Genomic DNA, 72,089 nt, shown 5'->3' with positions numbered 1-72,089 from the left:
AGTTCCCCCAACCTGGGGCAAGGTGCAGGTTTCCAGAGGCACTTTGACTCAGAGCTGGAGCAAGTGGCATCTCACTCCACTGGGTACTGAAACCCAACACGGCACTGCTGTAGCTAAGGCTGGAAGTTCCTGGCCCAAAACTCCCAGTGGTACATTGCTTGTATGTACATGTTCATCATTCTATGTACAATGTTCATCATATTTTCCAAAAGCTGTTGGTTTTAAAGTCCCCAGTTTATTCCCAGATGGCCTGTTTTATGTGTATGAAGGCACCGAACCATCCCTGCAGCCAGGCTTGTGTGGATGGATGCCTGTCCCGCTTTCCTCCCCAAAACATGGAGACCACAAGGAGCCACATGGACCTTCAGAAATCCAAACCATGACAGAGAGCCTGCTCACCATTTACATGCCTGGAAACAAAAGATGAATGTGGCCTTCAGGGCCCTCATGTTAATGAAAACAGCAAAGACGCCCCTAGTTTAAGTAGCATCTTGGTGGATATGTCCTTTGCATCCCGCACAAGGTGCCCACTGAAGAGGTTCAGCGACTGCTGATGCTGCTCTTATCCTGTTCTTTACATGGAATTGCTCTGCAACTTGGGAGTAAGAATTGCGATATTGAACTTTTCACCATAAAAACCTGAAAATGCAAAATTGCTGATGAAAATGTGGGGGTTATATTTACTAAAACCCCATATTTCCAACAAACTCTTTCAATCAGCCGTATGTACTGTTAGAGCTGCATGATCCAATTTTATCCCGAGTGGGCCAGGTGTTTGCTGTTTGTAAGGTCCCTGTCATTTTGCAGATGCATTTAACTTTGTAGCTAGTTTGTTTCGCTAAACCACCAAGAACTCAATAAAGGCATTACAGTTGAAGGAGATTCAATCTTCACCTCCACGTAAAATGATGGAAGTAGAAAGTTTGAGTTGGTGTCATTTGGAAACCAAGGGCAAAGGATGACACCACGGGAGGCGTTGCAGGCAAACGCTCCTCTCCACTGGGCACTTGTGGAAATAATCAAGACCAACGAAGGTATACGAAGCTGCAGTTCGTCTGAAGTTCTCTTAGTTCGTCACTCAATTTTGAAGCTTAAAAGTGAATTAACTACTTTATATCCAATTGTGTTGGTGGGTGGGGTGTGCAACCATCAAATCTGGGCAGCAGCACTTTCTGCCCACTGAGTGTTGCTTCAAGCAGCAGCCCAAGGCCCATGGTGCAAGAAGGCCAGGCCCTGGGACTGTTCAGTGCAAAAGAGAGAAACACCAGCTTTACTAAAACAATCCACCCCATGTGGTTTTCGTGCATTCAGTTCGCTGCCGTTGCAGCCTGCCGGCCACAGCTTCCTTGCCAGATGGCTCCTGCCAGGACTGAAGTCAAGGGATGTTTCCTACCATGAGGTTTTGGGGACACACCAAGTACTGAGAGGTTTCAGTAGACACTTCCGTCCCACAGAAAAGGGGTGATGGGGGTGGTGTGGGTGCGGTGGTGGTGTCCCAGCCACTGGCAAATCTGTGCCTTCCCCATTGCTCAGGGCACCTCCAGCCCCTGCGCATCCCCCTCCAGGGGGAGTACCACAAGTGGAGGAAATGCATTTCCATACGTATTTCCAAACAAGCACCCATGGACCCTCCTCTGCCCCCCAGCTCCCTGCTCCCCGCTCAGTCTGATAGAGCCATTAGCTGGGATCTTGCTCCAGCCAATTTTATTTGCCTGCATAGAAATACCACAGTTTCCTCTTATATACTGCAGCCAGGGTTCATTCTTTGTCACAGAGGTCCATTATAAAAATAAAATATCACATTTTTGTAAGTGGGAGGGCGGCTGACAAGGCACAGCTCTAGGACACAAGTCTTCCTAATGCTGTCTGCACCAGCAGGTGCTTTACCATATAAATAATTTTACAGACATAGGTGCACCACCAGTATTTTCAGTCCCCTGGTACCATCGGGTGAAGAGAAATGCTGCTTAAAAGCAAAATTAAAATTCAGCATGTCCCCTCCCTGCTTCCACTGCTTCTCTCTCAGTGTGGGGTTTCTCCTGCTTGGCAACCCTGTGCCAGGGACAACTATTCAGCTCATCATCCTCGTCCATCCTCAAGGAGGAGTTTGCAGTTGGCCTATCCAGTGCAGCCCAGAGGCCACCGGCTCTGGGCAGGCAAGGCTGGGGCAGCTCTGCTCTGCTCTGCTCTCGGGAGCCATCGGAGCCCACCAGCTGGGTTTTGAAGAGGAGAAAAGTTTTATTTTTCAAAGTAAGCAGAAGGAAGCATGCAGACTTCTCTAGGTTTAAATAATAGACTCTTGAACACTTCTTAGAGGTAATTTAGTGTTGTCTGAAGAGAGCAGCAATTTCCATTTTCTGTTGTTTGTTGGGAGCGGGAAAAAAACCAAGGAGAAATATAAGAGGCCACAGTGTGGACTTTTTTTAGTCAACTGCTTCAAGTCCAAAAACGCCTTTGCATCCCTCTATTCTCAAAGCTGGCCTTCATTTTCAGCCACCTGTTACCTACAAACAGAAAGTGCTTTCTGTGCAAGGGAAGGGAAAAAAAAAGATAATTAAAGCAAAAACGATATCAGTTATTTGAAAGCAATGTGGAGATTTTAAACCTGTAACAAGGTGCCTTGAGATGAAAGTTCAGCTTCAAGGATCTCCAAGTTGGAAAACCACATTTTGTTCTTTACAAAACTAACAAAGAAAGTCTGAACTAAAATCTGGAATATTTTAAATTATATTTGCTTCAGATTTATGTGAGGCTTATCCTTAGGAAACCCGTTTGAGACAGGTTTATGAAGACATTTTAAAAGGTCAGGATATTTTTAAACCACCGTTAATCTGGAAAAGGCCCCTGCCTTATTGAAAATTGTTTTTCATGCCTCCTAGAAAGAAAGCACGCACACTGCTGCCTAACCCTATACCTCATTCTTTTTCCTCCCCCCACCCAGTTTTCAAGGGGCTGGGTTGGTGGGAAAGCCACCCCGAAGGCACCGAGGGTCCCTGGGGTCCCCGCAGGGCGCAGGAGTGCACCGGGGCAGGGTGGTGCCTGGGCACAGAGTGTGCTCGCGTGTGTCAGGCTGCGACAAACCTCCAAAACAAACCAAGGCAAACTTGTCCGCTCCCTCCCTCCTCTGATTAACAGTTTCCCATGCAGGGCTGGTCTTTTCTAGAGCTTTTCCCAGGCAGTGCAGTGTAAGCAGCCGGGCTTTAGAGCCAAAAAAGAAACAACGTGCAAGTCAGCAGAGAAAGAATAATGGGGGGGAGGGGGTATTAATTTTGTTTCTACTGTTATAAAATAAAAAGATGTGTGCATGTGTGTGCCTAGTGTGTGATTTAAATAAAATTGATCAGAAGTTAAGCTATTCCATACGCCAGAGGTGAGTACCCTGGGAGCTCCAGGACGGGAGCAGATGGGTGAAACCACAGACTCAAGGACCAAGCAGTCGCCATTACAGGTCACAGCGACAAAACCACAGACCGGGGCCAGGTTAATTAACTGAGAAAAAATGAACCACCCAGTCTAACACAGAGCTGCAGGCCACGGCAGGAAAAGTAGCCTGGCTGATGAAGTGGTTTTGCATGAGCAGCACCCGCTTGCCCGTGCCACGGCATGGGGTCCAGCCAGAGGAGGGGGTGTCCATCAGCACAGGGCTGTCGTGGGGTCCCACAGGGTCCATCCTGCCAGGCTGCAGACATTGCTGCACAGGTGATGGGAGCGGCAGCTCGCCCTGCCTGCCATGGTGCTGCTTAGTTTTAATAAAGTGTTTTCTATTTTTGCATAGAACATGTGGCTCCATAAATGTTGGCGTTCAGCATCCCTCTCTCTTGGCAACCAAAATGGAGATGTGTTTGTAGACTGGCTGGGGAGCAAACCATTGCCCTGGCCTAAATTACCTCTGTGGCATATATTCAGACAAAGGGCATAATCTGAATAAACCACACATCTTACGTTTAGGTGCATCTCTATATAAGCCAGGGAAGGCTGGTCAGGAAGGCAGTATCTTTCCCCTGGACCAGCACAGCCAGAAAGAGTAAATGAGCGCTCCTTCGGTGACAGAGCAGCGGGACGCAGCGGGACATGGCAGGTTGCAGTGGGATGAACCAGCACGCACCGGGACCTGGCAGGACACAAGATGTGCCACAGACGCTGCCTTGGGCTCGCTGGGCTGCTGGTGTGGATGAGAGATCACCCATGCAGAGGCAGCTGCCAGCTTCCCCGTGCAAAGTTCTGCTGTGCAGGTAAACGCCTGGCGTATGTGCAGAGGGACTGGTCGTGCCCGTGTTTGAGAGTCTGCTCAAGGCACAGCCGTCAGGCTTATTCCCTCATGGAAAAACCCGGGGGATTTGCAGGCAGATCTCTGAGATGAACGTGATCATGTCCGAGGCGTATTTCTCATCTCACTCAAAAGGGCAGAGCAACTTGACATCTCATTTTGGCACCAAGTGTGGCTATATCTTGTACTTACAGGCCTCGGCAAATTGCCTCAAGGGCCGTGTAAGAATTACAGACTGAATTGATCGCCCATCAGACTACCAGGATGGAGACTCGCTGCTTGTTTCAGCCATTGGCCAGAGAGGAAAATCGACTGACAGCTCCCGTTCAAACTGTGAAATGAAACCCAGCAGGCACAGAGCAGCTCTCCCAGCTTTCATGCCACCTCCACCCCACCACAAAAAAGCCCCAACCACCCCTGCAGCCAGAAGTTCCCCTCCGGGAATCACCCGCCACCACCCCCTTCTTGTTTCTTCCACATGTGCTTGCTCCGAGAGGTGACAAGGTCGGTATCAAAGCAGATTGTGGACCTGCTGCTGTCGCCTTGGGACCTGGCACAAATCTTAAAAAAAAAAAAAAAAAAACAAACCAAACCAAACAGAAAGGCTGGACTACACATGCAGATTGAGAGTACCCTAAAACTGAAGTTTTTACACTCAGCATCTGAGGAGACAGGCAGCTCCAGACACTCACCGCCACCTCTTTTTACAGCCCTGTTTTCACCCTGTTTCCACAACCACCTGTCTCTTTCCACCAGCCTGAGAAGGGACATTGCTTAAACAACGCAGCTATGGCTAACGATAGCTGGGGAAAGCTCAACCCTTTGTTTTCCTGTTATTCCACAGGCTGCTTTCACTCGGGGGCACTCCACAAGTTTCTCCCACAACTCATAAAAAGTTGTATGGCTTTTGTTGTTAAACTACCAGTGCTTTACTTCTCCTCAAGTGCATTGATTAATTCAGGAACTCAGCCTGTTTGTCCAGGAACAAGCCAAGTTTCTTTTTACTTATTCACCTACTCAGTAAAAGGCCATCAAGTTTTCAAAGCGTTTGTTTCCCAAAAAAATATCAAAAAGCAATTAAGGCAAAATCAAGTACTTTCTCTTTCCCACAATTTGATTGCTGTCAGCGGTATTGATTGAGGAAGGCGCTAGCTGATTTCTGTGCATTATTTCTTTAATTATCATTATTATTATTTTCCAGCCGAGGTAATTTTGGAGTTACTGGCCATAAAACACCCGGGATGTAGATCAAGATCCCAGAACATGGCTGTGCATGACTGCAATGCAGCCTACCACCAGTATTGTTTTTAAGTCTGACTGCTCCTTTCTTTTTCCCTTTTTTGTTTTGTTTTGGGCCTGTTCTCAGAATCAATTATTGAAGGAAAACCTCCACCTGAGGAGTGGGTCCTTCATCATGCTCTCAAAGAATTAAGACTCAGTTTTATTCTGTCCTCTCACAGTAGGAAGCTGTAGTCCAAGCCTTGCTCCAAGGGGAAATTCCCACCCCTCTGGGCAGCAATCTGCATCTCCAGGGAAATATTTACTAAAATTTGGGATCTTTTTTGCATTCTGTCACCAGAGCTGCCATTACTCTTACGCACCTCACATTCTCCTGGGCACCATCACTATTTGGGGATGCCCTGGCAACAGGATGCAAACCAGCATCGCCTGATGCCAAAATTAAAGAGTAATTTTGCTATCAGTAATTTTAACAAGAAGGGTTTTTCAGAATATGGTCACTAGTGGTAGGTGGATCATCTGAGTGACAGCTAATAAAGGATTTAGGAGGCTTGAGCTGAAGCACTGCCACTCCTCATGTCTGGGTTTGTCCTATTTCCTTCAGCCACCACCAAAGGAGGGTCCTTTGTGCCAAGAAAAATCCTTTAATTAGCCCACGCGCTTACTGGAAGCTCTGAAAACAGTGCCTCGGGTATTTTGATCACAAATACGTCATGCAGCCAGGGAAATCTGTAGGAAACATTGCTTTTTTTTTTTTTTTTTTTTTTTTTTTACAGTATGCTAGTAACACAATACAGCGGGGAATTCCCCTTGCCAGGAGGGTGGGATGCCGGGATGGGCTGAGAAGTGTTCCCATCCAGTGAGGAGCCAGATGTGGCTCCAGGGCTGTGGGACAGATGTGAAGCCCCTTGTCTTTGGCCCCTGCAAAGCCACCGTGGGCTGTAAGAGCAGAGGAACTGCACAGACTTGGAGAAAACTCATCAAAAAAATCTCCTTCCTGGGGAAAGAGCAGGGTCTGCGCCCAGCCTGGGCAGCTGCAGGGTGAAGGGGGTCAGGACTCCCACATCCAGACTGAGAATTTTCTTTCCTCCCCTTCTCCTGTATCTGAGGTGCCTCAAAAAAAAAAACCAAACAAACATCTACACCACCTGAGTATCACATTGTAATGTTTTTTTTCCACACGAGTAGCAGCCTGAGATGCAGCAGGACTTTGGGGAGCCTGGAAGAGCAGGGGATGCACCAGGTTGTCCCAGGGCAAAAGCACAGCCTATGTTAGGAAACCTGGTAGGGTGTCCGCTCTGCACCCAAGGGAAGATCCTGCAGTGACCAGCAATGTCCGAGGGCCTGGACCTGTGCCTGCTTGCACCACCAGGAACTTGCCACAAAGGCCTGGGGATCACCAGAAGTTTGCAATCTCATTTTTCTGTGCTTTTTTAAGATGGAGAACGACTTGGCTTGGATGAAGTTAAGGCCAGTGGTGGAAAACCTGCTGGTTCTCTGGGCTTCAGCCAGGTTAGTCCTGCCCTAGAGGCTTGGGTCACACCTTGGCAAAGAGTCGGCTGCTGAGGAGACCGATGATGGCATGGGAAATTTTTCCATATAATTCTTGTCCAGAAACTGCATACAGCCTTTTCCCTCCTCACCTTCCTTCACTCCTGCACCCTCCCAATATCAGCCTGGGAAAATAAGTCCACCGACAGGGCTCTGATGTATTTTCTTTCCTGAATCATAGAATCACAGAATCACACAATGGTTTCACATGGAAGGGACCTTTAAAGGTCATCTAGTCCAACCCCCTTCCAATGAACAGGAACGTCTTCAACTAGATCAGATTGCTCAGAGCCCTGTCCAACCTGACCTTGAGTGTTTCCAGGGATGGGGCAGCTACCCCCTCTCTGGGCAACCTGTGCCAGTGTCTCACCAGCCTCACCTTAAAAACTTTCTTCCTTATATCTAGTATGAATCTACCCTCTTTCAGTTTAAAGCCATTACCCTTTGTCCTATCACAACAGGCCCTGCTAAAAAGTCTGTCCCCATCTTCCTTATAAGCCCCCTTTAAGTACTGAAAGGCCACGATAAGGTCTACCGAGAGCCTTCTCTTCTCCAGGCTGAACAACCCCTGATCTCCAGCCTTTCTTTAATGCATTTTCATTTTGCATCCAAACTTAATTCATCTTTGTCTAGCTACAAAGATTACTGGAGGAATTATGTGCATCTAGAGGCAATGATCAGATCCATGGTATCAATATGGACTGTGAGAAATTTTACTCTCTGCCTTTGGAAGAAGTCTAGTGGAAAGCACAGTGAGGAGAAAGAGGAAAATTAACTCTGTCTGGTGCTTACAGTATTTCTGAAGCTTTCTGAGGACTTTGGCTTCCCTGCAGCTGCCTGCTCCAGCAAGAGCTGGGACCCTGCTGCCCCCAGGCAGGGCTGCCTCAGCACCGGGAATCACTCAGGGTCCCATCGGAGCTGTTTTGGGAATCGCTGTCTTTTTGCTGGTGAAAAGTGGGGAAATGGAGCTGCCCTTCCTGAGAGCAAGGGTTTTTTAAACCCTGAATCATCACCTCCGCAATGTTTCAGCAGTGTATCTGAAAGCAGGGGCTCAGGGTGCTGCCCAGGGCACTGTGCAGATGCAATGCTCTCTGTTCGGCTCATGGGTCAAGTGCAGGATGAGGCCAGAAGCCAGGCAGAAAGCCTGCTGCTAAAGAAAGAAAGCCATGCTTTCTGTAGGCCAGCACCTCACCCCCCAAAATGACCCTCTTTTGCTGGCAGAAATTGCCCTGGATTTCTTTTCTTATAAGTGGTACAGAAAGGGCTTATTGAGCCTGCTGGAGCGTGTCCAGAGGAGGGCCATGAGGATGATCTGAGGGCTGGAGCGCCCCTCCTATGAGGAGGGGCTGAGAGAGTTGGGGCTGTTCAGCCTGGAGAAGAGAAGGCTCCGGGGAGATCTTATTGCGGCCTTCCAGTACCTAAAGGGGGCCTACAGGAGAGCTGGGGAAGGACTTTTTACTAGGGCATGTAGTGACAGGACGAGGGGGAATGGCTTTAAATTGGAAGAGAACAGGGTTAGATTAAACATTAGGAAGAAGTTTTTCACTTTGATGGTGGTAAGGCACTGGAACAGGTTGCCCAGAGAGGTTGTTGAGGCCCCATCCCTGGAGGTGTTCAAGGCCAGACTGGATGTGGCCTTGGGCAACCTGGTCTAGTAGGAGGTGTCCCTGTCTATGGCAGGGGGGTGGAACTTGATGATCTTCAAGGGCCTTTCCAACCTAAACCATTCTATGATTCTATGATTTATTCTGTGGGTAGGTTAGTAATAGAAACAATCCTGTGCTTTAGTTTGGGCTAAAAAAGCAGATTTTTTCCAAGTTTCGCAACTTTCTGGTTGAGGTTTTGGGCTGAGCCCATTACTTAGGAGTGAGGATACCCACTTCTAACTATATTGCTGCTGTCAGTGGTACCAAACAGCCGTTTCCTTGTCAACTTGTTGCCATACCCTGAAATGGCTGAAGTGCTTGTGAAATGCCAAAAAGCATGACCCCTTTGTTATTTGTGTTAACTGGCAGCACAAATACCCCTTCCGCATGTGGAGCCAGGCAGAGCTTGGCTCCTCACATTCATATTTCATCCCTGCTCGTCCCAAGTGCATCCTCCCCCGTTGCCATCTCTACCGCAGCAGCATTACCATGTCCCTTGCTTTCACATCTCAACTCTTCACAAAAACCTGCTAAGGAGAGGACAGTAGAAAACCTCTGCATTTCCTTTTTTCCTTTTTTTTTTTTTTTCCCTTTTGTATTAAATTGTACACAAACAAGAAAACAGATTAAATAACATGCCTTTCAGGGCATACATTTCATAATACTATAGAGAGTATAAGCTTTTAAAGCAATTCTCTCCACTAAAATTAAAACAAACTGCTCTGAATAGCATTTGCTAGGCTCAGCGGGGGCAGGGGGATGCCGATTTCCACGCTACTCCTCTACAGCTTGTTAGCAGGCGTTGCAAAACATATGCACTTCCCTTAAAAACGCAGTTAGGAAGTTATTATCCATCCTTCAAATTATTTGACAATGTGTGCACGGAAATGGCAAGGAAATTCTGCAACTGCTTGTGCTCAGGTGTATCGAAAACCAATAAATCGGAGTCCTTCGAGGAACTGTCCCATCTCCCAGCACCTGGCCCTCGGCCCAAGGTACAGATGGGGAGGTTGGTCCAGAAGCTGCATTTTTGTGGTACATACAGTTATTTATCAGTGGGGCTTGTTTTCATCCCTGCAGGGGCAATAATATAAAAAGCCACATCAAAACTGAGACACGATAAGAAACTGCAGAGGGCCTGAAGTCTTAGGGAGGCAGATGGGACATTAACAGTCGGCATGTTTTTTTTCCAGTATCCACATGTTCCTACTAGATTTTTGCAAACCATGCACATTTGTCAGAAGAACTCTTCCCCCCCCAAAAATTAAGAGATCTTAAAAGTTTACAGTGTTACTGCACTGTTAAACGCTTCCTTCCAGTTTTTTTCTTTCTGAAAAGTTGATATTGTGGTACCACAAAACCAAGTGCAAGTATCCCAAGGAGAGAAAAGAAGTCATAATTAATAAAGGCAATTTTCAAAACCAACCTGGTTTTAGGGCTCAATAACATCTTGGCTTTATAATCCTGTGTCTTGAGACTTAGCAGGACCTGGAGCAAATGCTATGCCTGACTTCTATTGCTTTATATCCCTGGGCCAGCAAACACCAAAGAAAAACTGAAGGACTTTCAGAGGTAGCCCAGTACCTTCAGCATCAGCATTTCTCTAACCTCTCTCTCAGTTAGAGCAAACAAAGCCCAATGTGAAATCCTAGACACAGTAATTTTCATTACAGCCCTCTTCCAGCAGAGACCCGGTGTGATTTCAAAGAGCAATATTGATCTAGATATATTTTGATAACAAAAGTATGCATTATGTTTGCCCAACTAAAGCACTTTTGAAACCCGGCTGCTTTAAATTGTGTTTTGACTGTGTGGAGAGACCCACATTTTCTGCATTTAACTACTGTATTTTCACCCAGGGGGCATTTTGTTCTCTAGCAATCCTTTAACACTGTTAGTAACATTTAACTCAGCATGGAGCATAATCATAACAGCCATCTATTTATTTGATGGAGCTGGTAAACTGGAAGAAACACGTACACAAAAGAAAGGAGAAGAAAGGGGCTGAGCCCAGAGAAGTATGGGGGCTACCAGCTGCAGCCCGAAATCACAGACATTTGCTGGTAAAAGGTAAAAAGCAGGATACCGAATTTCCGTAATGAATTCTTTCGGGGACAAAAATATGACTAAGAGATTTTTTTATTTTTTTTTTTTTGAGCTTTGAGGTTAGAAGTCCTGCAAAGCCGGAGAGATGATTGCCTTTAGCAATGAGCAGCAGAAAGCTTTCGTGTAAAAGCCCAGCAGGATTTTGAATTCCTTTTGGTACCTATTCGGTTTGTGCATGTAATTCAGATGTTTTTTGCATGGTTAAACTAGAGACACTTGCTCTTGCAGAATAAAAATCATTAAAACTGGACCTGAATATCATGTGATGCTCTGGGGACCAGCCAGACCTCTCCAGCCTGCCCTGTTTGCAGATCAAGCTCTGTTAGATTTTAATTCACTGCAGCTTTCTTTGAGCCATAATCTTTAAGGTGGACAAGAAGACGCATGAGAAAGCAGCCTGCTGTTGAGGCGCGAGCGCGGGTGGTCAGCACATTGGTTTCCTGCCCTGGGAGTTTCCTGAAGGACTGCAAATGTCCATCCTCCAGCAATTTGCTGGCTAAGCAACCAAGAGCAGACCCAAGGCACCTGCTCTATAGGACCAGGGTTTCTTAGTGTTTCTTCTTTCTTGTGCCCACCCATCCCAGTCCCATACAGAGTTCTTCATCCTTTGTAGCAAGGTGGTCGCAGGCTTCACTCTGAGGCTAGAGGACATCACTCGAGTTGGCTGTGAGGTGCTCTGCCCCAGAGTGCTATCAAGAGGCCTTGACGGGCTCTCAAGGAAAATGCTGTACCCCCAGGAGACCCCCACAGCAGCGGTTTGGCTCCCATCTGCTCTTGGATGTGTGAATTTCTCCACACAATTATTTCCAACAGAGGTGTCTGGATGTTGTCGGGGGATATAGATACTGGAAAGAGGTAGACACTTCTCCCTTCATTATAGAGGAAATCTTCACCAGCCTTGTAGAAGGATAAAGTGAGATTTTGAGGAAAAATCTGTATTTTCTAAAGATTTTTCCCTTCATTTGAAAAGTTGATAAAACAAAGCCCAACAGCCCATAGCAACTTGACTGCACTTGGGAATTGCGGAGCTCAGCATGCCTATCCTGGAGTGTCCAAACTCTTGTGTATATCACACACCTGCAATAGGCTTGGAAACAAGACAGTCAGGAATGTCTAATATTTTTGAGGAAGCCCCAGTGTAGTGGCTGCCATACCTTACCCTGGTTCCACTTGGTTGTAGTTAATACCAGCAACAACACAGCTCTCCGGCCAGAAGCCACAATGTGGGCTTTGAACCTGCAGCTTACCCTCTTGGGAAGTGCTTCATTGCCTTGTAAAACCCAACAGCGAGAGTGTTACTCCTACAGCAAATGTGCTGCGGCACTGCGCTCACTGTCACCATACAAGTGACATGAGCAGTTCCTCCATCTCGCAGGGTATACGCTGGGCTGCAATGGCCTCAGAGCGAGGACCTTCACCCGCAGCCTTGAGCAGTCTGGTGGCCTTTATTGCATTCACAGTGCAGAACTGTTTTGAGAGCAAAGGATGGATTTTAGTTTTTTTCATTTTGCTTATTGTTCATACCTTACTTTTTCTTTTTGGTTGCCAGTTAAAATGAAGAGGGGAACAAACAATGAAAGGAGAACTGAAGTGTCCCCTCCTCCTCCATGGGACTAATTTTGAAATGTAATCAGCTTTGCAACCACTGTCCCAGGAGTATGTGCATGAGAGAACCTAATTAAAGTGAGAGCGGGATGGCTGCAGCTGCCCTTGCCATGGCGACAGGTAGCAGGCGGCAGCGTTCATGCAGCCACGAGCAGCGGTAGCAGCTCTTTCCTCATGGCTTTGCTTGGCCCCGGCCCAGGCAGTGCAACCACATGGTGGTCACGCAGGGGGGCTGACAGCTCTGCAATTTGGGACCTTCACAGTTTTTCCCCAGTGCCTGGCACGTGAAAGCTTCACCAGCGCAGCTAATGGCTGCACAGGAGATGTGATGTACTTTTCCTGTGGCTGACACAGCTAAGCCAGAGCAGCAATATAGCAGTGTTGCTGCTGTACATCCCTCCATTCAACACCAGCTTAGGGATTTTTTAACCAAAAAAAACCTGAATTCCAACACGACGACATTTTCCTACCAGCACTTCTACATCACCACGGGGGGAGCTTTCCTGCTTTACCTGTACAGAATTCAGTACAAAATACATAGTTATCAGTATGGTCTCTGTGGTCATTGATGCAGCAGGGAGGTTCAGAGCCAGAGGCAGCCCCAGCAGAGGTGTAAGGGAGCAGCTGCCCCGGGCAAGCAGGTGAGCAGCAGATCCCGTAGGGGATGATGGCTCCCGCTGCTCGGTTACATGGCCCATGACTACAGACGTAAGTTGAGCTGTGACAACAATCTCCAGGGACATGTTTTTCAAGCTTCCTTGAACTCATTCTTGTTTTCTGCCTGCCGCAGCCTTTGCCAAGAGATGATACCCTGCCGCTGTTGTTGATGTTGCTGCTGTCACCAGACCCAGGCTGTCCATCCATCCATACTGCCATGCAAGGTCCTGTTTTCTGGCTCTAATACAGACTTTCAAAGCACTGAGGAGGGTTATTACTATATAATGCACTCAGCCTAATCATAGAAACATGGTAGAGCTGAAGAGGGGTTGACAGAGCTCCCCCAGGGGAAAGTCACCTACTTGGACCTGGCCTTACAAGCAAGGAGTGATATTTATTCACTCCATTACAAGCCAAGAATAAGCTGGAGCAGATCCAAGATGACCTGCTTCACTACTGAAGAAAATGCATCAAATCAAACTGATGCTCGTGCCTCTGCTCTCAACCATTAGCAGGAACTAGTATTTCTCATGAACCCTCCTCCTGGTGTTTTACCTTCATACACCGGCACTGGCTGGTGAGCTGATCCTGCTAGCTGGGCTGGGGGTTGTGTCCCCTGGCTTGTTTTACACCAGAGAAGTGCTCTGCTGCAAATGTGGGAAGCGGGGACCACTTCCTAATGGCAGAGTGAAAGTACACTGCAATACCTGCTCTTTGACTCTCCTTCACTTTTTCATCACCATCGTTGCAACACTTTCCCTCCCCAAACATCCTGTGTTGCATCCAGGTAAGCAGCGCAAGAGATGAGTCCCACATATTGGAGGAATGCAGGCGGTACGCTTTGTAACTTACACCTCTGATTTTATTACAGGAGAGAAAAGTGCTTTCATTGGCCTGCTCTCGGTAGTCTGGCACCTGGCTTTCTGGCCCGTTGTTTTCATCAAACACATTTTTTCAGTGCGCCGGGTCTCACGCATAACAAAGCATAAAGACTGTTAAAGTGTGTTTCACAAAACATGCTTTCCCTACTGCTCAAAAATAATGGGAAGGGGTTAGTGTTGTCCTGGCACATAATAAAGATGTCAATTTTTTTCCCCAAAAAATGCAAACCAAACTTGTTTTCCAGTCGACCCTCCTTTCTGAAGATCAAAAGCCTTCCTCTCCCCAAAAGAAATTCAAGGCCACTAAACCCTAGTATATTTTAAGCCGGAAATAATGTTTCCCATAAAGACTGGAAAGCCAGTCACAAGGCATATATCCCTTCTTCCTTCTGGGGTACTTATAGACCTATGTACAATGTACATTTTAGGTGGAGGTAGCCAGAAGACTACACTGTGTAACACACCTTCATGGTCACGTCTGTGACAACAGGGTTAGATGGGGCACACAGTCTTCCTCTGAACGTTTCTAGGTTTCAGAAGGTTTGAGTCCACCTAAGAGTGCTTGAGGTAAGGATCCCACCCTTGCATTGCATGGGTGAAACAGAGCCCTCGATATGGGATTTAATTTCAAATCCAGGATTAAATATTGTCTTTTTGTCCCTTTCACACAAGTATATTTCTATTTTTCTGTGCGTGTAGAGATATATATATAAATATATAAATACATAAACCCACAAGGTTGACTTTTTAATAGTAATATACACTATTCAACTTAGGGCATATATAAATGTATCCAAAGATGTCTGTCTATACCAGCCTCCAGAGAAATATATACATATTCACACAAATATTCACACATGCCAGGTATGTGTAACATTATAGGAAGATTAGTTTCAAACTTCGCCTGGTTATTTCATAAGTGCCTCAGCAGAATTGCATAAACAAGCACAATACAAGGATATAAAGGGTGGTGGAGTCATTTTTTATAACATACGGTAGTACAAGTAGCTGATAACAGCAAAAAATAAGTGATTGCCTCAAAAACTGGAAATCTCTGTAGCTGAATGGTGCATTTTCTCCCTTTTGACCTCAAGAGCATTCAGGAGTAAAAGGTGATTGTCCTACTTTGCTGTCTCATTCAAATCTGGTGCTGCAGCTGAATTTGAGCACTGAACAGGCGCTCAGGGATGCATTTTTCTCCCATTTCTTTTCTTGTTGCAGAGATTCACAGAGTACCAAATATTAAATAAAAAAAAAAAAAAGGATGACAAAATTAAATTCCCAGAGGATGGCATTTTTCAAAGATTTCTCATCATTGACAATAATTTTGTCTAGTAATATTCAGGAAAAAAAAAAATCAGAAGCCTTTCACTGGTACCTGATTGCCATGAATGCCCAAATTAAGGAAGCTTGGAACTGAAGGGTACATTATTGATAGTAATCACATTAAGAGACATGATTGCTGAGGGACGTGGCTGATAGCCTTGCAAATATTGAGTATAATCCCCTTTTTTTATGTCTTGCTTGGCACAGCTATCACTCTCATTTTTCTGAACAGATTTCAGAGCAAAGTGGTCTCTGTGACGTTATTGTGGTGTGTAGTAGGGCCAACATAGCTTCAACAGATCAAGCTGCTTCTCAGTAAAGCACCTCCCACAGGTCATCACGCTATCCTGCACCTAATACCCTTTAGGAAGGCATCATCCACCCCAAAAGAGCTGCCCACCAGATGATATCTGGTATAAACACTGCTTACAGCCCATGCTAAGCCTGATACAGAATTTGGGTCTGTCCTCCTACTTCATAACATCACAGCAACATAAGTAATGAATGTGGAGGGGACTGGAAAGTGCCCCTCGGCCTGCATGAAGGGGCTACGCAAACAGTAGCACTCAGGTAACCAGGAATGAAAAGCAAGGTCAGCTTCACCTTTTGGTAGACGTGCAATGGGCTGAGTCTGTTCGTTAGCCTCTAAAGGGACTCTAGATGACTGTGCAAGATCTGAACTTAATGAGATAAATCCCACCCTTGGGAAGTCCAAAGCTTTTTCTGGATTGTCATCATTTAGGCTTATGACTTGGGGGGGTTGTGCTGCAAGTGCAGCATACTCTTCTCTAGTACGTGGTCCCCCACGTTCTGCCCTGGGTGCTCCACATGTAAACAGTATATACCCCTCCCAAATCTGTCTTGTTCAAATACTTTTTTTTATAGTGCATCAAAGTGCCATTTACAAACAACCTGTGGCTTCTGCTATTGACAGGATCTTATTCTAGAGAGTCGTTTGAAGATACAACTAAATGTATCTTTTCACTTTCCCAAATAACATGCACTTAAGAAAATAATCATTTCTTCCCAGCTCTGAAGTGTGATAACACAAATTGTAACAATGCAAACTGAACTCATGTCATTAGGAAGATGAGCCATATCCATCTCTGTTTTTTTCAGCACTCGGAATGACTTTAACACAGCAAAGAGGTACTTTTCTCCCCCCTTCCTCCACTCCAGTCACCAAGTATTCAACAGACTTGCAGCTAGATCAAAGGCAGCCAGACGATTCAAAGATTTATGGTATTACTTAGTAAGGGCAAGTGCGAAAGTCAAATGGTAACTTCCCAAGAGAGACTGATTACTCTGAACTGCAGCTAATACAATTCACTGACAGAGAGTTATGAAGACGTTAGTTCACACCAGGGCACAGGAGAACTGCCACGTGGACTCTGGTGTTCCTACCAAATCCCTTCAGCACACTGCTGGCAAGTTACTGTTCCAAAATATCACTGTTTCAGGCACCCACAGACCTCAGTGAGGTCCCCCTAAAGTTTCTAGGAAACTGTGTTTTCTGCTGTATTTTGTTCAATGGCATTGTGTTTTCACAGTGGCAGAGCTCAAGCAGAGAGCTCTCTTTGGCACCACATGGCCATTTTAGCCTCTCCAATGCCCTTATGCACTTTTGCTGCTCACATCTCCATCTAATTGCCACAAAGGCAAACTCACTCACTGTGTTTCCAAGAAGCCATGGTGGTTCTCTTCATTGCACCATGGCTGGAGCCACCCTGAGTGCATCTACAGTCAGTAAATGGCCAGCTTGAGCCTTTCTTTGAACTGTTGGTGGACACACTGGCCTGCACCCAGAGGTGGCCTGGGGCTGTGCTTTGTTCCCTGTTGTCCGCCAGCCCTGGGGCTCAGCATCCCCACACCCACTTCCAAGACTGCTCCTCCCTTCTCAGTCAGTCTCAAGCGAAGGATGGATGGTCCCACTGCTTGCACCAGGGCTCAGCTTGGCCTTTCTCTTTAGTTAGCAAAACAGGAAACTCCTACCTTTTTCTATTTCAGTTTTATGGCTTTTTTTTTTTTTTTTTAACAGGCCAACTGGGGAGGGAAATAACAGGGAACGGTTGAACATTTGTTTTCATTTAATGAGTTTTGCACTTGCCCTCAGAGGCTGCTCGGGAGAAAAATTCTTGCAAGCTTAATTTATAGAGCAGTGATGAAGGAAGTTATGGGGGGTGGGGGGTTGTGAATAATTCTGTTGGAGCCTTTCTTCCACTTACAGAAATAAAATGTATTAAGGCTGTGGGAATGGCCGTTGTCTTCTGGGAGCTTTAATTCTCTGAAGTACCACTCCGTCCTAGGAAGACTAATAGCTGAAGGAGTCCTCAACAGATCACCTCATTACCCTCCAAAGACCATCAAGGGAATAAGAACCTCTGGAGGAGCGTGAGCCACCATTTCTGGGGAGACTTGGGGAGTTTCGCTTCCCCGCCATGCAGGTTTTCTATTTTCTTAAAATAAAATATTAAAAAGCTGGATTTGCAGAGACCTCCCTGTAGTTTTCTTCCACGAGAACTGCAGGTGCTCCTCTCAGCACAAACCCACTTTGGTCTGTGTATGTCTTCTCATTTATGCTGGCCAACCCCACCAGCAGACTCCTTGCTGTGTGTCAATTCCTACCTGCTCGGGCTTAGAGCAGTGATTTTTACACCTAGCAATGAGACAAACAAGGAGACTTATCACTGAATATGTTTGCTCTAGCCCTGTCTCCCTGGATAACAGCTATGCAAAACAGATACCTATTTATTCCCTGTTGCTGCTATACAATCTTTACTCTACTTTGCATTTTGCCTCAGTGAGTGAGTCACAAAGATGGCATTCATTCCCAAATTCCCCCACAAATCATACTCCATTTTCTGAAGCAGAAGCAGATTTCCACCTTAGCAAAGCAGACAATTTAGTGTCCTGAGGTGATGTTTTGCATCCACGCAGAGCTGGCACAAGAACAGAGGGGCCCCTTAATCCTTCAGAAGGGACTTGAGAAGGGCTTGAACTGTTGGAGAAAAATGCTGTTGGAGATAACTGCTGGGACTTTTTCTCCACATTCGAGACATCAAGCTTGAATGCGCTCTCACAAGTCTTTTTGCCAGAGGAGAGGAATTAGTCCTGAAGAGCTCGGTTAAGGAAATCCTTACATTTAATCCTGACCTTACTAAGCAGGGTTAGGCCATAAGTGAAGACTTTTCAATTAGCCTGTCTTAATGGATAGTGTGACTCTGATAAAGGGAGGACCAAGGGCTTTTCACGTGCTCTTCCAAGGTTAGCTGGCTTGTTTTACAGACAGGAACAGAGTCCCTGCAAGATGAAGCCCCATATCTGTGACATTAACACTGAAAGACAGCAGCATGTCACAGGGACATTCAAACAGCAAGGACAACCTTGCAGAAGGAAAGGCAGCAAATGGGAGAAATAAATGAATGTTCAAAGCACAAGCAAAAGTAAAGATTAGTTTATAAGCACCAAGTTATATACCATTTTTTCTGTTAAACACTCAGCAGTGACTGCCCAATGTGACCTCCACCAAGACATACATTGCAAAACACAGACAGTATTACTAATTTTTCGGAGGCTACTCTTCATGACAGGTTAAGCCATAATTTTGCTGTAACTCATTCCATTGTTGAAGTTTTTATGACTGTGCTTTGAAATGTTGATATACCCAAGGATTTCGCAACATCAGCTTTGACATGCCAAATTAGTCCATCGGCTCCTTACGAAGCGAATCTGCGATGCAGAGGATGAGGACATGGCAGCTGAGGGCTGTGTGGTGTCAACACAAAACCTGCCCTCAAAATGAGCCACGAGAAGTATCATATTCTGTTAGCAGTTGCATCGGGAGCTCCCTCATTAGCAGTATCCTGTGCATGAAAGGAGGAATAATGTTGCCTGCCGTTCATCAAAAATGACATCTAACTGTGTAAGACAGCAGGCATGTGGCCAGTGTACAACATGACCATTAATACTAGTGTAGATGTGAGTTGTAAGAGGAGACCGCAAGGAATTCCCACCTGTGTTAATGATGCTCTGTACCGTTCCTGGGGGAAGCGAGCACCCAAAGAAAGAAAAATAAAAAGCCAAGGACTGAGCTGACGGTGGTTTCTGTGAGAAAACAGGGAACAGAAGAGGCACAGCCTGCCCTTTGCCGGGTCTCCCAGGGAGAGCAGCAGAGACCCTTACAGGTCCATCAGGTCGTGGTCAGGGAAACCCACTTCCAGCAGCCACTCGGAGTGCACAGGCTGGCTGCCTCGGTCCCGCTCCCAAAGGGAAGAGAGACTGAATGCTATGGTGAGGGTGGCCCCAGACCCACATGCCTGATGCAAGACAGCAGTCCCAGGTGTGTTTAATTCAGGTATAACATCAATGTCCTACCCTGTTAGCAGATTATGAATATCAATGGCATGCAAGCATTGAGTTCAGGTGACTTGGGAAGTTACCCTGATATGCCTCTGCTCAGTGAGGAGGCCTTTAGAAAAATAAACTACAAGCCAAAGTAAAATACAAGCTGCAAACTCTTTGTGTACTTTCACTATGCCTTTAATAGGATATTTTAAAACATCGTAACTGATGGTTTATTTGCCCTGAATCTGATTTTGCTTTCTTAATCGGCAGCTAGGATCCTATGTCTCTCCACTGAGTCCAGCATGCAGGCAAAGAGTAACACTGCTGGGTAACGTCGTGGTGCAGATGAAGTCTTTTATTGGACTGCAATTAGCCCTCAAGTGAAAAAGAAGCCTCCCCAGTGCTCCCCCAATATAAATTACAAAGCTACATTTTATTGAGGACAGAAGAAAACACAGAGGATTATCTGGGTAAACTCATCTGCCTTTATCAGCAGTAAATTTGTTGTTCAAGCCACTTAGGTCTAGTTACTGTAAAATCCTGTTTAATTATAATCCAGATGTTCTCAAGGCCCTCTTACCCTCTGGCACGCTTTGACAAGCACTGCGCAAAGGAAATGCAGCTCTGCGGTTTTCAGGGTTAAGATGCTCTTTGGAGAATACACTGGGAGAGCTGCTTGGCACAGAGGGGCGGTGGGGCCAGATCCTATGTGGTCCACGGGGGTCATTTTAATCAAGGCGAGCTGTAATCCTGAGCCAAGTGGTAACTGGCAGAGGGGGGAGAATAGGCAACTTCCCAGCCCCTTGCTGGGGTTTGCCCACATGAGCTGCTGCTGCCTGCTGTAACTTTGCTCCTGCACAGCACCTGCCGAGATGTGGGGAGATCGCTGGTTCATTGCAATGCAAGCGGCATCCCTCACCCCTCTGGAGATGTCAACATGGCTTTTGTTTTGTTTGCACTCATGCTGCTCTGTTTGTCTTATTTCTCTTTTACTTTTCTGGAACAACCTATGTATTTTGCAGCTGAGACAGTGACTAAAAGCATATTTCAGTTACTATGCTATTTGGGGCCTTTTTAGTCTAAAATCACTTCAACAAAAAGGTATAGCTTAGACATTTATAAATGGCAAGGAAAGGGGAGGTAAAAATCACATGAACAAAGATTTCTAAAGACAGACTCTGTACAAAGTATATAATTAAGTCATTGAACTCATTGCCACAGGATGCTGCAGAAGTCAAAGATATGAAGCAGTGGATATTTCATGAGCTGAAACAATTTAGTTTATGTCACATCGTGGGTTTTGTCCTTTCTGATCTATCAGCAAACTTCTTGTTTTGCATATAAATCATTTAGGGGAAAGTTTTATGTTCAAACACTATAAGAAATGTGCTCTTAAAATACTGATTGCCAAGACTTATGAGTTTTTTTTTCATTTTTAATCTTACTCAAACCTCTGTGAAAACCTTCACCAGCACTTCACATGGATATAGAACCCCATGGAAGCAGGTCTTAGAAAAGAATCAGAGTTTTAGATTCTTAACAATACTTAGAATTACTTAAAGGTCTCTGCTAATAGAAACTAATAATCAGTGCTTAATAGAAACTAACAGGTTAAGGGCAAAGTTTGTCTTCCCACTTTGCAGTGGTGAAGTCTTAGCTCATTTCCTTCTCCTTTTGCTCAGGAACAGTCCCATGAAGCTGGTCAGTGTATACTCTAAGCAAAAAAAAAAGAAATGGTGGAGCTAGACATTTATTTTTGTCTATTTAAAAGTAACTCCTGAAAAGTTCCAACAATGAGTTAAAAACACCACATCCTCTCAATGGAAATTAAATGTATATTTTTCTTTTAAAATATTGCCATTTCTGGCACAAGAACTATATTACTTGAGCTTTAGCACCTGTACCTACTATTATGTTTGTGTTTTTAAGAGGTTATAAAATTGCGAAGTACAGCCTGTTTCTAAACACGTCTCCCAAGTGTGTGGTGATTTCTGTAATTCAAACATATAGTCGTGAGGCACTATGGGATCCAAGAGCAAAAATACTCACTGTAGATATAAATATCACATTGACAAGGTGGGCAATGTTGGGGGTCACTGACAAACCTGCAGAAGAACAAGTGCCCTGTAATTCATGTGAACAGGACAGGTATTAAAAGGTCAGATGTTATAGTCAAGAGTTTCTAAAAAATATAATTTTTGCCTCTGCAATTACATTTCCAATAGATCCGGATTGATTATGACAGTTCCAATTATGCTTTAATTTTAGCAAATTGTTCTGCTATTATATTGTTAGAGGAAGATTCTGCCATCCAGTGGTGAAAAATTACTCTTTTACTTTACAGCCACAGTTTATACTAGAACCTTGTTACATCCTTAATCAAATGGGCATGTTTGGGCTACAGTAAGAATTTCTCTTTTGCTCCTGGACCAACAAAGAAGGTAATTTTAAAGGAGAGCGTGCATACACTGGTAAAACTTGTGGGGATGCAACATGCACACAGACTGTGCCTGTTGTTGACACCTGGGTTTGCTCTCTCGTTAACACACTTGGTCTCGTTACCCAGTACAGCTTAGGACACTCATGTGCCACGTTTACCATGTGCCAGCAGTGCCTGTTGGGATGAGTTCCATGCTGGCGTAGTCCTGCTGCCAGCCTGTGCCGCAGGCCCCAGGACAGAGAGGAGACTACGTGTGGAAATGTCTTCTCCACAGGCAGGGGAGAATGGAGCAGTGTGCTGGACCTGGCCCAGCTCTGCCCGAGGCCATTAGCTGCCTGTCCATGTTTCTCAAATTCCTGTCGCAGAGGGCAATGTCAGGAGTCGGTCTTGGACTGTTTATAAAAAAAGACACTTAACAACATGCAAACAGGTATCATGTTTTCCCATTAATTAACAGCTGCATCCCCATTCAGTAACATGCATAACCAAAGGTAGAGCCAGACCTTCGCCACTTCAGGCACTGGAGGGGGTGGACGCGTGGTGACTCCCCTCCCCTCAGCTTGTTCGCAGCCCTCAGCCCCTTTTGTGCAACTTCCCTGAGCTGCACGGTGCCGCACCAGGGACGCAGATCCCTCTTGTAAACTGTGCTGAAAGGATATGGGGGCTTTACTATGTGGTCAATGGTCTTTAAGGAAATAGCCATTTTTAGAAAGCAGTGAGTGGCATTTCTGGAGGTGAGCACTGGCCACCCGTGGTGCCCGGCAGAGCGGTAAAACAGCCTTACCAAGCCGTAGGGCAAAACACATGGCAAAACGCTGCCTGTGACTTCACCGCACCACAGATATGGCACAAAACACATCCGCTCGGTGGAGCAGACCATGGCTGGGTAGGTCACGCTGTTGGTGTGAGAGAGATGGTGGCTTTCTTGCTGAGCAGTCATCTCCTGAAGTAGGCCAAGCAGGAGAAGGGGATGAAAAAAGCTGAAAGAATCAATACCGGAGGTGGCAACAGCATTAATCAGAGCTGCCATGCTGCCCAGCACAGGAGAAGACCCAGATCCCAGCTTGATCTTGTCAGCAGAAGCAAAGAGGGAGAAGGGCACCATCCCACTCAGCTGGGCGCATGGGTTCCAGGAGCAGGGCCCAGCCCTCCTGGGGGGCCACCATGCACAACACTGCCCTTGGCAGCAGACGCAATTAATTACTCCTCCAATTAGTGCTCACAGGTCTGACACCCCTGGGAGAGCTGCCGGAGCAGCTGGAACAGAGGACAATTGCCCGCGTCTTCTTAGGACATGGCATAGAAGCCAAGGGAACTCCTAGAAGCCTAGCAAGACTATGTTATGACAGCACTGGTGGCGGGTAAGGAACTTGGATTTCTGCCTGGTAGCAGTACTGCTGTGAGCCTAAATACACTTACCAGGCCTGGAAAAGCAGGGGGTTTTACCAGATCTGGCCCAGGAGGTTCACTCATTTTGGATATCCCCAAGACCTAGGTGAGCTACCCTGGGCCTAATGTTCTTGAGCAAAGGATTGACAGAAAAATACCTTTAATACCCTTCAATGCACGAACCCCTAGTATTTTGAATATTGCATTCACTTATCACTTGCTTCTCATCCTAAGAGCAACAACAAGGTGTCCACACCTTTCTGTGTGCCTACTTGTAAGAAATAACTTTGAGTATCTTCTTGACATTCAAATTTGTATATTGGAAAAGTACTTGGAGGCATTTTGAGGTGGAAGACAACAGCAGCACAGGAGCACAGATGGCTCGAATATCTCTTTCCTCTGGGGGGACACGAGGTGCACCAGCTCTTGTGGGAGGGAACAGCCCTGGTGTCCCTGCACTGGGAGCAGGAGGAGTGGTGGCAGCAGCCTGCCCTCTACCAGTGCCACCACAGCCAGGACATACCTCACAGACTGAGACACCTAAATTTAGATGCTTTCATATAGGTCTGAAGAGCAGTTGCACTGACCAGATGTAGACATTTATTCTAGGGTGCACTGAACAGTCCTCAGACAGCCTTGAGGAGATCTCTATTGCCAACAAAAGGAGCTGAGGTGCCACCATTATAGGAGGCACCTGTGTATGGGCATGTACAATTTTGGATCCCAACAGGGATCCCTACAGCCAACAGGGCTGGAATACATAAATGCATCAGGCAGGCCTCTATCTGCAGGGGGCTGGAGTCAGGAACCCATCAAGTCAATGAAACATACAGGACTATTCAGCCTTTCCAAGGCAGGGCTGAGAGGCAGCCCCCATCAGGACCTCATCCATGGACTTGTTAACTCTCCATGGCAACACCTGGTGCTCTGCTTTGCAAGAGCTTTCTGAGGCTTCCTTTTCACATGCAACCTCTTGAAATATTGATTGGGGGAGTGCTGAATTTGCTCACCTGTCAGTAGGAGAGCTGTAGGAGGGTGAACTGAAGACTGCTTGGTGCTCTCAGGCAATACCTGTCAAATAAACTATTTTTCAAGCCAAAATCATACATTCATGTTGACTTTTACATGTGTGTGTGTAAAAGAAAATTATTCCTTGGACTGAATTTGGCTTTAGAGATGGTGAACTGCCCTGGCAGAAAACTGATAGCACTTACCTTAAAAAAATGAGATTGTGAAACTTCAGCATGGCACAGGTTTTCCTCTTCTTACATATTGTATCCAAGTTTTTGGCTTGGTTTTATTTCGTATTCAGAGTTTAGCTGGTATCTTTGCTGATGGGAGAAAAAAGTATTATGAGCAAAGATGTAACTAATCAAAGAGAAAACACAATTGCCCCATCTTTCCCATCTAGTATCCAGGTAGATAAACAACAAATGTACGAAGAAATTCATTTTTAGATAGATGAAATCCCTGCCTCTACTGTGCTTACTTGGGAGCCAGTTTCATTTACAGAAAGATAGGCAAGCACAAGCTCTTTCTCTGCACAGAAGTAAATCTTCCTGCAGCAGACACCCTTTAAAAGAGACCTGCGTCTCCCAAAAACATTTTTGGCTGTGGGATTCATATTTTCCACAAGGTGCTGTTCTTATCAAGCCTTATTCCCGCAACTTTATGCTCACAAGACAGGTTCTTTTGACTAAAGTTATACACGTGCTTAATCAAGTACAGAATAAGACAGCGTTTATTCACTATTTTTATAAAGCAATTATGAATGACTCACTTGCATGTGATTTGTTCAGTAAGAATTATGAGCCTTTTACCTTTCTTCTGGTAATGTGAGAGAGCTTTGCTTTTTGATTTATAGTCATTTTCTTGGGAGGACTGGTTCCATAGGAAAATGATCAAATACTTGTCTTTTTCCATACTCAATATTTTTGAGCACTGCCCTCTTCCTCCTCTGTGAGTGATGACCCCGCTAACCGGAGTAGGTCAACCCCTGTCAGACAAGCATCAGATCTGCCTGAATGCTGGGCACAGCCCGAGAAAAGCACAGCAAAAGACATTCATGACTGGGTTTGGACCTGCTTCATGCAGCTTTCCTTATCAAGCAAAGGGCAATGCGGCTCACAGAAGAAACTGCAGAACCAGAGTTTCTGCTGGCAGATGCCATCAATGTCAGCAAAATTACACCCCCAGGGAACTTAAACCTTTCAAAAGCGGCAGATATTTTAAAGACTATTTTGAGAAGGTTTGGAAGGGAAACGTTATTCAGAATACTTGATACTCCCTGTTTCCAAGAAGTCAGGAAAATTTGAATTCCAGAAATGGGTTATTTCCTCTTTGAGTAAATGAGCTGGCAAAGGTGCTGGATACCAGGGAGGGAAAGCAGACAAATATTGGTACTATTTTGTCTGAATAGCGTTCATGCCCCAAGGAATCGCTTTATTTCTGGACTACTAACAGTGGAGTTAGATCAAATGGAATTTTTAAAGGAACCAAGTAGGAAATGTGAAACAATAGCCTGCTTAAAACTCCAACAAAAGCTCAAACCCTCATCCTGCTAGCTTTGGTGGCATTGCTGTTTTACCAAGGGTGAGATGCCGGAGATCAAAGGGTCCTCATTCATTCCAAAAACTGCCTCACTTGGAGCAAGGAGGAGGCTGAGCTGTCAGTGGGCCCGCACCATCAGTTGTCCAAATGAAGTCACTGAGATATGTAGTGGAGTAATAGTCAGCTCAACCCCAATAACAATGTGACAATCTAGTATAAAAACATGACATTCTGTAAAGCTGCTGTAGAGCTAAATGACACTTGGCTGTCACTCATTAACAGTATAAAATGATACATACAGTCACAAGAAAAAGTATCACCAAAGTCTAAAAAGAAAAGCTGGAGGAAGCCTGTTCCTTCAGAAAGGTGAAGTACGCTCAGAGACGATGCAGGTTAATGCTGCTAGTGACTGGGGGCTACCCTTTCCCTGCATATTAGCAACTAGTTTCAAAGGCTAGCAGGGAGATGGAGATAGGCAAGACAGTAGAAAAGCTAAAGCAATAATGTAAATAATACCTCTTGATTAGCCACTAAAGGGAAAACACTAGACTGCTCAAAGTTTCTGCCGATTTCCACAAAGTGCTGACAGGACTGTGCTTTCTGCTCCTCTTCACGCCAAGCTCATTGGCACTGGACTGCCTTCCCTAATTGGCTTTTCTAGTGTAACCATCTGGAAATGTGGGATGGGGCATTACACAGAATGACAAGTGCTTGCACCTTGCTGGATTTTTCTTTTCAGGATACGTTTCAAGCGGTGGACACAAACAAATGCTGCCTCTGTTTTCTCTTTAGAAAAAGTTAGTTACAGCATACTCAGAAATCGACTCTCAGCACCATTGACAGTCAGCCTCTGAAATGTAACGTTTATTAGCATGACGTAACACATAAGCCTGTGCTGAGGATCAAACACTTCTACAACCTTCTCTGTCATCAGTGAGAGGCCTTGACTGCAAATTCCAAATTTGATCCAAATATCCACAAAATCTGAAGCTGCTTAAATCTGTTGGTTTGTTCAAATGAGTTTTATATAGCAAATTTCAGATCAGCTAGTTGATATGATTTTTCCTAGCTGGAGAATGGTACTTTTGTTTGGGCCCATCCATTGCATGGCAAGTAGCTCTATAACTCTGTCATTTGCCAAAAGTAATGTACTTCCATAAAGAAACTAGTCTGTGTTTTCCGTTGCTTTCAAGTTGATTACAGAGGTAGATAACATGGAGTCACTTCAAGTTCTTTCACCTAAATTCGACATGCAAACCATAAAATACAGCGAAACAATCCATTAATTCTTCCCTCCAAATCCAATGATAATTTTTACCTGCTTGTGAGACCAGGACATGAAGATGTCTGAAAAAACAACATGCACCATGCAAACCCAAATAATTCGTATGGGTTACAGTGACCATGAAGGAAAGGCCCTCCTTTGTATATAGCCCTGCATGTCTTTGTTTTATTATTTACCTACCTCAAATTTTCACTGACTGAAGGACTTAATCCTGTGCAGGAAAAATAGGAAAAGACCTTAGTGAAACAAAGCAGATCTGCTAGCCAATATCAGTATTTTCAAGGATGGATGGACCCATAAAGGATGCTTTACATACTTTTTGACCATTTGAAACAAAAAAGGAAAGAACACTTTGTCTGCAAGTGAACAAGATGCTGACACACCAGATAAACAATAAAAAAAAACCCACTACACAGCTATAAGAATGATTCAAGGTCTGTAAAATCTGGCTCTTCCATCAAACATGAGGCAGCTTATTCTGGGTATTGTGCAGGACAAGAGGGGGAAATTATTTGTTTACAGGTATGAGCTGATAAGTTGTGAGAAGAGCTTGGAAGTGAGAAGACTTTCCAGAGCAGACAGATGTGTATTACAGTTATGACAAAATCACAAAAGAAAAATTATTGTAACAGTGATAGTAATTACCTATTGGAAAAAAAACAAATACCAGAGTATGTCTCTAAATCTTGAGTAGTTGAAGTGAGACCAGCTATCTTTTCAAAATCATTAGGTTCAGTTAAGGTGGGTGAGAATTTTTAAGTAAAAGTCTATGGATTATGTTATACAAGAGGTCATATTACACATTCACAATGCCCTTTCTGGATTTAAAATCTATAAATTTCTATTAGGAGCATTGGCTTTCACAGGCTGCTGACTTTATGATAAACTCTCTGCTGGGTCTCAAATTCTTCATGTTTGATCTCAGGGGTCAACATTGTCCATATATTAATTTTGAAAGGAAACTTTCCGCTGACTAGAAATTGAAGGAATAAAATACTCTTTCAGCTTAAAAAAAAAAAAAAAAAAAACCCAAAACCAGACAGGGTCACTAACTTACCAACTGAGAAAAGACAGGAGAGAAAGAAATCAACTCAAGGCAGATCTGGGGGAAAAAAAAAAAAAAAAAAAAAAAAAAAACAACCACACACACAAAACTATAATTTAGTTTTCTCTGTTGAGACTCTGCTCATCCAAAAAGACACTGAACAAAAAATGGCTAATTTATGTAGCAGAGACTGTGACACCACAGAGCATCAGATTATTCCTTTCCATAAACAATACATCAAGCAAGGACGTTAGGTGGGAACAGCTAAGTATGTCCAGAGTACCCTGGTGCAGCTATACTACACAAGCTGTCCAGGGACCCCACCTCTCTACTCCCCATCCTGATTTTCTCACACTTGCACCAGTTGCAGCCCCTGATCACAAACAGAAAGTCACTGGTGATGTTATCCACCAGCATCTCTTAAGATACCAAGAGAAGGGGGAAAGCCAAGCCGGACACCACACCCCTGAGCTGGTTGCCTCCCAGTCTCAGGACAGTTACTGAGATGGACCAGCTGGTCCCAGCAGGGGCAGACCCCCAAGGAAGGGGGATGCTGAAGCTAGAGAGAAAAACTGGCAGTACTGCATTCTTTTGGCCAAGACAGAGCTGCAGGAGACCTAAAATGCTAAGAGTATGGCCGGGTTTGTGACCAGACTTCACCCACGTCAGGTAGGTCCTCTGTGGTGAACAATGAACACCATCCACCTTCCCTTTGGAGGCTTTGCAGCAGTTGAAACATAAAAACCCAGTAGTTTGTAAAACCACCTACATTGCTAAAATAGTAATGCCAAACGTAATGCAGCAGAGCCTGCTTTAACCTTTTCTTCTCTTCTCAAATGTTCTTCAGTTATTAGGTATTTACTTTTTCATCTTCATGAGAAATATCCCCATCTGTTTGGTGGCAATAATTCTAGGTTTCACTGTTTAGCTCCAAGGTGAAGCAAAAAGCAAACTATTATTCTGTTCACTGAAGACTAGAAAAATGGCAAATCTTATATAACAAACTCTAAGATTGAGATGGGACAGAATCAGTTTCCCTCTACATAAAAGATCGATTGGAAAAATAATCTCCTTAAAACAGCATGTCTGACACTTGCTTTTTTCATTTTCTAGAGTTCTCTTCAGAGACTTATTGGAACTGTGGTTGCTTAAGGTACAAGGACAGTGTCATTTGCTACAGACTAGCAACCCTTTTCATTCTGCAGGGCAAATTTATTCCTTGTAAATGGACATATCTCATCTCTCTTATTCTTTTCTTATTTTTTTCCTGCTGCTAACATGCCTACTTACTGCAGGATTGCACTTGGCCCTTTGTCTTTAACTATGAGGCTGCTTGCTTAACTGATTGCCTCAGAATTTACGTACACGCTGAAAAAGCCGTTCCACTTTATATGGGCTAGCTGGGAACACCCAGATGGGAACTGAACCCCTCCTTAGCCATCACCTACTGGCATCTTCTTTTCTTTATTCTCTCCCAACCCTGTTGCCCACTACATTTAACATCAAGAAGGACCACCCATTTCACCAAGCACCGTACAAATACATAGGCAGTCCTTACGTCCATGATTGCCACAGGACTTACAAGGCTAAGCAGATGTGCAGGGAGGTGAAGGGGCTTCTCCACCACAATGCCGCTGGAAAATGCATGCAGCAATCTGTCTCCCTGGCTGTGCTGTTTTGTCTCACTCCACGGACATGGTGAACCTTGGAGAGCTTCACTTACCCAGTAAGGTCCTTCAAGACCTGACTGCGGTGAGAGATCAACCTTTTCTTGTGATTTGGGGAAGATTTATTTAGGATTGCTGGGGAGTTGTCTCCCAGCTGTTCAGGATTAGAGATCTTTCACTATTCCGAATGTCTGGAACCATTTCTGTATTTGTTGGAAGCACTTAAGGGAAATTTGTACCCGGTGTTCCAGGAGCAAGCTGCTCCTTGCAGGACATGGAGTGAGATATTGCATTTTAGCAATTGCTTGTTGTCCATCATGTTGTATTACCTATACCAATAATCTGTAGAGGTAAATATAAGGAAGATGCAGGCATTTTATAAATAATGACAGCAGTTCTCCTGAAACCGGACAGGTGCAGATAATTCTTCATGACCCAGGAAAAAGAAAATGAGAGGTGATCAGTATGAATAGTGAAACACAAAGGCAGGAGCACATGTGCTATATCTCACAACAATATATATTTAAACACTAAATATAATTTAGGGCCAAGCTTGGGGGTTTTTTTACATATAAGACTCTCCTTTCGAAAAAATCTAAGAAAGAGGAACCACTTGAAATTGAAGTTACTCATGTGATGTCACAAAACTTTTCTGAAAAGAAAAAAAAGATTTACTTGTGTAAGGGACCATTCCTATTTCTACATTTCTTCTGATGAAAGCAATGTTAGCTGTTACATACTTGCAGTGTGTAAAAATTCCACAAAAATTGTTTCTGTATACTGTTTCTTTTGTTCTACTTCAGTCAGCAATCATCTTTTTTTCCTTTAATTTCTTTACATAGGTTTTCTCAAAGTAGCATCTGTTTTGCCTTTTAAAAATTAACTGTGTAAGCACAACAAAATCAGAGCAATGTCAAAGCTGTGGAATTTTCCCTTGCAACCACACAAAGCCAAGTTTTGGATGACTCTGTTGCGAGACGATGAATCATCTCAAGTTATGGAATTTGGGTTCAGGTTCACTAAGGTAGCTATTATGAAGCTCAGCAAATCTATATCCACTCCTGATCTGTTGTTGTTGTGCTTTTCGATTTTTGGAGGGGGAGGGGTGTGTGGGAGCTTCTAATATCATTATCCAAACTTAAACTTTGCCAGTTACATATTTCAAAGCCTTCCCTAAATGAACCAAAAGTCCTGTCCTAAACCTCTGACAGCTCTGATCGACAAATCCAAACAGAACAAAACCAAAAATTTGAGGAACAAATGTTCCCAGAGACAAGTGTTTGCAGTCAGCAAAAAAGCTCTTAGATACAATTCTCTGGGTAAATCCTGGCAGATGAACTTAATTAAGAGACGAAAACAATTAAATAGCAATGTGTGACAAAAATTGGCTAAACTAAAATTCTCTGTAAAATCTCCTTATTAGGAAATAAAAGAATTAGCATTCTGCTGTTTTCCACAGAAGGAAGGATGGCCTCTTTCTGTCTGTGCTCGTGGGGCAATATCATCCTCTATTCACAGTGGTCCAGCTGGCAGCCCACAGATCATGGGATATTTCCATGTGCCCCCTGCCTTCCCCCAAAGAATCTGACAATGTTCAGGAGGAAGACGATGCTTTGGCAGCCTACACGTCCTCCTGCATGTGCAGCACCAGGCGTGGAGCTGGCCAGGAGCTATTGCCCCAGTCCCTGGGGTAAAAGGGGTGCAGGACACCCGGGTGCATGCTCATGGCTCAGCACAGAGACTATCATTAGCTGCTTTTGTAAATCCTGAGCATGGGAAAAGGGTGTCTCAAAAGCAGCTCCATCCACCACATCCCTTCAGCTTTTGACCAGCTCATGACTCATTGGCTGACAGACAGATGTGTAGCAAGAAACAAAACCCCAATTTAATCCTGTCCATTTTTCTCCAACATGACTGCCCCAGAGAAACCAAGAAATGTGCATCTGTTCTGATCCACCTCATGCAATGACTCCTGGCTTTCATTCTGGAAAGGATACTACCTTTTGAAGATAAATTAGATGGAAGAGCCCTCCAGAAAACTTCTGGTACAAGACTTTTGGAGGATTGCGAGGATTAGGGAATTCCTAAGCCATGTCCTCCTCAGAGGCGTGCTGGCCAAGAAACCATGCTGGGAAGCATCCCTGTGGGAAAGCCTCTCTACTATGAGTGGCTGGAGATCAGGTAAAATGTCCTATATGTCCTGGTCCTCCTCCCAAGGCATCCAGAATTAGCCACTCTTGGGGAACAATTGCTGTACCTGAAGGTCTGATCTAAAATGATAATTTTTAATGTCTGTAAAGCAATAAGTAGTCAAATGGTCACTGAAAGCAGCTTACTTAAATGTCCAACAAAGTTGAAAAAATTCAGATAGACTTCTGTGGATATGGGTAGTCTTATAATTTTTTGCTGTTATCATTCTGGTTTTACCAAGATAGGAATTAATTTTAAAAATCAGAGAATTTAAAAGTTCCAGAAAAATAGACAGTCAGAAGTATCCTTGAAAAAATAAACTATTGGATTTTAAATATCATTGTTGTTGTTGTCGTTGTTTTCAAATCTGGCAGGGAATTTAAGACATAGTGTCTAATACACTGAGGTAAGACAGAAAAATTCCAGAATCTGCAGGAAGATGAAAACTTCAGAGTGTTCATGTTTAAAAGAAGATAAGGAATATCCTGATGGTTCCACCCCAAAAAAAAGAGAAAAAGAATGTACAGCAAGTGCCAGGCAACCTTTTTGGCTCCCAATTCTTACATGTAGTATGTATAATAGGATTAACTTTAATTGCTTCCAGCCTGTATCTAAAGATGAAGAACAGGATACCAGCTGGTTGGTACCTCACCAGTCATTATCTATTAAAAAACTGTCTGGCTCACACACCAATTGCACATAAATTGGGTACTTCTTGAGGTCAACTTTTTTCCCTCACCAGCTGTCTTAGCATTTCATAAACCTCTGTCATCCCCAGAAGCTGTGCTCAGGTTATTTCTTCTCGTTTGGGCCCGTACCCTGCAGGATCTGGGGTGTTTTGCTCCTGCATTGTGCCCAAGTAAGTGCCTGACAGTACAGGCAGAGTTAGGTCTGCGGTTTTCGAACTGGGGGCCATGGTGGATCAGTGCCAGACTGCGAAGCATCATCAACTGAGCCTTTTGTTAGAGCTCTGCCACTTTTTCACTGAATTATCTCTGCCTCCACAAAGGAGACTATTTGTTTCAGCTGGGATGCTTTTGTCATTAAATACTGCTTAGATTTAGCAGATAGCAGAACTACACCTTTGCCTGTACGTAGTGTGCAAACCAAAGAGAAAAGTAATTCTAGTGAATGAGTTCTCTTAGCCTGAAACCATTCTCTGCACTAGAAAATATTTAAAAGAAAAAACTGTGGAATGTAAATGTGTAACATTTTCTACTGCTGAAAATCTTTCATATGACCTTATAAAAGGTCCTTTTTCCTCCTGGATGAACACCAATCTCACATATGCAATAGAATATTCATCCCTCTTAGTGTAATTTCTTTCTCAAAGAAATTTATCTTTTAATATTGCACTACAGATTCCTTTTCAGTAATAGAACTGCTGTTTTTTCTGAAACTAGCAATAGATTGCAATCTGTCCCCCTGCTTTTATTTCTTCCCTTTTCTCCAAAAGTGTTTTAGACCATAGCTGCTTCCATCTTAAAAAAAAAAAAAAAAGAAAAGAAAAAAAAAAAACACAGCAAAACAAGTAGTAAGAAATCTGGGAAGTGACTGGAGGAAAGCTCCTACATGATATTAGAGTGAAAATCCCAGTCAGATAAATGAACCTTGTGATCCTAAGTCCCCTGGCCATCCCTTGGAAGGGGCATCCCACTTCATGCTTTCCTGCACCTTCTAATTTTGCCATTTGGGGAAAAGAGGGTGTCTGTCAGCACAGCATTTCTCTGGCTCAGCCTGTGTGATTGTCCCTTCTCCATCCAGACTGAGTCAATTTACTGCTCAGGACAGACCCTTCCACATCCCAGTTTGTGGGATGAGTGTGCAGTCCAGGGAGCTAACGCAGGCACCCTTGCGCAGTGGTTATAAAAGCAGAGCCTTTCTAGGTGTGAAGGATGATCTCTTTCCTCAGCAGTTGGCACAGCAGCGATGGATACTGCCTTCTTCTCTCTGCAGCTCTGAAAGATGGAAATTGTTGCCTCACCTTAAAGTGATGGTTCAACATCCCTCTGCACTGCTCAGATAGGCATCTCATAGCAGGGTGAAACAACCCAGCTTCCCAGTTGCAGCTGAAGCCCTCATGCAGAGAGGTTGATGGGGAAAGGAACACTTTAGGACCTGTAGGGATCCTCAGGGATATCAAAGAGCACAGAGTATCACATATTTGCACAGCAAGACGTATGCTGTGACCACCTCTTTACTCCATGTGCAAAGCAGCTCTTCAGGAGCAAGCAAATTCTCGCACTACGATGGGGTCGTAGTCTGGCTCCAGAATTTCTGCAGGAGGGAATAAATTCCTATGGGTCTGTGTATCATGAGCTTGCCCCAGGCAGCTATCACCCCAATGCCATACCAACACAGAAAAAAAGTGATTGCTGCTACCCATTTAGCCTCTGGTACCCACATAAATGACGTAATGATGCAAGCCTCCAGTTGAGGTCCTGCTAGGGTAATTTGGCAATGGTATTACAGAAGTAATATATCTATGGGTAATCAGCATTGCAGATATACTTGACATTCTAGTGAGGTTCAAGAAAATGGGATTCTCAGCTTGTGCTGGAAACACTAATGGCACACACAGGCCTCTCTCACACTCTTTTGCAGGTGCCAATAAATAAGCTCTCCACCAGAATGTTCCTCCTGCATTCTTTAAGGCTTACTTGGGATCAGTCTCACGCAGAATGTGACTTTGAAATACGTCTCCTTCTCCTGAAACTACAGCATTTGCTGTATTCTTCCTGTTCAACTTGAGGATGGGATTCTGCTTAACTGCCACCTAACTAGGCATCAGCTGGACACCACGAAAATATGGAGATAGAAGCAAAGTAGGAGTAGAAGGCAGCCCTAGGCAAATACAAATGTTTCTCACAGGCTGCAGACATTTTCAAGGCATGGGAGACATTTTGATGTCCTGCTCAGCTCCCTGTCAGTACAGGGAGGAAACATCTGCAGAATGATGGGGAGATGTTGGAAGACAGTGTTGAGGGATCACTACTGAAGGGCTTCACCAGTGAACATATTGTAAGTCATGGCAAAGCAGTGACCATATCACAAACTGGGTGTATGAAAAAGCTGAAGCAAAGCTTATGTATTCAGAGGTTAAGAGGTACTCTTGTGATCTGGATGTATTCTAGGGAAAAGGGGGAAGGAACTGTGTAGATATCTCTGCTCAATTTAGTATTCCTAGCTGCCTCAAGAGAAAAAAAAAATTAAAAAGAAAAAAAAAACAGCTCTAGAGCATGATTCACTTAATCCTAAAGTAGATGTTAAGATATGTCAGATGAGTCAGCCTAAAATTGCCTATTTCACTCCATTGATTATAAAAGGGAGCTCAGAGTGATTAGTTCAGATAAAGACACCTACAATTATGAACATGTTAGGCGAGTTGAAGCTCCCCAAAAAAGTTCTCAGTAAGGTTGCAGGTACGGACACAGGCTTTGGTACACACCAGTTCAGCAGTACAGAGTACCTTCTGGAGGCTTTACCCTGAAAGCCATGTAGGAAAAGCCTCACAGCTGGCTCAGCCATGAAAACGAATTTTGTACTTGTCCATATCATCTCCTCACTTAAACACTAAGTCTTAAATCTACCCTATCAGTTATTCAAAGAGCTCTTATCTCTGAGAGAAAACATGTGATTTCTGAGTAAAAAATACACCTGACAATTGTCGTGCAGGCTTATGCATCAAAGTTTCCACATAAAGGCTTTGTGGGGTCTGCTATTTGAACATCTAAGTCTGTACTTGGATACACAAACTGGATTTCTACAGTGAACTGAGCTAATGCAGAAGTAGGAGTTATAAGTCTTTCTGTTATACATATATTTGAAATTTGGCCTATTGCTACTAATACAACAGAGTCTGTGAGAATGGGAATGATCCGACTGTTATTCTCTAGTGAAATGAGCTTAGTGGAAGACTGTAGCTGGAAGAGCTACAGCCTGGCAGAGGATCAGAGGGAAGACAGGACACAGGGGAAAGCAGTAGGTCCATCGCTCCCAAGGAAAAGCTGGCTCTGAGTCTCCACCAGGACCTCCTCTGATGTGAGCTGCCCTTTCAGACCTCTGCAGATAGGGTGTGTTGGGAGAAAATGCTTCCCTAGTCTTTCGTCCAGTCCAGCTCCGGAAGAAGGAAGAAATAGCAAGAGAATAGGCACCCTGCCACTGGGACCAAAGCACTGTAAGCAAAATTTTCAATTACATTTAACTGTTTAATTACAAATAATTATTCATACAGTTAGGTTTCCCTTATCCACAGGTACCTTATCTCACTTACAGAGAAGCAACACCAAGGGGCAGAAATACCCATTCTGCTCTCCTCAACAGTCCATCCTATGTCCAGAAGCATATACTCATTTTTATGCTGCACCTGTGCAAAGATACCCTTATGAACTTACATGGGCCTGCAACAACAAAGAGGTTTCTTGAAACTGGGAATTTGGTGCAGAAGGCCCCAACCAGCACTGAGGGAATCAGCTCAGGGCCAGTAGTATCATCCTGGAAGTAAATTGCTAGTTTCTGAACCATCACCCCACATGGTGATGAGTTGACTGCATGGACAGAATATCCTAGATAGACAGAATGGCCCAGCCATTCAGATGGGAAGAGCTGGACCCAACAAAGCGAGGTGATTAAAAGTCTGAATTTCCAGCTAATTGGAGATAACCATGTAAGGTTTCCTCCACCCCCAGTTTAACAGACTGGTGACATTTGCACGTCTGGCTCATGGTAGCCTTATGGGGCTCGACATCTGTGCGTGGCAAAAGCATTCAGCTTCAGAGATACGTTCCCAGAGAGTGCTACCAGTGAGGAACAAATTCTGTTCAATTAATAAATGTGCTGTATAGTCTTGGGGGCTCTATAATATTGGGGAAAAAAAAAAAAAAAAGGAGAGCAAGGCTACTCTTAGAAGCATCAGAAGAGCAGTCAAAATGGGACTTAGCACAGACAGCCCCTGTGACTGTGAACCACACACTGGTTAATATGAAATGGCTGTGTAGATGCACTTCTGCGCGGGTGAAATAAAAACATTAGGCCAACAAACCACGGGCCTGAGACACAGAGAGGGCTGAGACACTCTGCAGCATGAGGAGCTAGGCAGCCTGGCTCTCTGAAGGAAGGCAGCAGCTCAACAGAAGAGGTTAATGTGCGCTTCTCGGCACTGTGATGCAAGTGCCAGGCTTATCGCCCTGCAGGCATGCCGCTCCTTCCGCACCATGCCCTTCAGCAGGGAAATGTGTGTCTCAAGTGTGTTAGCTGGCTTGGATCAGGATATGACCCTTCACCCTGGTAGGATTTCAACTGCCTCATGATCTGGTGCATGACATTGCCTTTGTTTGGGGGTGGCCCTAACTAAGGATTTTGTTTTTCTCAGTGCAAATGTAGCTCAGAAGTAGTATCCAATAGCAAAATATCCTCCTTTGGTCTTTCATGTTTCCTCTGTGGCCTATTTGTAAGATGTAGGTGCAACAGAAAGAGAGATCAGGAAGTGTTTAATAACCTTCCAGTTATTTAATCTGTAAATACCAAGCTTTGAGGGGACTTTGATGTGAAACTACATCAAAAGACAGGGTTAGAATTCAAAATTATCTCGACAAACAGGAGATGAAGGCTGAAAAAATAGCACAAAACTCAGTGAGATAAATGCAAGTTAGTTCAGGTATACAAAAATAATCAACTAGAGACCTACTGGGTGGGGAAAAATTCAGTAGGAGCTATGCAGGAAAGGATATAGGGGTTGCGATGCATACATCGTAGGCTGAACGTGAGGCCAAACTGTTATGTGAATATAATACTGAGACGTATGAACAGGATTATAAAACATCCAAAATAACTTTTGTTCAAAGCTCAGCTGTAGTTAAATGTCTAAGTATGTACACTGTGTTTCAGGAATCATGGAAACTGTCTGGGGAGAATACACGGCAGAGAAAGATGGATTAACTGAGAAATTCAGCTTGAAGGGGACTTCTAGAGGTCATCTAGTCCAAACTGCTGCTCCAAACAAGGTTAACTTCAAAATATTGTTCAAGGTCTTGTCCAGACCAGTTTTTAAAATTTCCAATTCTACAGTCTCTCTGGGATATGAGAAAGACTCAAGAAATTGGATTTTGTCTCTGAAGGACTCAAGTTCAGTGGGATTTGTTTGTGATTTGTAGGATTTGGATTAATTCTTAGGAGAAGCTTGGGTCTTCAGTGAAGGCGGGTTAGCATCCCCATAATCTTCAGACATTCTCATTTCCTGCACCCCATGGAAAATGCCCGGGATGGAAGTCTTCCCTTCCGTCCCCACCTTCTGAGTGGTTAAGTTGGTCATGTAGCCAGTCTGTGCCATTGGAAAGGTCTGAAGCAGTCTGGTCCAGACTTGCTCAAGAATTTAGTTCTAAACATTTATTTACTAGAATCTATAAAAGAAAAAGGTTTATGAATGCCTGTATTTTTACTTATCAAATTATCTAAACTATATAAATGACAGGATAACCAGAAAACATAAGAATCACTTATGAGGGCAGAGGGGTTATTTTGGAATCCATTTCCACCTTTCCTTTACCCTGATCATATGTCTTCTCTGCAGATTCAGCCTGGACAACCACAACTAGCCTTGCTAGAGCATGGGCTTTTCCATTGCAAATATCATGTCTTCTTCTAGTTGTGCATCCAGCCACTTGTATTTGGGTCCTTTCTGCAGGGACCTTTACCCTTTTGTGGCCAGTGCTAACAGAACTCACCTGCCCAGGACAAATCGTGGACAGGCTCCAAAAGATCACCAACATTTGACTGGGCTTTAGGTACTTCCTCAGATATTTGTAGAACAGAGGGTCTCCACTTCAATTTGGAAAAGAGTCAAAGTCAGTAGTAGGCTGAAGATACACCCTTTTTTGATAACTGGTACGCATTAATGCCCTGCACACATACATAAATACACCCACATCTCTTTTTGTTTTGAAGTGATGAATTCACCACCATATAGCAATTATCCAATTCAGAAATGAGTCATATTAACTACCAGAAGAGTGAAATCTGTCCATGCAGTAACTTTTGGTGTTATAACTCTCTTTGAAGAATATCCTATTGGACTATTTGTTCCTGCCTTTTAGGGGAAAATGGAAGGGCTGGTTTCGTTTGCCAGCATAGAATTTAGCCATGCAAGGACAAGCAAGAGGCAGGAGATCCATGCAGAACCAAGATCAAGTGAGGTCTGAAAACCTGTTAATGCATATTTCAGCTCAGTGCTGGAATCCAGTGAAACCTTCAAGCTCATTGTTATTCATTAAGCAGATTGAAGGAGTGAAATGAAATTCAGCAAATTGTCCGCCTCTGCAGAGTACAGTATGTTCATTTTGAAGGGAAACCAGTATATGGATGGAAGGTGAAATGTAAGCCACACTTACCTTGGGGGGAGGGGCGGGGGGGTCAAATGTTTTTTTTTTTAATTCCATGTCCCTCTCTCAATGAGCTTGCACATACCTCACTGGCCTGTCTGCCTCCTTCAATATGCAGTGATGATAAAGTCCACCTGTCCGTCCTCACCTGCTGCATGTACTGATGTCAGGGCACCAAAGGTTTACAAGTGCCAATCCCTCCGAGGTCCCTTAGGAGCCAGACTCTTGACTGATCCTTTATTAAGACTAACCTCTGGTTCAACCCTGCTCCCATGGCATTTTGTGGGAGCTAATTCAAATTTTCTGTGTGGCCTGCTTGATTGAAATACAAAGCTAAAGGTGAGTAGGAAAGACTCTTTCCTTCAGCCATCCTGCATGTTACCTTCTTCCTGCCATTTGAGGGATTCATTTTGTTATAATTACACAGAGAGACCAATTTATCATTTGCTCTGTGACAGTCGCCATCAGAGACTAGAAGAATTTTTTTGTGGAGACCCACAGAAAGAGATAGTGTGCAAGGACAGACTGTATTACTAGGCAGGACCAACATGGCAGGAAAAGAACCAAAGGAACATTTTCTCCTGTGTAGCTCAGGTCGTCAGAGCTCAGCACCCTCTGATCCCCCTTATTCCTTTTGTTTATCGCATGCTATGTTACCTCAAGCATTCAAGCCCAACGTCCCTTTAGGGAAACACGCTGATTCCAGCTGGGTTTCAGCTTTGCCTGCCTGTCTGCCACGCTGCTGCTCTGCTGACCTGGAGGGTGAGACCTGTCACATCCAGGTTTAGAAATGCCCAGTTCAGACCATTCCCATCCCCACTTGTGGCACCAGCTCCACCTGGGAAACAAGGAGGGGAACAGGCACTGGTCAGGTTTATCAGATTGAGGTTAGATGTCTGCCTTTAGATGAGAGGAATGACTATGTCTCTCCACTAACTACAAAGGGAACCTGGCAAAAGCAGCTGACATAAACATGCTAAATGAGATATAGGCACTGACATTAAATGGGATGACTCTCACCCAAAGTAATTAGAGGCTAGCCAAGTTAGGGTAAGTATTTTAAAGCCGAAGACATTTTCCATCATCTATTTTTTATATCTTGAAGTAGAAATGGGAAGAAAACCCATTCTTCAAGGTTCTAGAGGCTAAAGATTGTAGCATGCTTCTTCAGAACTTGCTTGATTAGTATTTAATTTCAGTCAGTCATACTCTCCTAATGAAATGTCTCACCTATAACATTTCTCTGAGCTTTGCCAGTTTATTTTCCATAGAAAATTATCTTTTAACAAGAATAACACTTCATACAACTAAATTTCCTTTCTTCCATTGAGTGCACAGCACTCTGCAGTTGTTAGCTGCTCCTCTCACCACATCACAGCCCTCTCTTGTTCCCAGAAATACACTGTTAAACAGGGATTTCTCTCCAGGGCAAGTCTCTCCTCCTTGCTGCATGCAATGCCTGGCAAGATGGGGCACTGATCACTGATTAAGGTCAATCTGTCATACCCGCGTGTGCAGTGCTCTCGAAACAAAGTAGTAACCGAGCCAAGAAGGAGCTCTGGGTGCTCATTACACCACACACACTCACTGGTTTGTTAATTGTGTTTGAACAATGAAAAGTCATTCTGGAATTAAATCTGGCATGGAAGTCCTCAGCCAAAAAGTGTATTTGTTTGGGACATTTGGGAAGTGAAGTAGTGGGGGTAGATCGCCTGCATCTTACTGCACTGATGGCTGCATCACCTCTGGGCACTTTGGGGTGGATTCGGACCACCTACAAGAGTACCTCGGGAAGATTTAGGCACCCACGAAGAAATTCAGGGAAATAGCGAGTGATTTAAAAAACCGACAGCTGCCTAACTGTGACCCATACGTCTGGCCATGAGAGGGGACAGGCTGCAAGTAGGGGCAGCCCCACTGCAGCACAAGGCATCGGGGCAGCCTGGAGCAGGGAGGGGGAGCCCAAAGGCACGCTCAGCTCCCCTAGACCTGCACACCCACAAGCATGGCCAAGCAGCCCAAACGCAACCCACTGGCAAGAAGATTCCCAACCAGCATCATTTTCTCAACTGAGGTTCATTCCAAAATTGTTTAAAAAGTTAAATTACCCATCTTTCGGATGGGGAAACAGTGAGGTGAAGTCCTGAGCCACCCGGCAGCCCGCAGCAGAGCCCCCTCGATGCATTGTTTGCTCTGTACATACTCCCCGGGGCTTCGCTGTCTCCGATGTAAGTGCAAAGTTCAATTGCCATAGCAACAGCATTGGGCAGGTGCAAAACGCTGTATTTTCTCTGTCAGATGTAAAGGAAACCTTTCTGCTCCAGGGAAGGGGACTGTCAGTAGTAATGAAGATTGTCCTATCTTCTCTTACCTGAAAACATAGCGAGGAAAAGTCTTTATTGAATTTTCATGAGGGAACTGGGGCTCCAGGATTAATTATCTTCTGCTGTTTATTTCTGCGACACAATAGGTGTCCATATAGGTACAGGCAATAAGCATTTGGGCTATATATAACACCATCTACATAGCAGCTGAGGGAATTTCTTGCTGCAGGAGACAGGGGCAATGAGAAGGAGGTGAAGTTGCACAGAAAATGCTGCTGCTTTTCCAATGGCCCCATGAGTGTCCAGGCCAGAGCACAGGTCAGTTCTGATAAGGCAGAAGCAGCAGAGGTGGCCCAGGGAGCTTCCTCCCTCCCTTTCAAGGCTGCCAGGGGCCAGTACTTGGGCCAGATGTGTAGGGCATGCCTCCCTGTTCAAAACAGACCCAATTTCCCCCTGCTGTGGCCCAGGAGCTGCTTTTTCCAACAGGGACAGGGTTGGGATGGTCTCAGAGCTCAGGGCTGGGCCAGCAGGAGGTGGCACCATATTCACCAAGACATCCTCCATCGCCTTGCCTTTAAATTTTGCACACCTTGGGAAAGCTGGAGGAGAGGGGTGTCTGACAGCACTGCCCAGAGGCACATGTGTTTTCATTACATTACATACCTCAAACCTCGATGATAGGGTAATTCAGCTCAGGGGGACACTGCCCTGAAGAGGAAGAGGGGGATGTGTTTGGCCACGTGTCCACATAGCCCTCAGCCAGTGTACTTTGTAATTTGTCATTCAATTTAATTATTTGAGGGCTGCCCTTCATTATTTTGAAGTGGCCCCTATTCCACACAAATGCTCTATTTTACTGTTGAAAATACCAGAAGTAAATAACCTTGGGACAGAGGTCAGAGAAAAGTTAATTACAACAAAGGGCCAAATCCCAGAGCATGCTAAGTTTCTAAATCATGGGTACTGATTTTTGTGTCCTTCTCTTCAGGTTTTGTCACAATTTTGTCCTGTCGATGTTCCTGGTGGTTTAAAACAGATTACTCCTAGTTCCCATTAACTTTGCAGCCACAATTACATTACCAGAGGGGAGTCGGCATGCAGACATCACTCCTTTCAAAGTAGCAGTCTTGGCGGTGAGAGCTCTCCCCCACACCAAACACCTCATAGCCTACAGCTGACAGATACAGCCACCTGGTGGCATTTGTGTGAGAAATTAAGGGCACACTTTCATGGTCTGCAATGCCATCAGAAAAGGGGAGAGTATGGTGTATGGATAGCTATCAGCGATCCGTCCCACTGTGTTGCAAAGAGTATTAAACAAGCAAGCCCTTTATAATAGTTTCTCAATCACAGAATCACAGAATCACAGAATGGTAGGGTTTGGAGGGGACCTTCAGACATCATGTAGTCCGACCCCCCTGCCAAAACAGGTTCACCGACAGCAGATTGGACAGGATCACATCCAGGTGGGTTTTGAATATCTCCAGAGAAGGAGACTCCACAACCTCTTTGGGCAGCCTGTTCCAGTGCTCTGTCACCCTAAAAGTAAAGAAGTTTTTCCTTATATTCAGAAGGAATTTCCTGTGTTCCAGTTTGTGCCTGTTGTCTCTTTTCCTGTCACTAGGCACCATTGAAAAGAGCCTGGCCCCATCCTCTTGATACTCACCCTTCAGATATCTATAAGCATTTATGAGATCCCCTCTCGGTCTTCTCTTCTCCAGGCTAAACAGACCCTTGTCTCTCAGCTTTTCCTCATAAGAGAGACGCTCCAGTCACTTTATCATGTTCATAGCCCTCCACTGGACTCTCTCCAGTAGTTCCTTGTCTTTCTTGAACTAGGGAGCCCAGAACTGGACACAGTACTCCAGATGTGGCCTCACTAGGGCAGAGCTGAGGGGGAGGAAGACCTCCCTTGACCTGCTGGCCATGCTCTTTTTAATGCACGCTAGGACACCATTCTACACAGAAACATTGCTGGCTCATGGTCAACTTGGTGTCCACCAGGACTCCCAGGTCCCTCTCAGACCTGGAAAGCAGAGCTGCTTTCCAGCAGGTCAGACTCTAACCTGTACTGTTGTACGGGGTTATTCCTCCCCAGATGCAGGACCCTACACTTGCCTTTGTTGAACTTCATTAGTTTCCTCTCCAATCAACTCTCCAGCCTGTCCAGGTCTCAATGAGTGGCATCACAGCCTTCTGGTGTGTCAGCCACTCCTCCCAGTTTTACGTCATCCAGGTCGTTGATGAATATGTTGAATAAGACCGGATCCAGTACTGACCCCTGGGGGACACCGCTAGCTACAGGCCTCCAACTAGACTTTGCACCGCTGATCACAACCCTCTGAGCTCTGCCATTCAGCTAGTTCTCAATCCACCTCACTATCCACTCATTTAACACACACTTCCTTAGCTTACCTATGAGGACGTTACGGGAGACAGTGTCAAAAGCCTTGCTGAAGTCAAAGTAGATAATGTCCACTGCTCTCCCCTCATCTACTCAGCCAGTCATGCCATCGGGTTGGTCAAGCATGATTTGCCCTTGATGAATCCATGTTGACCACTCCTGGTAACCTTCTTTTCCTCTACATGCTTAGAGGTGACATTCAGAACCAGCTGTTCCACCACCTTCCCAGTGATGGAGGTGAGGCTGACTGGCCTGTAGTTTCTTGGGTCCTCCTTCTTGCCCTTTTTGAAGACTGGAGTGACATTAGCTTTCCTCCAGTCCACAGGAACCTGTCTGTTCTCCATGACCTTTCAAAGATGATGGAGAGTGGCTTTGCAATAACATCTGCCTCCTCCTTTGTTCTCAACATTTTCAACCTCTTCTTTTCTATACATTTGTACCTCAAAATTAATTTTGATTTGAAGAATGAGGTCCAGGAACAAGCTGGCATCACAGCTTTCCAGGCACTTTTTGTAATGTAACATTATCACTTGCATAAGCAAGTGTATAGGTAAGCCATGAGACAGGTGAGCAGTGTTAGTGTGTCTTCTGAGGACAAATGGCTCTCTGATGCTGCATAATAAATACTAATTATTAAATGTGTATTTCCATGTTACACGGTCTTTCCTTCTGTTTCTCAGTGAGTCAAATCCAGAGTAACAACTTTGTTTATTTAGCAGTGTTGTTAACGATATCACATATGTTACAGATCATAAGTGGCCAAACCCACGACTACTTCGTTGACAGAGATAACTTTGACCTGTCAAGGGAGTCCATGAAAGAGCAACAGAAGTGCAGCAAGGCCATACCCTTCAAAGGCACTGAAGGCTGCAGTTAACTGTATTCTGAAAAACAAAAAGCACAAATTCAAAGTAACACGTGCTAACAGCCCTTTCCAATGCAACCTTCTAGATAGAAACAATACATCTAAAAATACATCTGCTGATGAGGTCAGTAGGTTTATCCCTGGCAAGAGTCGGAAGGGCAGGAACTAAATAATAATGCAGAATCAGAAAAAAGGGCTACAGCAATGGGAAAACATCAAGCTCTGTTTGTAGTTTCAGCTTTCCTGACCAGCTCCAGTACGTGATCTCTTTCCTGCTGCTCAAACTTCAAGTTCAAATGATCACCACCCAGAGTAAAGCATAATTATTATAATAAAAGTGTGTTGAAAAACAATACAAACAGCTACTAAATAAAGATTCCCCCACCCCACAGCCTTGAGTAAAGACACAGATTTAGTTTCATTATGGCTGACAGTGACTTATTTACTCATCATGAGACAACAGCGTCCACTAGACTCTGTGTGTAGGTGAAGATGGGATGGTCAAACACTACTCATAGAATCCTCTTCCCCTGCAGCTATGGGTTTCCTGAGAGCCTGGTTCATGCCTGGCACATAAGATATTTCCCTGTTCCCACAGAAGCTTTACGTGAAAAAGAAAATATGATGGCTTTCTGTCCTATGTGCATGCTTTTCAAGCCATCACCACAACCAAGCTGCCAGAAACTTCCAGAAATAGCAAGAGGTGGCAGAGCTTTAGGGCAGTCAAGGGTTTTTCAATGAGTGAAGAAAAGACAAAAGTTAAAATCTGCAATTGCTTTAAGGAGAAGCACAAGAGCCTGAGACAGGACTGCTAGGGCCACTACAGAACAGTAAGCAGAGGTGGAAAAAAAGCATCAGCCAGCTCAGTAGCTACAGACATTCACAGTGCAATGCCTTCCCGTGAAGGAATCCAAACCAATTCCTGCTTAAAATCAGTAGCCTATTTTAAAAGACTCATAGGGATTAAAAAAAAAAAAAAAAGAAAGAAAGAAAAAAAAAATAACCTTGGCTTTATACTTCTGCCACACTGTCTGCTTGCTGCTGAGGTACAACCTGCAGATGTGTGCTGGGCTTGCAAATCATACTAAAGCATCTGTGCCTGGAGACCAGTCCTGCTTCTAAGTCAGCGTTTTCTCCCCTGACATCCCAGAATGACAAGAGTTGACCTTACTCTAGAAGAAATGGAAGGCGCCATTTGCGTCACTAAAGCAACTCCTTCGAGGCAAAAGAACCACAGCACCCAAGGCAAGCCCCGCTGAACTGCGAGGTCCCCAAACAAAACTCTCTGCGAGTCTGCATCTGCTCCCACCACAACAAGTGCCAAAAATGCCCTTGACTTCAGCTAGAGCAGGATCAGGTGCTCTCTCGTGGGAAAGGCAGAGCCATCCTAGAAGAAGAAATCAGAGCCTATCAAATAGGATAAAATACAGCAACTGTGCATTAATCCTTCAGGGGTATTTGGGGGGGAAAGCACCCCTGTATTTCCATTATTGCTACCAGAGTCCCTTGATGAGACAGAGGTGGTTGTGAAACTCCAAGTCTGCCCCCGGAGGGACAGGGCTCGTAAGTTAAGATACACTTATTTCACAGTGAGAGCAGTTGTTGTTTTTTAAGCTCCCGGAATCTCTTTGGCTAGCTGAGCAAAACTGACAAGGTTAATAAAATCCAAGCAGCTAAGAGGCAGCTATGACATTGCTGTTTGTGGGGCATCAAACCAAGAGGTCAGGCACACTGACTTCAGCCATGTTACACTTGGGATAAATGGGACCCACGAGATTTTTGTGAGGTTCACAATCGCACAACAGCACGGTGTTTAAAATCTCAGGGTGTCTTAGCCCAGGTACACTCCCTGGCTGAGCACGCTCCTGCCACTGCTTTTGGTCCAGCATCTGTGCTTTGAGGCTCAGCAGCATCCAGGCACCGCTTCAGACTCGTCTCTCCAGCCTCATCCAGGGGTGCACTGAGCTGTGCCATACCCCAGCAAAGGGACGGCACTCCAGCAGTGCTGACCAGGTCCCAGGCACATTCTTGCCGGCCTCCGCCACACCTCACAGCCACCTTTTCCTGTAGCACAGCCCTCATAGGGCTGGCTGAGTGGTTCGTGGCTTATCCCTTCAGGGACCTTGGACTTGCAGCCCATACAGCCCATAACGCACAACTGCTGCCAGACTCGAGGGTTTTGGTCTTTTTTTTTTTTTTTTAAAGTCCTTTGCTTTAGACCACAGAAGAAATGCACATATCCAACCCAAAGAAGAAATCATCTATATGCTGTGCCATCCTTGCTTTGCCTCACCACCCTAAATTGTTTTTTGAAATTGAGGGAAATTCATCTCAGGAGAGGAGCATCTGATTGCTCTCCAGACATCAGGAGCAGGGCTGACCTTTGGAGGATGGAGGCTCTCTGATTTTCCTGTTTTCAAACGGGCCCATGAGACAGTTATAGTCTTTTTTTTCTGCCGTGAGGTAACCCCACGTCTGCTTTTGTCAGGTGATCAAGGTCCTTCACAGCACAAGCCGATTCTTAGGGAATAAAATGTCTTTTCCCAATGATCACATATGACATCAACAAAATAAAGCTTATTTAAAGCATACACCAGCAGGTTGTTATTTACCCTTGGAATTGTTTTCACAGACAGAAAGTAAATTCTATTAGAAGCAATCATTATTGTAGATGAGGGGTACAAGGCTGTATTTCTTGAGGAAAAAATCCCACTATTGGAGTTATAAATGCTAAATGCAAGGCAGAGGAAATTTCTTGACTGATAAAACGAAAATTAAACAAGCAGTTTAAAAATATTTTTGAATTATGTCTTATTCTAATCTGAAGACTTTGACATATCTAATATATGTGGAATTCCAGTTTAAGCCTAAGTTTTATCAGCTGTTTAAAAGAAACTGCAAAGTTCTCCTCTCAAAGACAGACCACTCTTTGCAGAGCAAAGAGCAACCATGTACCAGGTTCTGCAAATTCCTTGCCCTCTGCTTATCGTTAGACACAAAAACACTAGTCAAGTGTATGGCATTAATCATATACGTGAGTATTTGCAGAACAGACCAGCCATTTGATCCCGCTGCACTGCTGAAGATTGGCAGTATTAGAGCCAGGAAACAAATTGCAAAGTCAGGGCATCCTCTTTCAGCTGAATAAAAAACTCTCTGCAAGGAAATTAATGGAATACTGCCTAATTAGGCAGACTGGACAAGACCTGACATTCAATGAGTCTTTTTGCGGAAACTGGATCTGGGTATGAGCTGTGATTACGTGTTTCTGACATTGGCTGCTGCTGGAGGGAGAACACCAGATGAGATGTACTGCTCCAGCAAGTGCTAAGTTCTTAATTTAGGCACTTTATGGAAATTGTTGAAAAACATTCTAATTGGAAGCAACTTCTGCTTCTACAGCATATAATTTTCCCCATTTCTTAGCACTGAGGCATTTGCATGAAAACAAGCTCTTTGTTTTTAAAATTCCACTGCTCTTGTTGTTTATTTCCCACTGGAATTCATAATCCTGTGTTTGCACAAAGCACTATAATTGGTTGCTGTGGAAGTGTTTCTATCAAAAGGAAATTATTATTAATAATCAAGAACGAACAGTTGCATAATAGAGATTAGTAAAATAAGCACCATTCTAATAATAATGCTAATCTCCATGAAACCAATCGCTTCAAATGCTTTGAAACATAAACATATCCTGGTGATAAAAATCACCTTTAAGCATGAAGAGCAGTAAGAACCATAGGAACAAGTACAGGTGGAGGCTGGCTATATCAACAGGAGCAGCGCATTTTGCAGCTGGCAATAACTTCCAAATTCCACCATGAGTTGAATGTGTCCCAGACTACTATTTATAAGACTCAACTGGCAATTAAAGACTTCACATAGGCAATTCCTGTGGCTCAAAATACATGTAATAATGAACTCATACAAAGGGAGAGTTTCTCTATATCATTTATTTCTAAAATTCTGAAGAGGAGAGGCTTTGCTGGTAGTTTACATTATTTCTGATATGTTTACTGCAGACACGGAACGCTTCGTTTTCTAGTTCCTGAGTCTCAGAGGTCTGGGACAGGGAATTCTGTTTCTAAATATCCTGGGGAATCAGCAAAGAGAGTCCTCCAAAGGGCTTTTGACCAGATCACAATCTTGAGACAGTTTTTGAAGTCCATGAGGGTCTGCTGGTACATTACTAACTCCTTGCACACCTTCAGGGCTAAACATCTTTTTCCTTACCAAAGAACTTCCTAATTTTCCCCCTATAAAATACATTTCTTCTCTTCCAGCTCACTGCGATTCCAACTTTTAACCCAGAGCCATGCTACTTCAATGGCAGTTGGAGCAACCCTTGTTTTGGAGCAACGCTGCAGGGACCTGGACACTCAGCCAAGGCTCCCAGTCGCTAGGTTTACATGCGCCAGACCTCCAGAGGAGTGCCCTGCTGCCTGCCAAGTCACTCTAAGTCAGGTTTAACACAAGTCAGGACTTAAGAATAAAATGTTTACTTTAAAACATTGATATGCAACCATGGAGCAATGTTATAAAAAGGTAAAATAAATTTCCTTAACAAGGCCATATTTAACAATAAAGATTCTCCTCCATAGCAGCTAGCGTCTGCCTTTTTTTATTCTGGGTTAAACAATAATATCTCCCAAATATTCAAGTTCTTTTTTCTTTTGAGGTTGTTTCTGCCTCCTCTTGCATCTTTTCCTCAATCCTCCCACCTGCCCTCTCCCTGGGAGGCAGTGAACAGAGCAGCACAGGGGAGCACTCAGATCATTCCTCCATGCCAGCCCCAGCCAGGATGTTCAAAGCTTACTTGCTTCTCACCTGCGAAACCTCCCTCCTTGTTGCCTGTGCCTGGGCATTAGATGCCACCCGGCGCTCCATGTGCAGTAAGGAGACAAAAAAAGTCACTTTTTTCCTTTCCTTTTCTTCTACATAGGTGGTTCTACAAACGTTTCAACAGCCAAAGTTAAATGTCATGTTTCTGGCTTCAGGCTTCTTGTCTGTTACAACATGCTGAGGAAAAATTGATAAATCTTTTGCATGATATAATGCTAAGTATTAACATTCAGTCTTCTTCCTATATTCATACTAGCTTTATTATATGAGTATCTTGAAAGTTTAAACGTGTTACTTCAGAGACCATAACTGGGAATGGTTGCTTTATCATCTGCAGCTTCCTAAGATACAGTCTTAGTTAACAGAGCCTTTGGGGGGGACCCTACAAAAGCAAACTGATAGCCTGAACCTCTGCTCCACTATTGCAATGGAAAATGGGATACAGAGTAATGAGGGGACATCATCTCCTCACTGGAGCAGGCTGTGGCAGTGCCTCTGCCTCTCTCCTTGCCACCCCACAGCTTTCATGCAGAGGGCAGCCTGGACCTGAGGCTGACCATACTGGAAACAGACTTTTTTCTCAGGTCTGACTATCACCTGCCTTATATGACTAAGTAAAACAGCCTTACAGTTAAAGATTGTCCTGCTCTGACTACCTAACAGTTCAGTTCAGCTAAGTAACCAATAAAAGACAAAACTGGTGATATGATCCGAAACCAGCCCTATCCCAAGTGGCCATGCTTCAAACGAAATTGGGGCTTCTGCTTTTAAAGAAGGGCAAACTCTACTGCTTCAGATGAATATGCATCCCAGTAATTGCTTTGATTTAAGATATACTTCAACACACATCCATCTAAGATTTGTGCACAGCATCCTTAAATAAAATTATAGAATTTACTTCTCAGTGAATGATATTTTTGCATAATAGGAAAAACAGTGAAGCAACAAACAATTGAGAAGTCTTTGTAATCGGAATCATCTTCAATTGTCTTCCTGTTTGGCTCTTAGCAGACCGAGGGACATTGGAGTTATAAAGGTATGGCACAGAGGTATTTCCAAAGCAAACATCATTCTGACACATAAACATGAAAACAAAGTCCCTAATATGGACTCTAAAATACTTCATGCATGCATGGTAAAGATGAGACTGAAATATTTGTATAATCGCCTCTTGTTACAAGGTTTGCCAAAGCCTGCACTCTACCCTTTTATTTAGTGAAAGGACTGTGTCTTGTCGGCTCGTAATGGCAGCTTTGGCATGGGCTGGAGGTGCTTATTTCTCTGTTTTGACAGAAAGAGTTCAAGGTCCAGGTACCACTTCTTCGGGTGCAGCCTTTGTCACAAAGTGAATTGTTCGGTGGGAATACAACACAGGAGGGCTTGGAAATATCCTTTGCCTTCCTCTCTTCATCAAGAAGCTCTCTCTCTGATAAAAACACACATTATAAGACAGCGAAGGGGAAGTGGAATCTCTCTCTCTTCCCTTGGCCAAATAAACTACATTGATGTAATTAACTAAATTCAAAGCCAACTGATGTGGGTTAACTGAAGCTTGTTCAGTAAATAGACATATAGCTGTAGGTACTCTTTGCCAATGATCTTCTCTGGCATTTATACATGAGTAACAGCCCTAAAACCCTACATAGGAACACAGGAATCCTTCTAGAGCTCGTGTAAGACAAGGAATATTCAGTTTAAACCAAAGAAATAAGACATTAGTATGCAAGCAAAGGGATAGTGTCTTGCAGGTGTACATGTTTGGATTTTCAAAAGGCTTTGAACAAGCTACTTGCCAAAGACTGTTAAGCGTCTGAGTTGTTCAGGATATATGTGGGAATACACTCTTCTGAATTAGTAACTAGTGAGAAGATACAACACAAAGGACACAGATATGGTCCAAGTTCACAGTGAAGTGAATTTCCTAGCAGGATGCAGTAAAGATTTGAGAGACCTGTATTAAATAGCATATTTGTGCACGACCTGGAAAAGGGAAGGGGGATAATTGAAGCAGCAAAGTTAACAGGGGGTGCAGAGGGATTCAGAACAGCCGGACCCGACTGCGAGGAAAAGCTGAAGTCAAGCTGATGGCACGGAGCTGCGGAGGGATTACACAACATGGAGATAATGGCAGAAAAATTTCAGTGTTAGTAACTGCAAAGTAATGCACATGGGGAAAAAACATAACCTTAAACTATGTCTGATGGAGTCTAAAGAAGGTATAATCAGTCAGGAAAGAAATCTTGAAACCATGTGTTACTTCTTTGGAAGTAACTCAGTGTTCAACAGTGGTTAAAAATGCGTTCTGGGAATTACTTGCAAAAGAATAGAGAAAAAAACAGAAAATACTATTACACCATTGTATAAATCCCCAGAGCATATATTCATTGAATATTGAGTACCACTCTGGTGCTGCCATCTCAAAAGGAATATAATACAATTGCAAGCAGCGCCAGTGGGACAGCAGGACGGTATGACTTCCATATGAGGAAATGGCTAAACAGACTAGGAGTTCACTTTGCAAATGGTACAGTTGAAGGGGTGTATAACACAGGGCTACACAACCAACGCACTGTTGCTAAAGCGAATAGGGAAAGTCTGTTCCCTACTTGCTATTTATCTGGGAAGAGTGATATGGTCCAGTAGCAGGTTTAAAACAAAGAATAGGAAGAACACTCACCCAGCACATAATTGTATGGCTGAACTCCATGACACAGGATAATGTGAAGTGTAGAAAAAGCAATCATTTCGAAAGGGGATTAGATCAGTCCATGAAATGCCACTGAAGCCTATTAAGCATGATGGTCTCTCTGCAACTACTTACTGAGGAAAATCCCTCAACCACAGAGAGCGAAGCTGGAAAAGCGTGCCAGGTAATACCGCATGTATCCTCTATATCTGCCCTTGGCATCAGCTGCTGGCCACTGGCAAGAGCACGCACAGGGCACTGGGTTTAACCAGTTATGGTAACTCTCACCCTAATGCATTTACAATAACTACAGTTTCCATACTGGTAATTTGGGGTTAGAGATTCAGTTTCCTTACATTCAGCTACATGAAAGTCAGTAAATATCAGCCTATCAAATCATTATGAATAATTTTGGCTCACCAGCATCAGAGAAGGAGACAAAGGTACAAATATTATTTTGCTCCCAGGGTTTCCTTTGGAGTCAATTGATTATTTTCTCCTGAAACAACGCCATGGTAACCTCATAAGGATACTGCACCTCAGATTTTGCTGAAAAAAAAGGACAGAAAGGACAAGGCAAACCCAGGTTTGGCACTCTCCAGCACACGCAGCCCTGTTGCACTACCCCAGCTGCCTTTGTGCCCACAAACTCTTGTGCCATTCCCCAGAGCCTATGACACAGGCAACTGTTTCATGTTCTAAAAGCATCACTCTAGTGGGCTTCAGCATGGCCTCTGCTTCCCCAGACACTAAAGTGCGCCCCCCAGACAAAGCACAGCCACAGGAGTGCCCCATGCAGCCCAAGAAAAACCCAGGGCCAAATAGTATATAATGTGAACAGAACTAATTCGCTCTCCCAGAGGGACCCAGGACTGAATTGGGCCGACGCATGTTGGCTTGTCCTGCTGGCAAAATGATCCTGAGGTCTCCGAGTTGAAAGCTGGGAAAATCCGAAGGGACAAAATGAAAGGATGTGATGAGAAGGGGATTCTGAGAAACAGAGAGCAGGTCCACATAAGGTGAGGAGCTACACATGAAGACTTAAGGCCATCTTGCGGCATGGTCTGCCTATGGGAAGCTCAGTGAAAGACCCTGAAACATCAGAAGAGCATCAGGGAGCTCTGGGGCAGCAGACAAATCATGACCAGCAACTATTCTTGCCAGAATTTTCCCTGCAAACACTTCCACATCTCTGATGGCCAAATGAAGATTTCTGCTTTGCTGCTTCAGCTTATCCAGGAGTCCTTGTCCCAGGCAATGCACTTACATTATTTTTAGCATACACAGTAAAATTCCATTTTGTTTCCGAAACATCTAGTTCTCCCAGCCTTCACTACTGAGCTTTTGCTGAGGCCACACTGTTTTACAGGATTATAAACTCTGCCATTTAGCAGAGTCAGATTAATCAGATACCATGATGGATAAAACTGCAGAGTCCAAATGAAATTATTAAAATCTTGGTTGAAATAAGAAATTACAGTCAACACAGAAGTTCTCTTTTCTCAGCTTAGTCAAGCAAGATATGCACCTGAGCATTTGGGCTTTAGAGGCTGCAGAAGCCAGGTTTACTACTAAGTCTGACAGTACATCACTATGACTGTATCACTAGACAATCACAACATCTACTTATGTGATACTTCGTGCATCACCTGATACATAGGAAGTTTTCTGTAGAATTCACAGGACTATGTGGTTAATAAACCCCAGGAACAAAACACAGACTTCTTTTTGTTTTTTCCTAGTTTAAAAAAAAAAAAAAAGCCTGAAAATCACAGAACCTCGTGTATGTTAAATTAATGAAGCATTGAAGTATTGGAACAGTTATCAGGGCAATATATTTATATACAATTATAAGAAATTAAAAAGCATGGATACTCAGCATATAATGAGGAAGAAAAACACACAGAAGAAGATAAAGGAAAGTGCTGACAGCACAAACTTCTGTCAGTAGAACGGTGGAAGAAAAATATAAAAACCACCAAACACTGGTACATTTATGGAGAAAAAAATAGTCCCCCAAGGGTAGTACTTCTGAGATAGCAGCTAGAATGTACCATCTGAAGTCAGCTTTATGAAGGTGAGAGTATATGAATAGCTAATCAGACCTATAACTTGTGTAGCTTTATACTTTTATGCAACTTTTTCTCATTGGTTGAATTTTCTTAAAATTAAAATTGTAGTTCATAAGTCTGAGAATTTGTTCTGATTTTCTTTCTTCCTTTTTTGTCCACATTTTTTACACTTGATGCAGTTTTTGTAGCTAACCGAGTGAATGCAAAACTTAGATAGCTTCAAAAGGAGTACAAATACTGGCAATTTATTGTAGTAATATTAGTAGCCCCCTAAGGGATGGGGTCCCAGGTTTTTTCCCCTCCTTTGGAAAACCAGCCCACATCTCGCCCCCTATTCCTCCTGTGGGTTCATCCCCCCTGGGGCAGTGGTGCCAAGGAAGTGTCTCCTCTCCACACCTTCTGCTTTGCCTAGCAAAGATTTGTGAGGAAGACAGATGACAAGAGAGGGTTTGACTTTGTGTCCTAGCAGCTATATGCTTATCTTGGACATGAAAGTCATAAGCCTGCTCCAGAACTAGATAGATAGATAGACAGATACATAAAGACAGACAGATAAATAAACAGACAGATCCCTGCTGCAGAACTATATGTATTTTTTAGACAGTCATTGCTTAAAAGCTTAAAATGCATAAAATTCATTAAAATAAAGGGAGCAGAAGTCCCTTGCCTCACACTGAGTCCTTTGCCCTAGGCTGCGGAGCCAGACTAGGTGTTTGAGGCAGGCAGGAGCCCCAACTTTACGGCAATCAGATAAGGACATAGGGAAGCACAGGTCCCTGCTGCGAGGACACAGCCACCAGCCAGCACTGCCCTCAGCTGAGCCAAGCACCCAGACGTGTGGCTTTTGCCTGCCATGCTGAATGCCCCCACCTCCCACCCGGGAGCTGCTCTTGGCCAAGCAGCCATGGTTGATGGCACCTCTGGCTCCCCAGGAGCAAGACGCTCCCGCAGGACCGGCTCGTGCAGTGCAGCCCCTTGCAGCGGTGGGGCTGGATGCAGGGCACCTATGGTCTCATCCTGTTCAGGAATTTTGATAAATCCCAAAAGACACCTGGTGATATCTTTACATGCCTAAATAGTCTTATTAATCTGATCAATGAATAAGGATGGCTTGCTGTCTGTAGGAGTAACATATAAGAATGGTGCCTATTAGCATATTAAGCATTATTGAGTGTTCCTTGTCCTAACATCTGATATGCCCAACAGGAAAACCTGACGGGCACAGGTTCACCCACCCAATTCCAGTTACCTCTGGCCTTGTCCTGGAAAGGGACAAGGAAAAGACCGCTTTTCTGATGTCAAACATGAGTGCTGTTGGAGGAGGAAAAATTTCAGGTGAGTCACTGAGGTTCTGTAAAAACTAAGAAAGGAAAAAAATTACCAGCAAATCCCTACAAGAATAGGTTTAATGATCTTGTTTCTCAGGCTATTCATAGACCATGCCATTAAAAACCCCAGCTTGAGGCTCTGTTCCCCCATCCCCCTCCTGGAGGCTCTCCTCTGCTTTCTGGTTCCTGTGTAAGGAGTATATATTTTGGTCGAGGATAGTGCTGACACAGTGACACCTACCAGCTGTCCAAATGCTGGCATGGGCAGCTGGGCAAGCCAACAGCCCTCGAGCTGTGGAGCTTCAGCTGGGGGTCTGGCACGGATGGAGACGCAGAGTAACTAATATCAGTTTAATGGAGAAAAAGTTCTTCTGAATTGATTCCCTGTTGGTTTTAATCACAAGCAGCATTTGCCTTTGTTTTTGCTTTCTCATACCTATCCCTTTTAAGGCCCACCCTACTCTCACTGTCATCATGGCCCCCACTGAGGCCCAGCATAGTTCACAGTAAAACTTAACCTTTCAATTCATCACTGGCAATACAGCGGTTAGAATCTCAAACACCCAATCAGAAAGTAACACAAAGGCTGGAAGCTTTTGAAGCTGTTGACAGAATGCTGTGCTGATAAGATGTGGTGGGTTCGCCTTGGCTGGCTGCCAGATGCCCACCCAGCTGCTCTCTCACACCTCCTCCTCAGAAGGACAGAGGGTGAAAATAACACAGAATAGCTCATGGGTTGAGATAAAAGACAGTTTAATAAGAAAAGCAAAAGCTCTGCATGGAAGCAAAACAAAAAAAAAAAGGAATTTATTTGCTACTTCCCATTAGCAGGCAGGTGTCCAACCTGCTAGGAAGCAGGACCTTAGTATATGTACCAATTGCTTGGGAAGACAAACATCATAACCACGGTGTTTCTTCATTCTCCTCCTTTCCCTCAGCTTTTATTGCTGAGTACAATGTCATACGATATGGAATATACCTTTGGTCAGCTGTCTCTCCTAGCCTCTTACCCACTCACCACCTACTGGCCTTTTTTTGGGTGAAGGGGTTGGAGAGACAGCCTTGATGTTGCGCAGTCACCACTCAGCAGTAGCCAAAACATTGGTGTCTTGTCAGTACTGGTTTAGCTACAAATGCAAGGCCCAGTACCATACAGGCTGGTGTGAAGAAAGCTAACTTCATCGCAGCCAGACCCAGTAAGTAAGAGCTGAAAGACTCTAACTGGCTAATTTTCAAAAGAAAATGAAACAAAAACAAAAACAAAACCAAAAACAACCCTGCCTGTTCTATAAACAAGCTCACTACAGACAACCGTGCTCCTACAACTAATCCAACTTCATAGATGGTTACTCTTCCAGCACCAATTAATTCACTTGCAATTTAGGCAATAAAGAAGAACAAGCTCCATAGCTGAGATTCACGCATCCTCTGTCATGAACACATGGAAGTTGAAAAAGATATTTTATTAGTCTGTGGGATAATGGTTCTTCTTGCCTCACGTAGTACACTCAAAAATATAGGTGGATTGTTTTCATAGAATCATAGAACAGTTTAGGTTGGAAGGGACCTTGAAGATTACCTAGTTCCAACCCCCCTGCCATGGGCAGGGACACCTTCCACTAGACCAGGTTGCTCAAAGCGCCATCCAGCCTGGCCTTGAACACCTCCAGGGATGGGGCCTCCACAATTTCTCCAGGCAACCTGTCTCACCACCCTCGGAGTGAGGCATTTCTTCCAAATATCTAATCTAAATCTACCCTTGCTCAGTTTAAAACCATTACTCCTCATCCTATTGCTACTTGTCCCTGTAAAAAGTCCCTCTCCAGGTTTCTTGTAGGCCCCCTTCAGATACTGGAAGGCTGCTATAAGGACTCCCTGTAGCCCTCTTTCCTCCAGGCTGAACGACTCCAACTCTCTCAGCCTGTCCTCAAAGGAGAGGTGCTCCACCTCTCTGATCATCTTTGTGACCCTTCTCTGGACCTGCTCTGGACAGGTCAACTTCCTTCTTGTGCTGAGGACTCCAGAGCTGGACTCAGTACTCCAGGTGGGGTCTGACGAGAGCAGAGTAGAGGGGCAGAATCGCCTCCTTTGACCTGCTGGTCACGCTGCTTTTGATGCAGCCCAGGATGTCTTTGGCTTTCTGGGCTGCAAGAACACATTGCCAGCTCATGTTGAGCTTCTCATCAACCAAAACCCCAAGTCCCTCTCCTCAGGGCTGCTCTCGATCCATTCCTGTCATTTCTTTATGCAACAACACTTGCGAGCTGATGAGACTTTCATTTTGTAAAGGAGGTCCAACTGGAGAAATTATATGGAAAGGTGTAAACCCTACAGACTGTCACTGATTCTTTTTTTGCTCTGGAAGCATGAGTCCCTGCAGAGCTGGATGATCTGTAAAGGCGATCGGATGCTGTGTAATGGATGTAGCCACCTTGCCAGACAAGACCTTGGGAGCACCACCTCTGCTCTATGTGCTCAAATGTGATTTTGCACTGGGAAGCCGCAGATGGGACAAAATCCAGCACCTTTCCCTGGAAAGGGGAAGGGGGAAGTCTCCTCTCAGCTATAGTAAGCACTGAGGACTCTGGTCTTAGTATAAACTTAGCAAAGACTGGCACTACTTTCCAAATAGCAAAGCCTAACTGAAGCCGGGTGGAGTACCAACAACGAGGGAAAAAGGCTGAACAGGGAACAGGCCTGAAAGCCATGGTGAGCAAGGCATGGTTTCATCTCACTTAGCACAGTCATGCTGGAAACACAGGTCCCACTGTAGCCACCAGAGAGGCACTTCTGAAAGCCATTCAGAACTTATGTTGGATGATTTCCCTTTTGAGTTTGCCTGTCACTCTCCATCAATGATGGAAACAGTCCAGCAGGGTGGCAGGGCTGCCCATGGAGCCTGTCTCACTCTGGTAACTAATTTTAAGTGTGCCGAGTCAGAGCGAGTCCTCCGAGTGATTTTTTCCATGCTTAATTTCATCTTGATGACTAACAAATGAATGCAAGAGAGTCTTAAATTATAGCTACTGTCCTTTGAACTTGGCTAATAGTGGGCTCTGCAATGAGCAAAGGAATCACATGTGGATGGTCAGAGGAAAAGCAGAAGCTCAAATTGAGGGCACTGCACTGAGGGCATGCTACATTGCTACGGCATTCACACGCTGGAAGCTAACCATCAAAAGTCATCTTAATCATTTACCTGTGATGGCCCTCTCGAAGCTGAATGTTCATTCACTGCCTGGTAATAGCTGACAAAGTCCTGGATACTGGAACAAAGCATTCAGTCCTATTTAGTCATATTCATAGGAAAACTATTTATGTCTATTTTTCTTTTTTTTTGTTGTTGTTATTATTAACAACACTGCCCCATTAAGAAGCATGATAATCATTTACAAACTAAAAAAGTGGTAAATAAGTCTGGGTGCAAAATTTATTAGTGAGAGGCTATTGCCTGATGTGACAGAGATTGGTGTAATTCCTAACTTTTCACACAAAGCCTTGCTTCCAATAGGGAATTGTTGAAAATGTTGATAAATCTTTGCTATGATATATTTAAAGGCTGCTGGTGAACACTGCAAGACATAAATCGGAGAAGGTGGCATTTTTAACTAGTAAATAAAAAGTAAATGAAAATATCATCACATAGATTTAGAGGGTGTTTGACAACAAGGACCTATGAGTGATTTTATTTTTTTTACTGGTAAGAGCTTTAAATGGGAAACAACAAATACTGGAAGTCTATATTGTGACCCTGCATTTCTAAGGCAACACCCTGTCGCCAAAACTTGAATTATGACTACCTCCAGCTGAGAAAAATGACAGAATCTGGCCCACATCATGAATCAACATCCACTCTGTTCAGTTGTGAAAGAATCTGGAGGACAAAGCACAAAGTGGTTTGGAGGGATGGGATCAGAGGGACCCATTCAGAGAGTTTAGAGTCTGCCCTAAGCAAAGGAGAAATCTTACACTTATATGAACAAAGGAATAAAAAAGAAAATGACAACAAAGCCAAGGATGTGCTGGCTGGAAAGTGCCAAGCTCAAGCTGTAAACAGAAATAATAAGCTGCAATTTGCCACTATCAGCGAGTAGTGCCCATATTATTTTTGGATGTGCAGGGTGAGAATTATCTAATCTAGAATTTCCCCTCCCATCAGTAAAATGCAGATTTGACTCCATATGCATAACCCTCAGAATGCGCAGTGTGGTTTTTGCACATGTTGAAAATTGGAATTTAACAGCATAGGGTCAAGGTGCCCAAAGGTGACCATCTCGAACCTCCCTTTCTTTTCTGTTATTGGTGTTAAAATGCTGGAGCAACGCTTCTCTACAGCCCCTCTCTGACACAGCTCCTCCCAGGGCACAGGACTGTTGGGAGAGGAAGACACAGGACAACGTCCTCCTACCATTGCTCAGCTTGCACACACAGCCACGGCACGTGTGATCATAGTCAGTGTGCAGTCAAAACCTATCATTTTTACTCTTTAAAGAGATGCAGGGCAACTTTCTCTGGTTTGGGCCATGCACAACTGAATTCCAAGTATCTTAAAGTTCATTGAGTTCTGCTGGAGCATATCCAACCTCCGGAAGTCATTTCATGAACACCTTTGCCGTATGGGCTATTTAAGACATTTAGAAACTAATTTGAAATATTCAGCTTTTCTAGCTAAAGTTTGTTTTCATCTGGTGCGTCCTTTGTTAAGGAAGACATTTATCACTAGCAGGAACATCAGAAAGCATTTTCTGGAAGAAGAGTTACCTACAACAGCTTAGCCTTTTGGTTCAATAGTCCCATAAGCATTAGACTAAGCCTAAGTTTTCTGCCAGGGAACTTCTTATTTGAGACCTATGTGTATCCTGATACATGTCCTCTATTCCAGAGCCCCCAGTGAAAAGTAAAATTTACCCTTGCCTGTGGAAGAAGGTGGATTCCACGCAAATTCCTTGTTATTGCAGTTTCGAAAGGGTCAAATCCCCGCTTTTCCTACTGCCATGCATTGAATGAATCAGCTTTTGTGATTCAAAATCAAATTCTTCACATGGAGTGGTGAAGAACTGTGAGTGTGGAGTCCCCTGGTTGGAAAAAAGCTAATAAATCCCACACTTTTAGTAGGTCAGCCCGTATTTTTGCTGCACAGTCCTTTAATAGCACCATGGAAGGGTATAAGGCCATTAAGTCAGTGAAGCTGTATCTTCAGTTCTATTTTCTTCATTTGGTTTAAATGGTGTTGCCAACATTTCTCCTTTTTAAAATAAACACAGATAGGCTTTTTTATTAGCAATGAGCTTCTAGCTGGGGGAAAGGATGGGGGAAAGTTAAATTGAGTTTGCTCATTAGAATGTTGTTTGCATAATTACTGAGACTATGCAGCTGTTACTATCTGCAGGTGTTAAGAGCTGGGCAAGACTTTTGTGTCACTACTACGAAAATTTTAAAAAGCAAATTTTTAGCGGCAACACTGTGCACTTTTAAGTATTTTAGGTAAGCTTCCATTTCTGACTATTTTTGGTCTACTTATGGTTTCACGTGCTCGTAAAACTGAGTATCACACAACCAAAATACTTCTTGTGCTGTGACGCAGGGGTCGCAGCAGGAGAGCAAGGGACATTAATTCCCTCAATCTGCCCCTGAACAATGCATGACCTCTCTCTGCCTCTCCATGCCCTTTGTAAGAAATACATTTAAACTATCACCTCAAGAGACTGTGACCTGGTTTGACTTCTTTGCATCCACAAGGCACGGCACAGTCCAGGGGAAGAAGGCTCAGCAGGGGCCATCTATTCATGTGAACGTTATGGGTTTGCTATTAGCCTGTGCACTGAAGAAAACAAGCCTAACGTGATCAGATGGTCTGCCTGTATGTCTATTTTTTTTCTTAGCAACTTCTGAACACGCTGGGCAATTTCCACTGGACTGGGGCGATAGTAGTCTCAGCTGTACTTTGTAGATATTTCATCAAGACAGGTGGTAAAGAAAATGAGAGAAAACCTATTAATGATCCCACAGAGGAATAGCAGGAAGAGTTCAGCCTTTTTTTTTGTTTTGTTTCATTTGGTAGCTTTGCCTTGATTTTCTCAGTCTCCTTCACAGCTATAGCTTTAAAAAACATCACGCACACTCTCCCAGAAAGTTGCTTCGTGAACCCCGTTGTTGATTTTTCCAAGCCTTTCAAAGGCCATTTCTCCCCCATTAGTTCATTTTAGCTCTGCTTAGAGCCACCTACTAAAAGATGCTGTCCTGCCTCCCCTGCGAGGCCAACCTCTGGGCTTCCCCCTCCGCCTGGTGTTTGTAAGCCTCCCCTGTAATTCCAGGTCTGCTGCCATCTGAAACACACCGTTGTTCCTGCCTTCTGCGCTTTGATGAACACCCCTGAGCTGGAGTCCTTGCCTCTCCCAGGATGGTCCTCCCCAAGGCTGGCCAGAAAACAAACTCTTTTCTCAATCAAAATGCAAAGAAATTACAAGGTTTTATTGGTATTTCCATGGGAATGTTCAATTTACAGACAGAACATGAGGTTTTCTCTGAAAGTTTGGCTGGAAGTATTTCTGTGTTTCACGACAGCGCCAATCCAGGAGCTTCTTGTTTCTGCTTCTGCTGTGATCTGAGCAGCCAGCTAAGATGATCCATCCCACAAAACAACCCAGCGACCCATGTGAAGAAGTCCTTTCACCCTGGCTGCGTGGTCATTTTCTAAAACCTGCCTTTTGACAACAAAAATCTGCATTTTGCTGTGAGGTAGTGGCATTTTTCACGAAACAGCATAATTTAGCAAAGCACAGCTTTCCATCAATAACAGCTCAGACAAATTATTTTTTACACCCATTTCTTAGTCCCAAAACCTTTCCCTTGTCTCATTTTGAGGGAAAGGCATGAGGATGCACAGCAGCCCTGGGTATGCGCTGACAAGACTGCGTGCAGCCTAACCCACTAAGGGCCTCCAGCACTTCAGAAGTGTTCGACGCACCACCACTTGCTTTAATCGAGTAGGCATCCACAGCTTTTTTAAGATGCAACAGTGGTGTCATTTCACTGTATGTTGGTTACATTGAGGGTAAGATTCCTCCATCCAGGCACCTAAACGTGAGTTACAGCAGGATTAGTGCCGCTGCCAGCCAGGGCCACTTGAGATGCCTTCGGCTGCCACTCCAGAAGGACCCAGGTTTTCCACTGGTTCCATGCCATATCTGCCAGTGAAGGTATCTCAGATACTTGTACTGAGGGGGCTAAGTGAAGCCCTTGAACTCCACTGAGCAGAAGAGGGCTTGGACACCTGGTTCAGAGCCAGCTGTCCACATGTACCCATCTAACTACAAATTGATGAACTTTGGAGCTGAAGTTCATACTATGCCTTTAGTACAATGCTATTTAGACCCAATCTGACAACATTGCTAATCCCCATGGTTGCGATACTCTGGTTTGGGTGACACTGGGCCCACAGCACCCAATAGTAAATCACAGTCCGGCCTCTTTGGGGAGCCAAACTCTTCCCAGCGCTGCTGAAGGGGCACACACTGCACCAGCATGATGTGCAGACGCTGAGCTTCCCCTCTCCTCTTACCCGAGGTTTGCACCGCACCTAATTTACATCCCCGACACTGATAAATTCCTCTCCCAAACAAGGTGCTCTCCAGGGGCTGATCTATTCACTGTGGCATATTTTAGTCACAGCAAAACTCAAGGAACAGAATATGTCTTCTCTAACTCTGCCAGACAAGCATTTTGCATTTGATGAGGGGCAATTTATAATGGCTCTCGGCTGAGCTGAGAGCCGGCAAGTGTGGCAATCTGATTTCAGGCAGGGAAAGACTCAGGTGATGAAGGAGTGCCTTATCACTCCAAAGCCTTAGGAAAATACCCAGCCACTTTCTGAGAAGAAGACCTTTGAAGTGCCTGAGCCGGGTTCCTGACAGGTACCTTTACCTGGGCTCTTCACTCCCACGCATGGCTGGCATTGGTGGTGATCCCACTATGCAGAGAGGCACGTGTGGGAGGGGGGTCAACCTGGTTCCTGAGCCCACCTGGGGCATTGCCCTGCTCCTCCTGCCACCACCTTGCAGGGACCTAGCCCCTGCCCACCTCCCGCCCCACTTTGGCTCCTTCCCCTTTGGCAGTATCTCACAGGTACCTCCTCCCTGACCTCAAAATGGTCTGCCTTGAATATTTTCTCTAACAAACTCTTCCCACTCCTGCCAAAGTTAATGGAAACACCATATGAGTTAGAGGGAAGGTCAGAGCCTGTTGCAGGAACCCAGTCCTGCGGGTGAACACGGGTTCTACAGGGTTTGGGTACCCAAAAATGCTTTTGCTTAAACCAATTGGTTTTATATTGAGGCTTCATGAACAACAGAAACATAGCAATGGGTTCAGCCCACCCATGGTAGGTTTTGCATATCTCATCTTCCACAGAGTCACCTTCATTGCCGTTTCATAATGTCAGAAATCGAGTTTACTGTTAGGACATGCCAAGCAGATGAAGCACGATTTGGAGGGGAGACTGAAGTGGCTCCATAAGGAAAGCTCTTAGGCTAAGAGGAAATCACCGGTGAGGTTTCTCAAGGAAATCTGGTTTGGGGCGATCTCGGAGAGTATCTTAGCAATGGCCTTCAGGCTGAATACAGACGCTTGCTTTTGGTCATCAGTGACACCTCAAACTTTCCCATCATGAGCTCCTTACAGGAATAAAAAAAAAAGTCTAGTAAAACTTGTGTACAAGGTGCCAGTGAGCCTCATCCACGATAGCACCCCACTTCTGCTCACCCCCTTCACAAGGAGGAACATGAAATGCCCAGATCCCGTGTGGGGTTCCCAGCGAGGGCAGCGACAGGGAGCCAGTACGACCAATGGAGACCCAGAGAGCCCATACTGTTTATCCTGCAGAGGAGAGGCAGAGGGGGATGCGTTTGTTTTCCTAGAAACGCCTGCCGGAGGGCAGAGGAGCTTCTCACCCCAAAAGACAATGCTGGCACACGGCTAAATGCCTATGAATAATTCAGTCTGGAAACTCAATCGAATCGAGACGGGGGGATCCAGCATCAGATTTCCCATAAGACAACAGGGGAAACAGTCTAAACTACTTCTCATCTGGAGCCTGCTGTAGTTACGAAAGCACAAGCGTATCAGTGGGGTGAGCAGACAAGCAAGATTAGGCTGGCAGGAAAAGCCAGGATTTCAAAATGGAAAAAAATTAAGACATTTTCAAGCAGAGAAGCCCTTTTTCAAGGCATTTTGTAACATCAGGAGTGCTCTGCAGGCTGGGGGAGGCTGAGATAAGCAGGATAGCACACAGCTTTGCCCTTTCCTGGTCTGCGACACTTGCCCCTACTAGTGTCACTGGTATCCCAGCAGTAAGATGATTACTTTTTTCTTCATGCACGCTTTCTCTCCTGTTTTAAAATGCAAAATCACCAAGGGTGAAATTTGCAACTATACAATTGTGGACATTTCTGATGTCCCATGTTGAACACAATTATCCCATTACATCCCCGTCATTAGGCCAGCAAGATCCCCAGCTACCCGTCATCTTCTGTGTGCAGTGCAGCATTTCTGCTCGCCTGTCACTCTAGTATCTGAGCTTCTTTATCGTAGTATCTGCATATCTCTGCAGTGATACTTCGGTTGCGTGCCAGGCACAGCTCTGCCATACCGCATGAAAAACAATGCCCTCCTATAGCCTTTCTCCAGACTGAAAACTACCTCTGAAAATCTCTAAAAGGGAACAAGGGTGTAACTTGCTTCTAGTAGAAATTGCCGAGTTTCATATTGCTCATGGCTGATTTATGAACTGAGGGAAAAATTGTTCAGCTCCTCTGATATTTAATATGAATTTTTTGTCTATATATCATAAGGATCTATATATTGAATAAATAAAGCGTGGGCAGGACTAGTCATGATTTAATCCCACAAAATTATGTCATGATTAAATCACTAAATTATTACTCATTATTAAATCCTACTAAACCCTGCAGTGCAGGAACACTAGTGAGACCACCTAAAGCTTGCCTCCTCCACCCTCGGAGGTGCCCATCCACTCCTGTCACCCACCCTAAAGCTGTGTGCCAGGTACAGCGGTGCGGGGCCGGGGGGCTGCTGCAGGCACAGCTCTCGCAGTAACGCTCTGCTCCAGGTTTCCAGCAAATTTCGGTCCCCTGCCACCTTTATAAAAATAAACCGCTCTCACTCTTATTCCCAAGTGGAAACGTTCTTCTCAGGCGGCGTATTTCATTTATAAGTAATAGCCTGCGGTGGCTTTTTCCAAAAGCCCTTTACTACTGCCTGGGAGTGGTTTTATTTGGTGGGTGAACAGTGACATCTGCTGGGAAAGTCCCCGGGAGGAGGACTGGGCCCGGCACCCCTGCAGCTCTGCATCCCTGCATCCCTGCATCCTTCCCTCCCCTCCTCTCCCTGACAGGGGGGGCAGACAGAGCTCTCCCACCTCCCGCAGGGCTCGTGAGCTGCACGCCATTCATTCCGGATAGGCACAATTAAGCCTATACAATAATTACCTGTCTGACTGTATCAATGAGCAATTGATAAAATTCTGCAGGTTTGGGGTTTGGTTTTTTTTTAAATTATTGCTTTTTCAAGTGCTAAAGGATGCGGGGTGGGGGGGGGGTGGTGGCACGCAGTGGCTGAGCAATCGGAGCTTCTATCCATGTGTCTTGCTGAGCATCTCAATCCTTCATCTCTCTCCCACCCGGCACTCCTGTTTTCCCCGCTGCCTCCCCCTTTTATTATATTATATTTACAACAGGGCTTATTTGAAAGTTAAATGCCCCGGCAGAATTGTGGGCAGTAACTGGCAGCAAGGGCTGCGTTACTCCAGGCACTGGAGTGCCCCTTCAGCCGGAGCGCAGCGCGTGCCTGATGCCCCATACAAATAGCATGACATTACACACTCCTTAAAATTTCCTTTCCCCACAAAAGAAGAGCTTTATGTTAGGATAAATGAATTCTGCAACTTCGAGTGAAGCACGGGGCCTGCTATGCGGGAAGCTGTGCGCTTTCTTGGCTTCTTTGAGGCATTAGCAGCACACCTCTCCAAAATATTATTATGAAGTTAAAATACATAAATGAAGCATCCAGACGTCATACAGGACCTTCATTATGGTCAGCCGTCCTCTGACTGTGTGGCAGTGGTCAGGCGATTTTGCAAGAGCTCTGTCTCCCATTTTCCCCTTTTATTTCTGAAGCGCCCAAGGAGAGAGGCCAGTGGGTGTGAGACCAGCACCAGGCACCAGAGATATGCCTTGTAGGTATCATTTAACTCTTCTGACCCAGCTTTCCCGTGTTACTGATAACACAAGAGCTATTGTAATTCAAGACTACCAGCTCACGCTGATCATTAAGTAACTTTAAAACAGAAAATCTCTTATGGCTTGAGCCTAAGCACATCCCACTGCGGGGAAACTGTGCTGCTCACCAAACTGGGCTGCTCCTTCTGGCACAGAAATATGGTGTTGTAAGAAGCTCTCACCTTCAGGAGGAGGAAGAGGAAAATGCAGTGCACCTGCACTTGCTTCGCTGCAGAACCATGCGTGGTCCCAGCGGCTAAGCCTGAATTTGCCCTCAGCTCAAGCTGTCTTGCTCCCACCGCAGAGCCCCCATCACCCATCCCTTCATCTCCAGAGGTCCCCACCCCCCAGTCCTCCCGCCCCAAGGCTCAGCTCCCCCCTGTCACAACCCCAGCAGGGATTTCCAATCCGGAGCACCCATGCCTCCACCACATCTCTCTGAGAGCCCTGCTAACATCGCCCCATTAAAATATTTCCAGGAATCATGTTTCTTTCCCTCTTCTGCGTGTGCCTGCTGCCCAAGGAAACAGGGTCCAAAATAAATACGCTGTTCAAAGAGAAGAGAAGGCTTTACCAAATGCGTAAGTCAGCAAGTAATTTATATACTTCCCTCTGCAAAATCAAATAATGCCTTACAAAACTCAGAGCGTGAAGCTGGAGCCATTCACCAGGCCATAAATTGCAGGAGCAGAAGAGGGAGCGATGGCAGATTGTGTGTGTGTGCCACATGGGCGATTGCAACCCTGTGGCTCCCTCCCACACCTGAGCACGCTCAAACTCAGCACCCCTGGACAAAGATGGATGTCATCCCTTGGCCCCCGGGGACTGTGAGTGCCAGATGCTCCCTGATGCTGAGGAAGAAGCATGGGGTCATCCTCCATGGGTTCCCCCTCAGAGGGCATGGGCAGCGTGCCACTGCCAGCCCCGGAGGAATACAGCCTTTCCCAGCACGCGCACGCTTTGCCCAGATGCGTATATAGGTAATGTATCCAGAACAATGCTCTGTCTCCGTGCTGCTGTCCACCTCCTTCCCATGCAAGTTGGGTTCATTGCACAGGGTGTTGCTCATGAGGCTCTGGTCTTGAGGAGGATACAGGCAAAGCATGGATTTTGAATAAGAGTTTCCTGGGGAAGGCAGCTCTGAGTGACTCTGCCCACTGTAGACCCTGAGCCTTGTGACTTGAAGATATGATCACATAAGACAACGTACTTTCTTGCTCTGTTTATCAAAATCCAAGCTAAACACAGGCCCAGTGATGTTTCAAGAAGGCTGAGAAACATCCTCAAAGAAGCTACTGAGAAAGGTCTGCAACAAGGCAAACAACACAAGGTGGGATGAAATGTTCAAAGCTGGGAAGAAGCAGATGGGAAGCAAGTGAGGGGTCTTCGGAGAGGCAGAGAGATGGAGGGGAGAGGGAGACATTGGAGACACTGGGGAACAGAGAGCCTGTGAAGGAAAGAAATGCTGAAATTGGGGCTGGTCTAAAAACTCATTTTTAATTTTCTTAACTTGAGAGGGGGCTTTTTACCTGCAATTACACATAGAATCATAGAATTATAGAATGGTTTAGGTTGGAAGGGACCTTGAAGATCATCTAGTTCCAACCCCCCTGCCATGGACAGGGACACCTCCCACTAGACCAAGTTGCTCAAAGCCCCATCCAACCTGGCCTTGAACACCTCCAGGGATGGGGCATCCACAACTCTGGACAACCTGTTCCAGTATCTCACCACCCTCATAGTGAAAAATTTCTTCCTAATATCTAATCTAAATCTACCTTCTTCCAGTTTGAAGCCATTCCCCCTCATCCAGTCACTACATGCCCTTGTAAAAAGTCCTTCCCCAGCTCTTCGGTAGGCCCCCTTTAGGTACTGGAAGGCCGCAATAAGGTCTCCCTGGAGCCTTCTCTTCTCCAGGCTGAACAACTCCAACTCTCTCAGCCTGTCAACTATAACACATGAAACTATAATTTTTGGCTGGGAAAAAAAAAAAAAAAACAGACCCATCTGGCTTTCTGTTTGTGATCTGGAGAAGGAAATCAAAGATTTCCAAAGAAATCAAAGTAAAACCTTGCAAAAGATTCTTTGGAAAAAAAACCTTCTTTTTCATATTACTCCTCTGTGACTCTTCCCACATAGCAGAGCACATTCATATGAATCACCAGTTTACACAGAAGAGTAAACACCCAGCTCACAGCACTGAGAGGGAAATCTGTGACAGCCAGAGCCACAGCCTGGCTTATTTCAGACCACAGAGCTAGAGCTGCCACAGGGGGTGTCAGGAAGCCCTTTCCCACTCATGCACTGATGCAGGGGACGGTCTGATGGGGACTCACAAGGAAAAGACATCTAAACGAAGCAGTTAGGAAAGCACCTGTAAAAACATGGTTTTGCACGGGCAGGACTAACTTCTCTTGCTGCCAAGCAATCACCAGGCATACACAAGGCAAAACGTGAAGTTTAAAGGATGCAAAACGATTGCTAAAGAGCCCTGCACCTAGAAGGAGGCTGAGTAACTGAGCCCCAAAGAACCATGTGTGGATGCATGTATTTGGCTGTGCATTCAAATTTAGCATACTGGCAACAGCGCTACTGCCAAGCAGTCAAAATCTTGAAGTTAGCCTCAAAAAAAATGGGGTTCAAAAAACCGCCTGGGGAGTCTCTCTGCTCTTTGTGCCCATACTTTCTTTGGGTTTTCAAGCTTTTCCCACCAGCTAGACAGGGTGGACTCACTTTCTTATACAGAAGCAAGAGATATTCTGGTGTTGCTTGTGATTCTAGGAGGTTTATAAAGACTGAGTGCTGTAAGCTGGTAGTCATAGAGCAAGAACCAGCAGGCCTTACTCATTCTTAAAGCAGGAGTAACTTCACCAAAGGACCAAAGAGAAACAGAAGCAATAAACAGCTTCGCAGACAAGAAGAAAACCCAAAGCAACATCATGAGGAAAGTGAAGCAGAAGGGTAAAATGCTGCACTTTTGAAACATGGTGTGAAATAGAGACTAAATGTTTCTCCACTCCTCTGTCATAATTAGCAGCTCCTGAAGAGAAACCCCTGGCCATCTTCTCCAGGCTATGTTGTGAAAGGAGCAACCTCTAAGGATTTACGTGAGGCAGCTGTGCTATCTGCAGACTCCCAATTACATCTGACTTTCAATACAGCTTGGTCATGTTCTATTTCATGCTCTGCTTCGTCATGTTTGAAGTTCAGAAACTAGGAATAGAAGTATATATGCTGGGATTGTCACAGGCTCGCTCTCTATGCGAAATTTCAGAGCTACTCTACTGCTGATAACCACTCAGGAGCCTGCCTGGTTCAAGTGAAAGCTCAAAGCTTTTTTTAAATTCATGAGCACTGGCTGTACTCACACCGAGTCCATAGTTCACCATACTAAGAATACCTTGTCCCTTGAGTATTGTCCCTAATGGTAGCTTGACATGAGTCCTGCCCATGACACCTTCATTGCTCCCAAGAGATTGCATTCTCCCAGATCACCATGACAAATAATGCAAAACGAGCCTTGAAAGTACTGAAAGAAAAGCTTCCCAGCACACCCAGCTAGCAGAGACACAGCTCAGGCACGGTGCTTCTGCGATCTTCACAGCGACGAGCACCTCAGCATTGACTCTCAGTGTACTACACTCAGCACTATAGCCTTCTGAAATACAGGGATTTCATCCTTCCCACAAGGAGAGGTTAGATAATGAGCTGCAGACTTACAGTGACTTACTCCCACTGCAACAACTGCTCTTAGAAATGTCAGCTCTGTCTGAGCAAACTGGATAAAGGGAAAGGAGGTGGGCAATGGCAAGGCATGGAATCAAGCCCAGCTCTTGCACTAACAAGTTAATTTTCTCCCTCTCCTCTCTTCTGCAGCCTCCTTTTATAAGGGGATGGCCTGGCTGGGACGGCTTTCTTCTCTTCTTCAAAGTGAAGTTCTTCTGTTGTTGACATCTAAGCTGCTTTTTTCCCCCTTAAACTATGGGGCCAATGCGCACAGAACATACTAAAGGAACAGCAAACACTCTCCACTTTCTTCTTCACCCAACTTCAAGAAGATACATCAGGCACAAGGAGCTGTGTTGGTATCAGCATCTACGGCCGGGAAGGGAAGGGAAGGGAAGGGAAGGGAAGGGAAGGGAAGGGAAGGGAAGGGAAGGGAAGGGAAGGGCCTCATTAAGTTTGACAGGTATGGGAAAGTCTCCTTGATCTGACTGCCACTATCAAACATTCACTTTATGTCCCCAAACTTTCTCTACTAAACAGGCAGAGTAGACACTTTCTTAAAACGACATAACAGATACTCAGGCATTTGCTTTGATTCCAGCAACTTCTAAGAAGACCAAACTTTTTTTAAAACACAACCAAGAGTAGGCAGGCTCCTGTTTTCCATAGGCCAGGAGGATGGCATGGTTTCACCAAAGAACCAGAAAGAAGCAGAAGCATCAAGCAGTCCCCTCTGATCATGCCTCTGTACCTTGTTTCTGCTGCCTCCAAGCAGTTCAACTGGTGGATTCAACTTCCAGCGCCCATGAGCAGATGGTACTTAGGTGGGGAAACATTCCTGTTATAACAGCCTATATGCTTTTCAACAGCTTTCATAATATGTGATACAGTGACACGGAGCTGCATGGGGAAAAAGACTACCAAGCTAAAAGCAAAAACATATGTATAAGTGTAAGTTGTGGCTCTCTGTAAGTAATGAAACAA

The sequence above is a fragment of the Charadrius vociferus genome, unplaced genomic scaffold (assembly GCF_000708025.1).
Source record: "Charadrius vociferus isolate BGI_N301 unplaced genomic scaffold, ASM70802v2 scaffold92, whole genome shotgun sequence".
In the NCBI taxonomy this organism is placed as follows: Eukaryota; Metazoa; Chordata; class Aves; order Charadriiformes; family Charadriidae; genus Charadrius; species Charadrius vociferus.
This window is presented reverse-complemented; position numbering follows the sequence as displayed.